Below are 62,535 nucleotides of genomic sequence, written 5' to 3'. Positions count from 1 at the left end.
CAGTGAGCTCTTCCGTCTGCTGGTCCACTCCCCAGATGGCTGCAGTGCCCGGGCCTGGGCAGGCTGAAGCCAGGAGCCTGGAGCTTCATTCAGATCGCCCATGGGTGCAGGGGCAACCTCTGCTCTTTCCCAGGCATATCTGTAGGGAGCTGGGTCGGAAGAGGAGCAGCCAGGACTCAAACTGGTACCCACTTGGGATGCAGGCATTGCAGGCAGTGGCTGCAATGCCAGCCCCAAATAAATACATTTTTTAAGAAGTTTATGGGGGGGCCCAGCATTGTGGTATAGCAGGTAAGGCCACTGCCTGCAGTGCTGGCATCCCATATGGGCACAGGTTCAAGTCCGGGATGCTCCACTTCTGATCCAGCTCTCTGCTATGGCCTGAGAAAACAGTAGAAGATGGCCCAAGTCCTTGGGCCCCTGCACCCACATGGAAGACCCAGAAGAAGCTCCTGGCTTCAGATCAGCGCAGCTCTGGCTGTTGCAGCCAATTAGAGAGTGAATCACCGGAAGGAAGGCCCCTCTCCCTCCATCCCTCCCCCTCCCCATACCCCTCCCCCTCTCTCTGCCTTTCCTCTCTCTCTGTAACTCTTTTAAAAAAGATTTGAAAAAACTTTGTTTTTAAACTCATGTTAAAAATTATAGGGAGGCCGGCGCCGCGGCTCACTAGGCTAATCCTCCGCCTAGCGGCGCCGGCACACCGGGTTCTAGTCCCGGTCGGGGCGCCGGATTCTGTCCCGGTTGCCCCTCTTCCAGGCCAGCCCTCTGCTGTGGCCAGGGAGTGCAGTGGAGGATGGCCCAGGTGCTTGGGCCCTGCACCCCATGGGAGACCAGGAAAAGCACCTAGCTCCTGGCTCCTGCCATCGGATCAGCGCGGTGCGCCGGCCGCAGCGCGCCGGCCGCGGCGGCCATTGGAGGGTGAACCAACGGCAAAGGAAGACCTTTCTCTCTGTCTCTCTCTCTCACTGTCCACTCTGCCTGTCAAAAAAAAAAAAAAAAAATTATAGGGGCCACCTGCAGTGCTAGCATCCCATATAGGCACTGGTTTGAGTCCCAGCTGCTCCACTTCAGATCCAGCTCCCTAATGTGCCTGGGGAAGCAGTGGAAGATGGCCTAAGTCCTTGGGCCCCCTGATCCACGTAGGAGACCCAATGAAGCTCCTAGCTTTGGCCTGGCCTAGTCTTGACCGTTGCGGCCATTTGGGGAGTGAGCCAGTGGACAGAAGATCAATCTCTCCCTCTGCCTATGCCTCTCCTCTGTAAGTCTGACTTTCAAATAAATAAGCTTGTAATAAAGAGTATATAAATCCATATATCATTTTTCATAATGAGCATTTTTCATCAACTTTCTGATAACCCCTCCTACACCATAATGCCTGACACGGGCTGCTTAGGAAGAAAGGGTTATTGGGCTTAGATGCAGAGGTTCAAGGGCATGGCTTGCAATGGCCTACATCAGCTCAGTTCTGGTGAGGGCCCCCTCTCGGCTGTGTGACGGCCATGGCAAGGGCACGCGGGAACAAGTGACGTCATCTCACACCAGGAAACAGAGCGAGATGCAGCTTGCTGCTTTCACAGTGCCCCTCTCCCGAGGACCACCTGCTTCCCTTCTGAGGCAGGGCCCCCGTGACCTCCATCTCCAAAGTCTCTGTGGCTTCCCGGGGACCAGCACACGGGCACTTGGGGGGACACAGGGGCCGCCAGCAGGCATCCTGCCCGAGTGCATCAGCTGGCCAGGGGGCAGGTATACAAGTCTGGGAATGTTACACAAGATGTGCTACATGATTTACAAATAAAATACCATACTCTATTATAAATCCATACAGCTAATGGATTCTCATAGAATCACATTTCACCAAGCCTACATATTTGGGGCCAGTCTATGAATGAGCATAGCTACAATACGCACGTTGGTTGATTTTTCGATCAACAAGCATGATGAAAGAGAAACAGGCCAGAGACGGGTGTCAGCTTGCCACACCAGTGACTGCTGAACCAAGGAGCAGCGTCTGCGTGTGGGGTGGCTGTTTCCTGTTTTTTATGCTCGTCACCTGGTAAAGGTACGATGTGGCATGCTTTATTCAAAACGGCCATCTCATTTACACACCCTAATACCCAAGGTGCTTTTAAAACTCATCTACAATCTTCACATTTTCTCCCTCTCTCAGGTCTGGACAGTGTAGGTAATGAAGAAAACATAATGGAGCCTTGAATGTAGCACCTGCCAATGTCTGTGGTGCAAATACAGCCACCGTGGCCGAATTCAGGCTGCCAGATGTCACTCAACGCGGAGCTGGGAGGGGACAGTAGCACCCCATTATACAATAGCACCACCCTGCGAGGTAACTGGCGTCAGGGACCTCAAAAGCATGGGCAACAGTAAAATAATTATGAAGTTATGGAGTCTGATATTTGCTTTCTTAAAAAAAAAAAAAAAAAAGACTCATTCGCTGGGGCCAGGGTCGAGGCACAGCAGGTACAGCTGCCACCGCTGATGCTGGCATCTCACACGGGCTCACTATGTCCTGGCTGCTCCACTTCCGATCCAGCTCCCTGCTAACGCGTCTAGGTGAGCAGACAAGGGCCCTTGGGCCCACACGGGAGACCCAGGTGCAGTTCCAGGCTCCTGGCTTCAGCCTGGCCCTCCCTGACCACAGTGGCCATTTGGAGAGAAGCAGCTGATGGAAGATCTTCCTCTCTGACCCTCAGATCAAGAACAAAGCAGACGAATTTTTAAAAAGATTTATTTATTTGAAAGGCAGAGTGATGGAGGGACAGGAAAGATCTTCCATCTGCTGCTTCATTCCCCAAATGACCAGAATGGCAGGGGCTGGGCCATCCAAAGCTGCTTCCGAGCCTCCCGCGAGGGTGGCAGGGGCCCAAGCACTTGGACCGCCCTCCACCGCTGTTCCAGGTGCATTAGCAGGGGGCTGGATCAGAAGCGGAGCAGCCGGGCACATGAACCCACTGACATGGAGTGCGGGTGTCAAGCGTCAGCTTAATCCGCTGAGCCACAACGCCAGTCCCAATTAACTGCCTTTATTTCTAGTCGAAGGGATTTAATTGTAGGTTTCCGTAAGTTAATGATGCCTGTGTTTAGCAGCTGGCTTGCAAAATGCCTGGAAATCCCCCCAGCGTGTTCTCAGGGGCCAGTGCAGGCCAGCTCCAGCCCACCACTGGGAGCACCACAACCAAATAGGCCAAAGAGGGAGAGACTGGGGGGGGGAGGAGGAGGGAGAGAGACAGGGGGGGAGGAGGGAGAGAGACGGGGGGGGGGAGGAGGGAGAGAGACGGGGGGAGGGAGAGAGAGAGACGGGGGGAGAGAGAGAGAGAGAGACGGGGGGAGAGAGAGAGAGAGAGACGGGGGGAGAGAGAGAGACGGGGGGGGAGAGAGAGACGGGGGAGAGAGAGAGACGGGGGGAGAGAGAGAGACGGGGGGAGAGAGAGAGACGGGGGGAGAGAGAGAGACGGGGGGAGAGAGAGAGAGACAGGGGGGAGAGAGAGAGAGACAGGGGGGAGAGAGAGAGAGACGGGGGGAGAGAGAGACGGGGGGAGAGAGAGAGACGGGGGGAGAGAGAGAGACGGGGGGAGAGAGAGAGACGGGGGGAGAGAGAGAGACAGGGGGGAGAGAGAGAGACGGGGGGAGAGAGAGAGACGGGGGGAGAGAGAGAGACGGGGGGAGAGAGAGACGGGGGGAGAGAGAGAGACGGGGGGAGAGAGAGAGACGGGGGGAGAGAGAGAGAGAGACGGGGGGAGAGAGAGAGAGACGGGGGGAGAGAGAGAGGCGGGGGGAGAGAGAGAGACGGGGGGAGAGAGAGAGAGACAGGGGGGAGAGAGAGAGAGACAGGGGGGAGAGAGAGACAGGGGGGAGAGAGAGACAGACAGGGGGGAGAGAGAGAGACAGGGGGGAGAGAGAGAGACAGGGGGGAGAGAGAGAGACAGGGGGGAGAGAGAGAGACGGGGGAGAGAGAGAGACGGGGGAGAGAGAGAGACGGGGGGAGAGAGAGAGACGGGGGGAGAGAGAGAGACGGGGGGAGAGAGAGAGACAGGGGGGAGGAGGGAAGAGGGAGGAGGAGGGAAGAGGGAGGAGATGACAGGAGGAGGGGAGGGAGAGGAAGGAGCCATGGCTTTCCGCCTAGGACACACACAGAGGTCACTTGTGCCAGAGGATGGACAAGGTCCACGCCCCTCTCCACCCCTTGCCCTATTCCAGGGAGCAGAATAGTAGGGGGTTGGGGGGAGGGTAGCCTCCAGAGCGAAGCCCACCTGCTCTCAGTGTGTAAAGGGCTCTGGAGGGGGTGGAGTGTCACAGCAGGAATCCCAAATACCCAAGCTCCCCAAGGTTAAGTTCAGGGTGGTTCCTCTCGGCTTGAGACCTGGTCCAGGCAAACCCAGCCACCTGCGCTCCATCTCCCCTCCGAACAGAGAATGCAGACGTGCAAGGGAGCACAGGGGCTCGGCCAGCCCTGGCCCCAGGGAAGGAGCCCTCCCAGCGGAGGGCAAGTGCCCTAATGAGCCGGTCTGGAAGCCGCGCCCTCCCCAAGCCACTGCGGGGAGGGGCTGGCCGCCACCACCACCGCCGCCACCCCGCCTCGCATCCGCCCAGCGTCTGGTCTGTCGGTTCGCTCGCGGCCCTGGTTGGGTGGGCAGCCGAGCCCGAGCCTCCGCCACAGCCAAAGGCGCTGGGACGAGCGGAACCGGTGGCGGGGAGCCTGCCACGCCCCCGTGCGGCCTGGACCGGGCTGAGCGCAGCCGGCGTCCTGCACGCGGCCTGGGAGAGGTGAGTGCGCGCGCCGGGTGGGCTGACGGCGCAGGGCGCCATGCGTGCGTGCGGGGACAGACAGCTGGGCTGGGGGGCGTGGGGACGGCGGCTGACCTTCAGCAAGGTCGGCCCCCTGCATCTCGAGAGGCGGAAAATTCAAAACCCGGTGTCCGGAAGAAAGGCCTTGGGGGCAGTGGAGGAGGAGCGGGGCTGGGACGGAGACCCTGTCGCTCAAGCCATCCAGACCGCCCCCAGAGGTGTGGCCCAGGGGTCCTGCTGTGGGGCCGGGGAGCGGGGTCAGGTCTCCAAGCCCTCCATGTCACCGGCCCTGGGCAGCCCCGGCTAAGGCACAGGGAAGAGCGTGGGGGTGGGAAGGATGTCGAGGACCCCAACCCAGGTTGGAGGTCCTAGACAAGGCTGGGGCACGGCATCGCGCCCGGGCCCAGGGAGCGGAGGGGTGAGGCAGGGCCTCCTGCCCAGGTAGCTCCCGCCCGGGCCCAGGGAGCGGAGGGGTGAGGCAGGGCCTCCGACGCTGGCTGACCTCCTACCGGGGCCAGGTCTCTCTCGTGGATGCCATTTACCTGTCCCGTCCATCCCTGACCTCCTCAGGCTGGGCCTCTGCCGAGTGTTGAACTCAGTCCTGCCCAGACGGCCCAGGCACCCCGGGGGGCTCTGCTCTGCTTTTTCCTGCCCTAAATGATCAAATAAAGGGGGCACCTGAAGCCAGCAGTACACGCCTGGGCCAAGGAGACATCCAAGTCCCTGCCATCAGCCCTACCTCTTGTATCCACAGCACCACACACACCCGTCACTAGCAAGCTGCCCAGGACACCTCCTGCTCTCCCTGCAGGTTTCCATTTGGTATCACCTTTTCCGGGAAGACCACCCTGACTGCAGTCCTGTGGGATCTTGAGCTTTCGTAATTTGAGCCCCCAGAGCACAGCCCCTCCCTGCCTACTACTGTCCTCCAGTCTTGTCATTGAATCCTGGTTTTCTATTTTAAATCAGTTTTAAAATCCTCAGCCACTCACATTCCATTTCTTTAAGTGTGTATATTTTAAATATTTTAAATGTGTGTATATATTATTATATATATGCTGTTTTTCTTTGAATATTTCACTTTGGAAACGGGATTATTGTGGAACCTTCTATTCAGGGAACAGAAAGAAGCCTACAACCTACATCTTCTCATGTTTGTTTTGTTAAATTTGTATTTATTCTCGTTTTCTTTGAAAGATAAAGGGAGGGACAGAGGAAGAAAGATCTCCCATCTGCGGTTCACTTCCCTAATGCCCACAACAGCCAGGGCTGGGTAAAGCCCAGTCCAGGAGCCAGGAGCTCCACCCAGGTCTGCATGTCGGTGGCATGGCCCCAGCGACTGCTGTCTGCCAACATGCGCATTAGTGGGAGGCAGAGGAGCTAGGACTTGAACTCCCGTATGGCACGTGGCCGTTCCGAGCAACTTACGGGCTGTGCCCCCTCCCCATGCTGCTCACGAACGTCCCATCACGTTCATTGCAGTCGGCACCCCTTGGGTGCAGACCCCGTTAGGGCTCCTGACCCAGGAAAGAGGCGCCAGCAGCCCACTCCCAGCTCTCAGACAGTCTCACTGCCTCTCCACGGCTCTCGCTCTGTCCCCACCCCTACCCCCTGCCCAGCATTCGCAGTGCCTGCTGGGGGGTGAGGATTGGGATGTGGAGGTGGCTGGTGACGGAGGGAATCCCGGAAGAGGAGTCAAGCCCCACATGCAGCGGGACGTAGGGGTCAGTTCCAGGGCAAGAGGTAAAACCCCACTCGTGGTTCTACTAGAAATTAAAGATTTTTTAAGAGGTAGAACTGCAGACAGTGAGGGAGAAACAAAGGGCCACAATGGCCGGAGCTGGGCCAATCTGAAGCCAGGAGCTTCCTCCAGGTTTCCCACACGGGTGCAGGGGCCCAAGGACCTGGGCCATCCTCCACTGCTTTCCCAGGCCATAGCAGAGAGCTGGATCGGCAGTGGAGCAGCCAGGACTAGAACCGGCGCCCACGGGGGATGCCGGCGCTGCAGGCGGAGGATTAACCCACTGTGCCACAGCGCCAGCCTCTGTATTAGAATCTAACGGATTATTTTTAGAAAGGAAATTGCACCCCTCCCCTAGACGTGGAAATTCGGGATGACCCCCCCGTGCCACCGGCGGAAGCACACTGAGCAGACGGACGGAGCGAGGGGAGCCCGGGGTGCTCCTGAGTTTTAGCCGACACCTGGTGCTGTGCGACATGCTGGCGGCTGGCAGGAACCGGAAGGGGGTTTTCTTTTTGAAAGAGTATTTGTTTGAAAGGCAGAGCACCAGGGAGAGCTTCCATCTGCTGGTTCACCCCCAAAATGACTGCAGCAGCCAGGACCCGGCCGAGGCTGGAGCCAGGAGCCAGGAACTCCATCTGGGTCCCCCATGTGGGTGGCAGGGGCCCAAGAGTTTGGGCCCCCTTCTGCTGCCTTCCCAGGTGCATTAGCAGGGAAGTAGATGGGAAGCCCAACAGCCTGGACTCAAACCAGCGCCCCAGTGTGGGATGCCAGAGTTAGAAATGGCAGCTTAACGCGCTGTACCACATCACCAGTCCCAAGAGGGGTGTTAAGGACATCCTACCCTCTTGGGGCCGGCGCTATGGTACAGTGGGTTAAAGCCCAGGCCTGAAGCGCCGGCATCCCATAAGGGTGCCGGTTCTAGTCCCGGCTGCTACTCTTCCAATCCAGCTCTCTGCTATGGCCTGGGAAAGCAGTAGAGGATGGCCCAAGTGCTTGGGCCCCTACATCCACATGGGAGACCTGGAAGAAGCTCCTGGCTCCTGGCTTCAGATCGGCTCAGCTCCAGCCATTGTGGCCATCTGGGGAGTGAACCATTGGATGGAAGATTCTCTCTATCTCTGTCTCTGCCTCTCTCTGTAACTGTCTTTCAAATAAATAAAAAAAAATATATATATATATATAAAGATATCCTACCCCCACCTGAGGCTTCCTCCGTAGTGTAATAAGATGAATTAAGACAGACGTGAACTGGGAATAGCAAGATTTATCACTGAGCTTCAAACAGCACCTGCTGAATGCAGGCCCCCACACAGGGCCTGGACTGATAGCCAGCAAACCCTGTTTTATCCTGTGAATATCAGCCGATGGGCCACTTCCTCCAGGAAGCCTACCTTGATGTGTCCTCTTAACAAGTTGTACGTCCCTGGCTTTAACCCTTGGCAGGTTTTATTGAAAAAGCACTCTCTCTTCCCCTCCAGAGTCTAAGTTTCCTAAGGACAACCTTGAGGTCATGCTCGCCTCACTAGCAGGTTTCACGGCCCCTCCAGCACGCACGCACGCACACGCACACACACACGTGTTGAGTGAACACATGATCGCACAGTGAGTGACTAACTCCGCCAGTCTCCTTGACTTCCGTCCCGGCCTGCTTCCAGTACTGCTTTTTCTCTGTTGCTCTCTGCCCCTCCCTTGCTCACCCAGACGCCACACGCTGCATCCTTCAAGGCGCAGCAGGGCTGTTAATCAACAGAGTCACGCTGTTCCCTCTGGCCGGGCCCAGGGCACACTCAGTCCCCTGGCCTGCGCGTTCCAGTTTCCGCAGGGCACAGGGACTGCGGGGGGAGGCTGCAAGCCGGCTTCCCTTGGCCCATCCTTCCTGGAAGCGCCTGTTAGTTTCCCGTTGCACGCAACAGCGCCAGTTCCCGCCCTTGGAATTCTGGAGGTCTGAAACGGGTCTCTTGGGGCTGAAATTGCAGCACTGGCCACGCGGGTGTCCTCTGCGGACACTCTGTTCCGTGGCCTTTTGCACTTCCTGGTCGCCACCCACATTCCTTGGCTCACGGCCCCCACCCGTCCTCAAAGCCCCCTGTGGCAGGTGCATCTACTTCTCTGTGGAGTCCCCACCACCACCTCCCCCTTTCCCTCTGGCGCTTACACTGCCTGCTTGGATAAGCTCGTAGCCCCTGATGTAATCACACATGCGCACACACACACACACACACGCACACACACACGGTCTTTGCATGGCAGATGACAGTGATGGCAGAGGTTAGGGCCTGGGCATCTCCGGAGGCCCCTCTGCTGCCGTCTCTGGCTGCCCCTGGCCGTCAGACGCCACGCTGGCTGCCAGGCTCCTGGCAATAGCCGAGGGTGACCGAGCACTCACTGTGGGCCAGGAGCTGTGCCAAGCCCCTGCACACACCCTCCTGCGGGAGGCCGTCCTCATCCTTTCCCCTTCCACAGGAGGAACGGCGAGGTCGGTGAGCGTGGCCCGCAGCGGAGCTGGGGCTGAACCCAGCAGCCTGGCTCCGGAGGGCGCCTTCCCGACCTGCGGGCCGGGCTGCTTCCCTGCCACCATCGACGCTCGGTGGAGCATTTTCAGAGTTTTCTAGGTGAGGCTCCCTGTCTGGGTTACGGATTCTCGGCCTGGCCTCATTTCTTTCAGCCCCTTGCCGCCACCCTAGTGCCATGCACGTCCCGGGCCCCCAGGCCGCTCTGCAGGAAGGTGGGAGGGGAGCCTCCGTGGTCGCTTTGAGCGCTCTCAGCAGTTAGGTCCAGAAAGGACCCTGTGGGCGCACGCTCTGCCCTGCATCCCTGCCCTCCCCAGCTGCACAGGAGCCCCGAGGGAGGCAAACCTTGTCAATCAAACGAAGCCAACACTGTCACCAGAGCGGGACACACAGACCCTCGCCATGGCGGCTCGAGGGGCGAAGGGCGGCGCGACATTTACGGAGCACTGAGAGGGGCAGGTGCGGATGGAAGACCTCTAGACTCATTAACTTGTTCAGTACAACGGCCGTGTGAGGGGTTGGGGTTAGCCCCGTTTTTGCGGATAAGGGAACCTGCCCAGGGTCACCTGGCCAGTAAGTGGACGGCGCAGTCTCCATGAGCAGGGGTGGTGCAGTAGCCCCAGCCCGGCCCACCCACTGCGGTCAGCAGAGTCAGCGCTTCACCACGCCAACTCAATACCCGGCGCAGGCGGAGGGAAAGGCTATTTCAGCTCACGGTCCAAGGCTGGGTGGCCCCGTGGGGCTGCTGTCTGATGAGAGCAGTGGATAGTGGAACACACGCAGGGGAAGGATCAAGTTCAAGGACAGAAAGGCTTAAACCCATGAAAGCAAGACCCACACTCAGCAGCGCAAGCACCGAATCCTAAAGCCCCGTGTTGGGCACACGGTGGCAGCTGGGTGAGCTCCCAAGGGTTCGGGCAGCCCTGGCCCTGTTGCACAGCTCTGCCTGGCCTTTGAAAATCCCTGGAAGCCGCCACGACTCCTTAACTCTTGCATTCTTCATACCTGCAAAAGAAGCATCACCTGGACTCCAAGGGCTACCATTGGCGGGAGCTGCACCTGAGCCTCCAGGCGCCCAGGGCTCTGAAACGCCTTCGGTGCTTCTCCCATTGTTAACACCTGACTCCCTCTGACCTGGGCTACTACTCTCCTTAGCAAGCAGTCTCTCCACCATGCACTCCCAGCCCCCAAAGCCTTTTTCTTTGCTCCTCCCCTGGCCAGGCTGTGAATTTCCCAAATCTTCCTGCTCTGCTGGCTTTGGCTTCTGATTCTCACTGTGAAACTGACACCCAGTGGCCTGGAACGCCCACGCCCGCCCACGCCGCAGCCTGAACACGCTGCAGCTTTGCAACCAAACCAGTCCTCCAGATCTGAGCTCAGAGACCCACAAAGCGTGGGATACAACACAGCCGGGTTTTATGCTGCAGCCAACCTACCGCCATCGCCGTCACCATCCACGTTTCTATCGACATGGGGGTATTCTGATTCAGGCGTTAGAATCCCCGACAGCGCTCTGCTTGTAGCATTCAAGGCTCCCCCAGCCTGCTTCTCCAGACTTCCAGCACCCACCCCCCGGTAACAGTTCCAAAGCTGTCTACATTCTTAGTGGCAGTGGAGCTGCCACTCCTTGGCCCCCTCTGTCTTAGCTCTTCACACCTACACAAACACCTGGGAGAACGTACCGAGGAGGGAAGGTGTGTTTGGGCTCACTGTTTTGGAGGTTCACAGTCCAAGGCTGGCCGGCCGGCCTCACCAGTCTGGTGTCCAGTGAGGACAGTGCAGAGTGGGATACATGCAGAGAAAAGATGGCGGAGACACCCCGGAAGCAGAGCGGGCTGCTGGGCCTGGCTCAGGCTTTTATAATCAATCCTCTCACAAGCACTACCTCTCAGGACACGCCCCCAATAACCTAAGGCCCTCTCACTAGGCTCACCTCCTAGACATCACAATTGAATCAAGTCTCCACCCTCCTGGTACGTCAACCCCTGACTGGGAGTTAGCGATCTGCAGGAGTTCCAAAGCCCTATCGTCAAATCATCGCACCTGCAGGTCTTGCGCTTCTTCCACCTGTCAGCCTGGGCCCCTGGTTTCCATGTCAACCAGACTTCGTGCAACCACCTTTACATGTGATTCTTATACCAGTCATCATTATTAAACACATTTAAAATTAATTTATTTGAGAGGCAGGCAGGCAAACAGCTCTTACCCCCTGTTCATTCTCCAAACGCCTGCAATGGCTGGAATTCAAGCCAGGCTGCTATGTAGGTGGCAGGGACCCAACCACCTGGGCCATTGTCTGCTGCCTCCAAGGGTATAGCAATGACAGGAAGCTGGGATTGGAACTGAGCCAGGACTTGAATTCAGGCACTCCGGGATGGGATGCGGCCATCCTAACAGCATCCTAACTACTAGATCAAATGCCCACCCCATCAACCCCATTTTAAAGAAGGGGGGGGGGCGGTGCTGTGGCATAGTCGGTAAAGCCACCGCCTGCAGTGCAGGCATCCCATATGGGCGTGAGTTCAAGTACTGGCTGCTCCACTTCCAATCCAGCTCTCTGCCATGGCCTAGGAAAGCAGTAGAAGATGGCCCAAGTCCTTGGACCCCTGCACCTGTGTGGGAACCCAGAAGCATGGGAGACCTGGAAGAAGCTCTGGGCTCCTGGCTTTGGATCGGCGCAGCCCCAGCTGTCACGGCCAATTGGGGAGTGAACCAGCGGGTGGAGGACCTCTCTCTCTCTCTCTCTCTCTGCCTCTCCTCTCTCTGTGTAACTCTGACTTTCAAATAAATAAATCTTTTTTTAAAAGATTTTTATTTGTTTATTTTTCAGGTAGAATTACAGACAGTGAGAGAGGGAGACAGAGAGAAAGGTCTTCCTTTCATTGGTTCACTCCCCAAATGGCCACGACAGCCAGAGCTGGGCTGATCCGAAGCCAGGAGCCAGGTGCCTCCTCCCGGTCTCCAACACAGGTGCAGGGTCCAAGCACTTGGGCCATCTTCCACCACTTTGCCAGGCCACAGCAGAGAGCTGGACTGGAAGAGGAACAGCCAGGACTAGAACTGGCGCCCATATGGGATGCCGGCTCTGCAGGCCGAGGATTAACCCAGTACACTGTGGCGCTGGCCCCTCAAATAAATAAATCTTTTTTTAAAAAAGAAGAAACTGGGGCCCAAGGAGGCTGCTGAACTTTGCAGAGCTCTCAAGGCCAGAAAGCGACAGATGTAGGAATGAATCATGGTGTTCAGACGCTGAGGTCCTCTCCATGCCCCGCTTTCCCCAGCTGCATCAGCCGGAGCAAGCCCAGCCTGAAGGCTTCCTTCTGGAGGCGAGTGCAGCCAGGAGAGTGGCAGTGTCCCCTCGTCCTCCAGGTGTGTGTGTGCTCTCACTTCCTCAGGCCTCGAGCCGACTTCCCACCGGGGTTCCAGTCTCCTGCCTTCAGGGCCCCCACTAGTCACCGACTGCCTGAGAGCCCTCGGATTATCTGAGTGGGAGCAGAAGCAGTTTTGTGGTGTTCGTCACCTCAGGCTGGAGCCAGCAGCGGTCGTTCTCAGAAAAGCCAACTTCTCGCTGCCTGAGACCATCCTGGGAGGGGCTTGACTCAGCAGCCACAGGCATTGCTCAGAAGGGAGCGGCTGTGCACCTGCGGGAGCAGCGGGGCGCTCTGCCCGAGGGAGCCCACAGGGGTGGGATGCACGGGTCGGGGCAGGCACAAGGGGAGGCTTGGGACGGGCAGGGACAGATGCGCACCGGTGCTGGAGCCCAGGGAGGAAGGAGGAGCACGCGGCTGTGCTGCCCGGAAGAGAGAACTGGACGGACGGTGCTTTTCAGAGGCAGGTCCTCTGTGTGCAGTGTTCCGCTCACACACGTTCTTCCATGACTCTGCACTGCAGGGAAGCCACATCCGCCGCACAGGTCTCCGTGCCAGGCCCAGCGGGGAGCCAACGGCATCTTCCAGTGGGGATAATTAAGGGGAATTTAGTGCAAACGTGTGGACAGAGGCAGGGATGGTGCAGCAGGCAGCCCCTGGGACCGGTGTGTCTGGGGAGCTGGCGTTCTCCTTAGGGCTGGAGCAAGGGAGAGAAGTGAAATGCAAGACAGGCGCTCTGAGGGGAGTGAGAGCTCCCTCGGCACCGGGAGGCAGGCACCCTGCAGACGGCAAACACCCCTGATCCGCCCTGTCCACCAAGCCTCTGATTGCCAGCCAATCAGAGGGCAGGGAGCCTGTGACGCAATCCTCAGAGCAGGAGGTGGCGTGGGGGTGGGGTCAGGGTGGGCAAAGCCAAAGCAGGCAGCAGAGCTCGGGCCTGGGGCACGAGCCACCTTGGTGCCTGCCTTCGGCTGCCATTTTTTCGGACACGGGCACTGTGCCATCTTGGGTGTGACACCAGAGAATGCAGTGGACAAGCTGTCCCCAGGCTCAGCGTGAAGCCTGCCTTCAGACAAGAGTCAGACAGCCTGCAGGAGACCGGAGATGTGGAAGTGGGTGCCCAGGCCACTTGATCGACGCCCACTCCCCGTGGCCACGTCTCGGGAGCCCAGGCCAAGTGCGAGGCAGTTTCTATGGGGAAGGATGGTTGTTAGTGCCACGTTGCAAAGCAGCATTCCGGGAGCACGCACCACAGCCTGCCATTCTCCAGGCCCTGGAAGGTTCTGGAAGACAGGCAGGCTTCGTGTCACTTAGCGAGTTATTTGTTGTCTCGGAGGTTGATTTGGGTCCAAAATTGTTCAGAGGCTGGGATCGGTTTACACAATAAACCACTGCCCTGCCACCAACCAGATGGCAAGGGATGCAGCGAGGCCCCCGAGTTCTTTTGCTTTTCCATTTTCTTAGGGCGAGCAGGGCCCAAAAGGTGAAACCTAGGTTGCACCGGCCAGCTCCGGATCTGTAAGCACCTGGACCAGGACCCAGAGTGTTCCGTCTAAAATGTGTCAACCCAAAGGGGACTGGGTAGCCGTTTGGCTCCATGGTTAAGAGGCTGCTTGGGCCACCCACATCCCCAGGTCAGAGGACCTTGGTTCAAGTCCTGGCTCCACTCCTGATTCCAGCTTCCTGCCCACACACGCCCTGGGAGGCAGCAGGTGACGCTCAGACAGCTGGGTTCGGCCACACACAGGGGAGACACAGACGGCGTTCCTGGCTCCTGGCTCCTGGCTTCGACTTGACCCAGCCCTGGCCCTCACAGCTTCTGGACAGTGGACCAGTGGACAGCAGATACCCTTCTCTCTCTCTCCCTCTCTCTCTCTACTTTCAAATAAATAAAAATTTTAAAGGGGAGGGAAGCTTGTTTCCGGAGTGTTTACATCATGAAAGTCGTCTGTAAACAGAGACCGTGGGACAGAAGAGAAGTGGGGAGCCCGGGCCACCCAGTATTGCCACACTGTGCCAACTTCAAGACCACCAAGTGACAGGCCGCAGCGGGTGTGGCCCCCTGGACCCGTGCTGCGTGGTAGCCCTGGCGCGACGCGCTCGGTCACAAGCTTGCTGCGTGTCATCTGTACTCGCAGGTTTGAGAATCCCCGGCCGGCAGCTGAGCGTGGCTTTCACACACCCTCTGCTCTCCTGGAAGGAGGTGGGGGGAGGTAGTAACTTCATTAATATTTCTAAATTGCTATTTCTTTGAGATGCAGAGAGAGAGTTCCCATCCCACTGGTTTGCTCCCCCAAAGCCCACCGTGGCTGGGGTGGTGCCAGGATGAAACCAGAGACTCAGATCTCCGTCTGGGTCTCCCAGGTGGAGGGCAGAGACCCAACTACTTGTGCCATCACTGCTGCCGCCCAGGGTCTGCACTGGCAGGAAGCTGGAATGAAGCAGAGCCAGGACTCGAACCCAGGCCCTCTGATATAGGATGCAGGCATCCCAACAGCTATGCAGCGCCTGAGCCAGCAGCTTCAGAGTCAGAACTCATCCAGGTCCTGGCTCCAGGCAACTGATGGGACGTCAGCCTCCTCATCTGTGACACGCAGTGAATAAAGGGATCGGAGACATCCCGCAAGAGCCCCAAGGAGAAAACAAGCATGCAGACAATAACAACGACAACAGTAACAACAATAACAACAGTAACTTGAACTGAGCCCTAGGATGCGCTGGGTGCTGGGTGTTGAGCTAGGGGCTAGACTTGACCCACGGAATCATCTTAGCCCCCTCCCAGTAGCAACCCCATTTCACAGACAGGAAAGGAGCAGAGATGAAGAGACTTGTCCAGGCCAAGCCCCCCCAGAGGACGCGGAGCTGGGATTCAAACCCAGACGCTCTGGCTTTCCAAGCCCAACCCCTAACAGGTGCATTCATTTTGGTAATTTTTGAAAAAACAGATGTACATTTTACGGCATGAATAGTCCACCCAGAAAACCCCATCTGTGAAGATTTGCAAGACAGAGAGATTTCAAAGCACGGCCCAGCGAGCAGGCTGATTTGCACTCTGAAAGTGCCTGCTGGGAGGCGGCCCCTGCCCCCTGGCCCTCCTTCCTCCCCCTGCCAAGGTACCTTCTGCCCTCTCACTGGAGCCTCTCGGTGCCCAGCGGGAAGCAGAGGTGAGGTGGCTGGTGTCCCCAGGCTTCCTCCGTCCCTAACCCCAGCCATCTGTCCTGAGACTTCACTAACAGGAACAGGGGCTCCTTGCACTGAGCTGGGCCCTGGGCTGCAGGCAAGGGGCATGCGGACGAGGCACCGCGTGCCAGCAACCCCAGAGGGAGTGCAGAGGATGCTGGGAAGGCGGCCACGTGGGCACAGAGGGGGCTCTGCACACATTGCCTGGGCGACCAAGAAGGCTCCTAGGGGAGGTGACTTTTGGGTGTTGGGACTGGGGCAGAGTGGGACAGGAGGTCTTTGGAGTAGCGAGGGACGTAGGAGCCGCAGAGTGCAGGTGCAGAAGATGCCAAGGGCCGGCGGAGTGAGGCGACCCACAGGTTGGGGTGAGGGCTCTGGCCCACCGGCCTCTGCGACCTCGGGCAAGTCGCTTGACCTCTCTGTGCCTCATTCCCCCGTATGCCAAATGGGGACAGGATCAGGGAGTTAACGGATTTAAGTGCATGCAGGAAGCGCCTAATGAATGCAGGCTGCAACTGTGGTTGCAGCTTGGGGGGCAGAGGGCAGGGGGCCCTCTCAACAGGCCCAGTAGGAGGTCCTCCGTGGAGGTGCTCAGGCTCCGGGGAGCGCAGGGACAGGGACACAGCCGCGGCCAGCGGAGTGCCGGCGCAGGCAGGCTGCGCTGGCTCCGGGCTGAGGTCGGGGCCGGTGGAGAGGGACCGGAGCAGCAGTGAGCAGGCGGTGCTGGGGAGCGGCTGCGGACGGCCGGCGCTCCCGGGAGCCCGCGTGGCCGAGAGGGAGCCCAGTCCTCCCGCAGCGAGGCCGGCTCGAGCGCCACAGCGCTCCCGAGCGAGCGCGCGCTCGGCTGCACGGCGGCGGGGGAGGGGCTGCAGTACCTCCGGGGCAGGTGTGCAGGGCGCGAGCTCTCCGGGCAGGCGCCTGTGGTCTGCGGTCGGTCGGAATGAGGGGCCGGGCGTGGGCCGGCAGGTCCGGGTGTGCCCGGCCGGCCGGGGCTGGTGGGGACGCGGCTTCGCGAGAGGACGGGACCGCCGGCTGCGTCTCCAGCAGGAGGCGGCGCGGGCCCCTGGCGGGCCCCGACCGACCGTGCCGCGCAGGTAGGGGTCCCCGAGAAGCCCCTTCGCCAGGCCCGTGAAACCGCGAGCAGGGCCTGGCGGGGGTCCGGAGCTCTGCACCCGCGTGACGCGCGGGGCGGGCCGGGGCCGGGCCGGGCGGGGTGTGTGCCCGCTGCCATGCCTCCCTTGGGTGGGGCGTCCGCGGCCGCTGGGTGGCCACCTGGTAATTAGGACCCTCCAACAAGGTGGGACCCTTAACCCTTCGCCGCCCGGGGAGGGGAGAGTGGCCTCGCGGTGGTCGCTGCAGGGCACGCCGCCCGCCCACTGTGGCCACCAGATGGCCCACGTGAGAGGGCTGGCGCGCGGGGGCTTGGGGGCTCCAGGCGTGCTGGGCAGGGGCCGCGCCACGCCGGCTCTGAGAGCCGCTGAGGGAGGAAGGCGGTGTGGGAGAGGGTGCTGCAAATGGTGTTGGGTTCCTTCATTCCCCTGTCCCCGGGTCAGCAGCGGCAGCAGAGGGTAGCGCAGGGGCCACAGAACGGCTGGCCTGGAGGATTTTCAGCTCCCGAACCAGGGGTCTCTCACCTCTGGCAAATCTGTTTTCAAGCCTCAATGTCTCCCTCTGCGAAATGGGCACAACAGCAGCGCTGACTTCCACCGAGGGCCGTGATACCACGCAAGGGGGCTGCTCACGCCAGAGCCTTGCACGGCCTTAAGTGTCAGCTCTGAGGGCTCAGCGACTCCCACGCCCTGGAGAGAGGAAAGCTGCCTAGCAGAAAAGGGAGGGAGGAAACAGGTTCAGGGTGACAGTGCAGGGGTGAGGGTGGGGGCGGCTGCCTGAGGGTTCTGGAAGGGGCGAGCAGGGAGGATGAAGACGGTGGCGGAGGAGTCAGAACGGGCATTAGCATCAGAACCCCTGTTTTAGTTTTTTTTTTTTTAAATATGTATTTATTTATTCAAAAGTCAGAGTCACAGAGAGAGAGAGAGAGAGATATCTTCAGTCCATTGGTCCATTCCCCAGATAGCTGCAACAGCCAGCGCTGAGCCAGGTGGAAGCCAGGAGCCTCATCCGGATCTCCCATGTGGGTGCAGGGGCCCAAGCACTTGGGCCATCTTCTGTTGCTTTTCCCAGGTCATTAGCAGGGAGCTGGATCAGAAGTGGAGAAGCCGGGACTCGAACCGGCGCTCATATGGGATGCTGATCCAGCTCTCTGCTATGGCCTGGGAAAGCAGTAGAAGATGGCTCAAGTCCTTTGGCCCCTGCACCCACATGGGAGACCGGGAAGAAGCTCCTGGCTTAGGATTGGCACAGTTCCGATCGTTGCAGCCAATTGGGGAGTGAACCATCAGATGGAAGACATCTCTCTCTCTCTCTCTCTCCCCCTCTCCTCTCTCTGTATAACTCTGACTTTCAAATAAATAAATAAATCTTTAAAAAAAAGACATAATAGGCCCTAAAGTGATGTGGGGGGAACAATACTTAATGTGCCACTTATCTATTGCTACACTGCAAACCACAGAAGACACTCAATATTACTAGCTTCAGGTGACACTTCTTTTATCACAAATCTGGTTTGGGCAGGGCGTGGCGGGGGTGACTTACCTCTGCTCTTGGTGACGTCAGCTGCCCTCTTCCACGATCACCCACTTGCAGGGCAGGCGGATTGATCCCTGCTGTCAGCAGGTGGCCAGGGCCTTGGTTTCTTGCAACCTGGGCCTCTCCATGAGGCTGCTTGGCTTCCTCCCAGCATGGCAGTTGGGTTTCAGAAGACAGGAAGTAGGAGCTGCCAGTCTTGTTCAGCCCCGGACTCAGAAATTGACAGTTGCCTCTCCTATCTTCTGTTGGTCATGGAGTGACAGAGCCCACCTAGGTCCAAGGGGCAGGGACTTAGATGCCCCCTGTGGGTGACCAGCGCGTCCATCCATTTGCCAGTGTCATGGACCTCCCAGACTGGAAAGGCCTCTCCCTTGCTTTTCCATTCTCGCCCCTCTGGTGCCATAGTGCTGAGTTGATTCGCCTTTTGCAAGGGATGAAGGGTTTCTCGCGGGAGAGGATCAGCCGGGACACGGACGTCCACAGCGAGGGCTCCAGTCAAATCAGGGCCTCTGAGCCCCGTGCAGGGCGTTCTGCTCGGTGCCTTCTCTCTGTGTCCCGGGGCCCTGTGAGGCTGCAGTCCCCAGCTCCGCCAGCCCTGCCTTTCAAACAGGAGGGAGAAGCCCGGGAGAGAGTGATTCAGAGGCAGGAGGGTAGACTTCCGCAGGTAGCCGGGCTCGAGGGTAAGGAGCGTGCTGGCGGCTCCCCAGCCCCCGGGAAAGTCTGTCTGTTTTTCATGAGGGCTGCTGTCTGGGGCTTTGCAGTGTCTGTTGCCAGATATTATTAGGTTATTAATTGATGGATGGGAGCACTCGGGGTGGGGAGGCAGGAGGCCCGTGGGGGCTGCAGGCCTGGGTTGCCATGACAACCTGAAGGCCTGTGGTCTGGGCTGCGGAGCCCCGAGCAGGAAGGAGCAACACCGAGCTGCTCAGACCGCAAGCGCTCGGGCTGGCAGCCTCCGCGCCAGCACCAGGCTTCCGTGGCAGTGCGTTCTCACACGGCACCAGCAGCTGTGCCCTTGCTGTGAAACCACCGCTCACCCTGCTGCCTCCTCCTGCACCCGTCAGCACCAAGTCCATTAGCTCCGAACTTCGACTTCGGGCACACTGGCCTTTCAGGCAGCCTGCAGGGAACAAAGCACCTCAGGGTCAGTGATCGCCATGGGTCGGGCGTGCAGAGGACAAAGCAGACGGTGCACCTCCTTCATATGCAGCTGGCTAAGGGGAAGATAAACACCCACGCGCAGACATACACATTCCCACGCGTCACACTTGCTCCTTGTTAAAACCCAGGGGTGCGGCCGGCATGGTGGCCCAGTGGGTGAAGCCACTTATTGAGATGGACGCCCACATGCCGTGTCAGAGCACAGGTTCAAGTTCCGGCTGCTCTGCTTCTCACCCAGCTCCCTGTTAATGCACCTGGGAAGGCAGCAGAGAAAAGCCCAAGTGCTTAGGCCCCTGCCACCCACATGGGAGACCCCAGTGGAGTTCCTGGCTCCTGGTTTTGGCCTGGCTCAGCCCAGCCCAGGCTGCTGCTGGGGAGTGAATCCATGGATAGAAGATCTCTTTCTCTCTCTCTCCCCTCCCTCCCTCCCTCTTAACACTCTGCATTTCAAATAAATAAATCTGGGGGGGGGGAGTACAGCATGTCGGGAACAACTAAGTGCCGGGTGTCTGTGGGCTTCATCCCTTTAATTCTCACAGAAGTCCGCTGGGTGTGTGATTCCCAAGGTCGCAGCACTGAGCAAACCTCACCCTCAGGCCCGGAGCCTCCAAGCTTAACCTCAGCCCCTCGTTCTGTCCTGGCCGAGGCGGCTCTGCCTGGGCTCGGGCGTCCCCGCCGTCCACCCAGTCCCCACTGCGGTCAGTGCCACTTCTGGCTCAAGGGCAGAAGCCCGAGAGGGAGGGGCGGGGCCTGCAGTTCCGTGCCAGGCTCACCACTGTCCCTCGGTGGGAGGTCTCCTTTGGAGGCTCCGGGAGGGCTGGCAGCGATGAGGCCGCTAGGACCCTGAGGCCACTGCTCCGTGTCACTGCCATGTCTGGTCCTCCCTTCCTGTGTTAGGTTGAAAATGAAATCCTAGAACCGCTGCTGCCTGGGCCCGGGGCTTTGTCTCCTTCCCGGTGGGATTTCCCAGGGCCATGGGTTCTGAAAGCTTCCCCCTCCATCTGTGTCCCACCAGCCAGGGCGGGGGGCAGGCGAGGTTGCTGCCCTGGCAGCAGGTGGCTCCCACTCCAGGTGAGGGATGGTGCCCACTGCCGCCTGGGGGCTGGGCAGATGGGTGTTGGGCGGGGAGGGGACAGGGGCCTGCCAGTGGTTCCTGCAGGTATAGATGGCCTGCGTGTGTGTGTGTGTGTGTCCTGTCAGGCTGGGCCACGCCAGGAGGGGACCTTTTTGTGGGTGTGCCTGGGGACAGCCAGGCAGGATCCCAGACTCCTTGCCCCCAGTCCCTCCCTGGGACTTCCTGGAAAGCTACTCCTACATCTGGAGCTTGGAAACAGCCGCAGGGCAGCGAGCTGCAGCCTTCCTCTTGTAGCCTACGGTCTGCAAGGAGCGGCTCGGGGCAGACTGGAAAGGACCACTGGGGGCAGCATTTGCATTCAGCACCCAGGCCCCATGGAAGGGGGCTTCTCCGGGGGCTCCTGCAATGCCGTCCCCCAACCGGACAATGGCGATTCCCTCCCTGGAGGGCACAGGTCCCCCGGATCACTTAATGGAGCAGGAAGTCCCGGCCCCAGTGGCCCCCAGGCAAAGCGTGGACTGGCTTCCTGGCTCTGGCCACATGTCTAACCTGTAATCAGCCTCCAAGGTGATGACGGTGAGGATGGTAGTTAAGCCGAAAGAGCTGTGCCTGAAGCCCGCAGTAGGTTCCCATCACGGCTCTCTCATCACTTAGCCGCCAGGCCCTGGTCAAGAGCCCTGGCCCCCTGAGGCCCGAGTCTCCATCTGTAGAGTGCGTGCTGGGTGAGGCGTCCTCACCTGCTCCCGTGTGTGGGGCGTGCACACAGGAGGGAGTTTAGTTAAGTGCTCCTGTGCCAGTCCCCGCGCTGGGCCCCCACACTTAGAACCTTGATGCTTCTCTTATTTCTGCCCAGAGCCTGGGCGCGGTCACCCTCGCTGTGCTGACCTGCAGTGCGGGAGCCCCTGCCTTCACGTCGGCGGGTTCCCACGAGGGCTGCCCTTTAGAATCCTGCAGGGAGCTTGGGAGAGCCTTGGTGCTGGCCCCTCACCTGCAGCCGGGGGTGGGGCCCTGGGAGTGAGGCTTTGGTGGCTCCGGAGGTGTTGTCCAACACACTGACCAGGTCCTACCTGCTGACCTGGACAGGGGTTGCCAGGGGTTGGGGGGTAACAGCCTGGGAGTGGGAGGGGAGACAGCGAGCTGCCCCGAGCTCGCCTGCTGTCCTGCTGTTCCGTGGCCACACTGCGGTAGCGACCAGGGCACCTCCCACTTCTCGGGCCCTAGATCTGGGACGCTCCCGTGATGGGCCCTCGGGCAAGGCTCAGCATCCAGTCACTCCTGGTAGCCCCTAGGTGCTCACAGGTAGCTTGGTGGATAGAATTAGTGCCCCCAGCCCCAGCCCCCAGGGCGCCCGCCCCGGGTTCTGCCTGTAATACTGCCAGCAAGGGTGCTCACGGGCCCTGGGGGCGGGTGTGGACGGCGAGGATGCAGCCGTTCCGCCGCCCTCGCCCTCTCGCTGGCGAGTGGTTCCTCGGCAACCGCCCAGCCCGACACCAGATTGGAGTTCACATGATTCTGCCTCAGCGCAGGAGCGGGCAGCCTCCAGCTGGGGATTTTCTAGACGGAGCTGGGAGCTTCGGTGTGCCGGGAAGTCACCGGAAGGGGCGCCGCCGGCTGGGGTCCCGGCCGCGGGGTGGCCCTGGCTCTGCGGAGCTGAGGCTTGGCGGGCAGAGCCCTGCTGGGGTGGGCAGCGGCAGAGAGACGCGTCCCAGGGTCCCCGCCCGCTCCGGGGCGGAGGGCGGCTTTCTCTGTCCTGGCCCCAGGCGCTGCTGCTCCTCACCTGGCTGCAGACGGCGCTGCTGCCGCCGCGTTCCTGAGCCAGCAAAGGCGGGGGACTCTGGCTGCTGCCAAACTGATTTGTTGGCGAGTGAGGAAATCTATTTAGTATCTTGTGGCTGGCGTTTTAAAGAGCAAGACGGAGTAGAAAATATCAGCCTGCCTGGCGAGAAGTGGGGTGAGTCCTGCTTTGGGGAAGTTTGTTTCTCTGTACATATGCGTGCATGTGTGCGTGTGTGCGTGTGTGTGTGTGCATGTGCGTGCGTGTGTGTATGTTGGCCAAGATGTAAAGTGTATTTCAGGCTATGGCTTGTGGTCAAAAAATCATAAAGGCAGCAAGCTGGTGCCCGGACTCCTGGGTTCTGGATTCAGATCCACCCCCACTCACTGTGTAAGCTGCAGCAACTGGTGTGGCCTCCCAGCTCCAGGGCAGCCCCACCTCATCAGCCCAGGTGACACTGAACTTGGAAACCGTTCCAAGGACTTTAGGAAAGAGAGTCTATTGTCTTTGTCTGTCGCAGTAGGGAGGCAACTTGGGGGGAGGCTGGAGACCAGGGAAGGAGGCAGCCGGATTCCCCAGCGTCCTCAGAGGGGGACCTCGACAGCTGCTGAACCCAGCGAGTCTAGAACACGAATCAGCCTTTTTTTTTTTTTTTTTTTTGACAGGCAGAGTGGACAGTGAGAGTGAGAGACAGAGAGAAAGGTCTTCCTTTTGCCGTTGGTTCACCCTCCAATGGCTGCCACGGCTGGCGCGCTGTGGCCGGCACACCGTGCTGATCCGAAGCCAGGAGCCAGGTGCTTCTCCTGGTCTCCCATGGGGTGCAGGGCCCAAGCACTTGGGCCATCCTCCGCTGCACTCCCTGGCCCCAGCAGAGAGCTAGACTGGAAGAGGGGCAACCGGGACAGAATCCGGCGCCCCGACCGGGACTAGAACCCGGGGTGCCGGCGCCGCAAGGCAGAGGATTAGTCTAGTGAGCCGCGGTGCCGGCTACGAATCAGCCTTTTTCAAAAACGTGTGGAGGCTTGGCCAGCGAAGGGAAGGGGAGCTGCGTCCACGGCCTCTGCGGGCTCCGTGCTCCTCTGAGCAGCCCTCGGCACCACTTGGGTTGCTGCTCTGTGCCAGCCCAAGTCCAGCCTCCAGGCACCCCCACCCTCCGACTTGGAAGGGGTGGGAGACTCCTCGCTGGCGTCAGAGCCCTTCCTTCCTGGCGGGGCTTCATCTCTCTTGGTCACAAAAGTCCTCCGGGACATCCTCGCCTATCAGCATCTGCAGGTCTGCTCCTAGGCGTTGCGTCTTGCTCCATTTCCTCGCTGGGTCACCGAGCATTGCTGTGAGTCTTTCCCTGGCGCTCTCTCCACTTTGGGAAGCCATGGGCTGGGTGCGTGGCAGCTTTTCCTCCGTGGGTGGTGAGGGAATGCCTGGCCCAAGAGAGCCGTCCCACAGGTGCAGGAGGCCAGCCCAGGGCTCAGGCTGGTGGCCGGCACAGTGGATCTGTGAGGTCCGGAGCTTGGCTAAGCCTGGAAGGGGACAGTTGTTGCTCAATGACAGTCACGATCAATGGGCCCAGCGTGCGCAATACAGGAAAAGCGCACCAGGCCAAGTGCCGCATCCTTCCCGCGGCATCCTGGGCAGCCGGTTCTTCTCTCCTGGCCTCCGCTCTTCCATCTGCAGAGTGGTGTTGAGAGGACGAGCACGTGGAAACGGACCTGGCCGGGGGGGCTCGCAGCCGACGCGGTTCAGTTCTGGCTTCCCACCACGTTTTTCCATTTAGACAACACGACAGCATCCACTGCGATGTTTGGCTTTTGAGGAAGACGGCGCCTTCCTGGCAAGGGTGGCCTCCACCTGCTGGTGCCTGGCCCCAGGGAGTGGTGGGACAGAGAGCTGGCTGCAGCGGGGAATGGGGGAAAGCAAGGCCCTGAGTGTCCCTCCCTCTCACTTTGTTATTTCTGTTCATGATGTCTCCACTGTCCTAACACCCAACCCCGAAACACCCCACCCACCCACCCTCCACTCACCCACCTACCCATGTAGTCACCCTGCCATCCTCTACTCACCCACCTACCCTCCACTCACCCACCTACCCATGTAGTCACCCACCCACCCTCCACTCACCCACTTATCCATGTAGTCACCCACCTACCCATGTAGTCACTCACCCACCCTCCACTCACCCACCCACCCTCTACTCACTCACCCACCCTCCGCTCACCCACCCACCCATGCACTCACCCACCCACCCTCCGCTCACCCACCCACCCATGCACTCACCCTCCCACCCTCCACTCACCCACCCACCCTCTGCTCACCCACCCACCCATGCACTCACCCTCTCATCCTCCACTCACCCACCTACCCTCCGCTCACCCACCCACCCATGTAGTCACCCACCTACCCTCCACTCACCCACCTATCCATGTAGTCACCCACCTACCCTCCACTCACCCACCTATCCATGTAGTCACCCACCTACCCATGTAGTCACCCACCTACCCATGTAGTCACTCACCCACCCTCCACTCACCCACTCACCCTCTACTCACCCACCCACCCTCCACTCATCCACCTATCCATGCACTCACCCACCCACCCTCCACTCACTTACCCACCCTCCACTCACCCACTCATCCTCCACTCACCCACCCACCCTCCACTCATCCACGCACCCATGCACTCACCTACCCACTCATACACTCACTCACCCATGCACCCACCCACCCTCCACTCACCCACCCACCCATGCACTCACCCACCCACACTCCACTCACCCACCCACCCATGCACTCACCCACCCACCCTCCACTCACCCACCCACTCATGCACTCACCCACCCACCCTCCACTCACCCACCCACTCTCCACTCACCCACCCACCCATGCACTCACCCACCCACCCTCCACTCACCCACCCATGCACTCACCTACCCACCCATGCACTCACCCACCCACTCTCCACTCACCCGCCCACCCTCCACTCACTCACCTACCCATGCACTCACCCACCCACTCTCCACTCACCCACCCACCCTCCACTCACCCACCTACCCATGCACTCACCTACCCTCCACTCACCCACCCACCCATGCACCCACCCACCCTCCATTCACCCACTCACCCTCCACTCACCCACCCTCCACTCACCCACCCACCCATGCACTCACCCACCCACTCTCCACTCACCCACCCACCCATGCACTCACCCACCCACCCTCCACTCACCCACCTATCCATCCACTCATCTGTCCACACGCTCCTCACCCATCTATCCATTTACACACCCCCTCATCTATTCATCTGCCCCCCAGCTACTTCTCCAGCCTTCCATTCATCCAGTAAGTATTTCTTTTGGGAGCCCCTGAGGACCAGGCTCTGAGGAAGCTCTCAGATTTGTCTCTGGCTGTGCCCTCGAATGAGGTCTAATCACTGTCAGTGCGTGCAGCTTCTGGCTGGCTGCTGTCTGGCCAGGCCCCCTCGCCCAGCCCCAGGCGCGCCGCGCTACTTTCAGTTCCCCAAAGGTGCCATCCTCCCCTCATGCCTTTTTGCCTGCTGCACACATTTTCCACAGGCAGAAACTCCCCTGCCTGGGAGGCGCTTCCTCCTCTGGGCTTCGCATCACGCCTCTCACTCAGGAGGGCCCTTCCTGACTGGCTGGGTCACCCCCCTGAAGTCCCGGGAAACCCTGGGCTCTCCGTAGCATTGCTTCACTTACCTTCTCTCCCCATCCGACTAAAAGCTACTTGGCACTAGGGGCCAGTGTGGAGTGAAACCCTTCCTTCCACATAACAGATTCTCAAGGAGTGGTGGTACATGGGTGACCGCATGGGTGCTGGATGAGCAAACGGCTGTAGACATGCCTGGAGTAAGGTCTGACTTGGTTCACTGTTTTAGGGGATGGTTTTGTGGGGAGCAAGATGAGACAGGAAGCCCGGCAGGAGGCTGTTACACTGACTTCTGGGGAGAACGTCCTGGTCAAGTCCATCTAGGGTGCTGGCGAGGGGGCTGAAGAGGAGGGGCTGGGTGTGGGGCATACCTAGGAGGGGTTGAAAATGACCCGAATCGGGAATTAGCTGGGTGCTGTGGATGGCAACGAGGGAGGAAGGTGAAGGTCAGCCACCCAACGTGATGACAGATGCCCCTTCCAAGAGCAGAGTGGTGGAGAGCGATGGGCCCAGCGTGGCCTCACGGAGCACGCCAGCTTCATGTCAGCTTCAGCCTGGGCGTCATCAGAGCGTAGAGGGGAACGGACCTGCGGAGGAGGTGCCATCCCACAGAGCGCATGGGGCGCGAAGAGTAAACCCACAGCTAATGTGTGGGAGAGATGCCCACGGGGTCACCTGTGCACACGGCAGTCTGGGGGCCACCCTGGTTTCCCTCTGGTGCCCACTGCTGGGAGTGTTGCGGTCATCCTGGGAGGGCTTGTCCAGCGCTGAGCAGGCTGCTTCCCCTCACTGGACCCCAGCGTCCCGCCTGTAAATGAGGACAATACAGAGGAAATGCTCTGTAACCCAAAAAGTATTTTGCAGATCAAAGGTGGGAGCCCTCGAACGAGGTCAGTCACTGTTTCTCGAAAGCCTGATTCAGTCTGTGGGCGGCACCCTGGCTCTGTCCAGACGCTCTGCTGGGTCTCAGGTGCCCCCGTGGCCACCTGTGCTCCCTCCCTCGGGAACACGTGCAGGACACATGCTCAGGGCCTGCACCCTGGACCCTGCAGACCCTCCTTGTGCCTTGCTATGCACAGTGCAGTCCACGGCCCAGCAGCACCCACCCCACCCAGGAGCTTGTTGGACATGGGCCCCATCTCAGACCCACTGAGTGCCACGCTCAGGAGGACGGGGCTCGGCTGTCTGTCTCGACCATCCCCCGGGGATTCTGATGCACCAAGTTCAAGAATTGCTGGCCAGCGCCATGGCTCACTAGGATAATCCTCCGCCTGCGGCGCTGGCACCCCGGGTTCTAGTCCCAGTTGGGGCGCCAGATTCTGTCCCGGTTGCTCCTCTTCTAGTATAGCTCTTTGCTGTGGCCCAGGAGTGCAGTGGAGGATGGCCCAAGTCCTTGGCCCTGCACCCGCATGGGAGACCAGGAGAAGCACCTGGCTCCTGGCTTCGGATCGGTGCAGTGCACCAGCCGTGGCGGCCATTTGGGGGGTGAACCAACAGAAGGAAGACCTTTCTCTCTGTCTCTCTCTCACTCTCTATAACTCTACCTGTCAAATAAATTTAAAAAAAAGAAAAGAAAAAAGAAAGAATTGCTGCTCTGGAGCCCAGCACCTTCTCTTTGCTGGCAAATGGACGTAGGGGTCTGTACATCTCATCTCCACCTAGTCAGCGTTTCCCCTCTGCCCTGCCAGCTCGGGTATTTCTGACTTCGTTGCCAGAATTAGCTTTGCTCTGGGCCCAAGAAAGAGGAAGCTACAAGCCGGTGCCACACCCCACCCCACACATCCGTCCCTTCAACCGCTGGCAAATAACAGGCTTGGGCTTGGTGGCTCTCGGGGGATTTCCGAAGCCTGACAGGACGTGTTTGCTAGGTGGCTTTGCTCGCTCTGGAGCCAGGGGCCCCTGCTTGTGTCTGGGCTTCAACTTCCTGTGGGAGCCTTTACGTGGACGTGCAGCACACGGGTGAATCCAGAGACGGGAACGGCGCGGGGCAGGTGCCGTCCCTGGGGACTGTCTGGGATTCCTGCTGCTGTGGGTGCCCCCGTCACCATGCCTGGTAAAGCCTCGGCTGCACAGGTGTGTCCTTGGGATGCAGGGTCGGGATGGCGGGCGAGAGGCAGGTGAGTGGGGCTCGGTTCCGACCCACCAGGTGGAGGGCAGATTTCGGGGTCACAGGCTCGGCTGCTCCTTCCTGTCTTCGTCTCATCACCGAATCATCTAAGGAGAGACGGACAAACGAGCTCCCCCGTGGGGATGTGAAGGGTGGTGGTTCTGAGAAGGGCAGAAACAGAGCTGCCCCCGAGCCGGCTGTTCCAATTCTGCGGACTTGGAGCACTTCAGCTGCTGGGAAATGAAATTAAGAGAAGGAGTGTTTCCCACAAACTCTTCGAAGCATGTTTGTACCCCTCCAAGAGCTGAAAGATGGCACTTGAACAGTACTCGGCACGTCTACGTTGGAGGCAGCATTACACGCACCAGCCCAAAAGGCGACATGACCCAAGCGTGCACTGAGAAATGAGTGGATAAACAAAGGATGGCCCCCGTGTGACGGAACCTCGCTCAGCTTTAATACCACAGGACGGGGCCGGCGCTGTAGCACAGTAGGTTAATTCTCCGCCTGCAGCGCCGGCATCCCATATGGGTGCTGGTTCTAGTCCCGGCTGTTCCTCTTCCAATCCAGCTCTCTGCTATGGCCTGGGAAAGCAGTGGAGGATGGCCCAAGTGCTTGGGCCCCTGCACCCACGTGGGAGACCTGGAGGAAGCTCCTGGCTCCTGGCTTTGGATCGGTGCAGCTCCAACCGTTGCAGCCATCTGGGGAGTGAACCAGTGGGTGGAAGACCTTTCTCTCTCTCTCTCTCTCTCTCTCTCTCTCTCTCTCTCCTCTGTCTGTAACTCCTCAAATTAATAAATACAATATTAAAAAAACCCACAGGACATTCTGCACATCTGCACCTTGAAGCCATGATGTTGAGTGAGCTAAGGCAGGCACAGACTAGGCACGCACTGCAGGATTTCCCGTACCTGAGGTCCCCGGAGAGAAAGGGGAACGGGGCTGGGGAGTCACTGTTCAGTGGGTGCAGGGCTTTAGCTCTGCAAGAGGAAGACTTCTGCTTGTTAGTGCATGGTGGGGATGGCTGAGCAGCAATGGGAACTGCCTGTCACAGGCCTGGCCTGGAAAAGGCTGACACGGACATTTTATGTTAGGTGTTTTCACCGTGATGACAACAGGTGCCCTCCTCCGCCACCATCGCTGATTCCAGGCCAGAGCCGTGCGAGGACCAGGGAGGTGAATCTGACCCGGCGGCGTTGTGTCTCCTGGGAAATCGAGGCTTGGGAGAAATCACTGGGATTGGCCCCCTTGGAAGGACCACAGCACAAAACAGGTAAGCAGCAGATCTGTGCTCAGTGTGTCGTCAAGGGAGTGCTTGGGGGAAAGGATAGAGAACCGAGGTTGACAGCGTGGGATCCAGGCGGGCGTGGGATCTGGGTGGGCGCAGTGCAGGGAGTGAAGCCGCTGCTTGGGGAGCCTGTATCCCATACTGGAGTGCTGGTTCCAGTCCCAGCTCCTCCACTTCCCATCCAGCCGCCGGAGAACGTACAACTTGGGTCCCTGCCACCCACAGGGAGACCTGGATAGAGTCCTGGGCTCCTGGCTTAGGCCTGGCCCAGTCCTCACTGTGTCGGGAATTTGGTGGTGGTGGTGGGGGTGAACCAGCAGATGGAAGATCTCTCTTTCTCTTGGCGTCTCTGCTTTTCAAATAAAATTAAAACAGATAAAAGCTCGGAAAGAAGAACACTGGCTTGGACAATGGCGTTTTCCCCGGCAGAGAAGTATTAGAGCAGCACACGCCTTTCGTTCTGGAGGCGGGATGAAAGCAAAACATTCTCTCTCCTCTCAAACATATTTGTGTATCTGGAACCTTCTTCCTTAAATTCTCAACAATATGGCCTGTCGCTCCCCCTCTTCGTGGAGGAACGACACAGGACCCTGCGTTGTTCTTTCGTCTGCTCGGCCCTCCCCGGGTTTGCTGCTGGTTCTTCCCGGGTTGGCTACCGTCCCTTCCACCTCCGTGGAAGGGCGGTTCCCCCTGCCACTTTCCCCACTTCCGCGGGGGAGCGGCACACCGCCGGCCGGCTCTCTCGGGGGCTGCACAGGTGTTCCTTCAGATAGATGTTCCTTGTGCATGTTGTCTCTCTCCTCCTTTATAGTCCTCTTCCACCAATCCCAACTCTGCTACCCACACGCCGAGTACGCTGCTCTCCTCCAATCAGGAGCAGGTCCTACAGTTTATTGGTTGAACTGGAGGCAGCTGTGTAGAAGCTGTTTCTCCCTTCTCAGCGCCATATTGTGGGAGAGCAGATGCATAGAATAAGTCTTAATTCCAGTAACTTAGTCTAGTCCGGGTTGCTCCCCACAGTGGCCTTTCACTGATTTGAGTACGATTTTATTTTATTTATCGATCGATTCGACAGGCACATAGATGGAGAGAGAGCACCCATCCTCTGCTGCACTCCCCAGTGCCTGCCATGGGACTCCCTCCAGGTCTCCCACGCGGCTGTCGGGAACCCACAGGGTCTGCTTCAGTGGGAAGCTGGAGCCGGGAGCTGGAGCTGGAAACCCAGGCTCTCCCCTAGGGGACACTGGTGCCTCAATGCCTAGGCTCCATGCCCACGCCAAGATTTCCATCTTCCTCCCCCTCTTCATCCTGTGCATTTGCACATCTGTCAGTTGACTCTGCCCTGACTGACCCCTGCAGTGTGTTTATCCCCATTGTACAGGTGAGCAAAATGAGGCTCAGACAAGGTCGGCAACTGGCACAGCGTGGTGCAGAGCCCTGTCCAGGCTCCATGGAGGGGCGGGGAGGAGGCGCCCATGGGCTGGTACCTGGTGGAAGCTTGGCTTTCTTTCTTTCTTTCTTTTTTTTTTTTTTTTTTGACAGGCAGAGTGGACAGTGAGAGAGAGAGACAGAGAGAAAGGTCTTCTTTTGCCGTTGGTTCACCCTCTAATGGCCGCCGCGGCTAGCATGCTGCAGCCGGTGCACTGCGCTGATCCGATGGCAGGAGCCAGGTGCTTCTCCTGGTCTCCCATGGGGTGCAGGGCCCAAGCACTTGGGCCATCCTCCACTGCACTCCCTGGCCATAGCAGAGAGCTGGCCTGGAAGAGGGGCAACCGGGACAGAATCCAGCGCCCCGACCGGGACTAGAACCCGGTGTGCTGGCCCCACAAGGCGGAGGATTAGCCTAGTGAGCCGCGGCGCCGGCCGGAAGCTTGGCTTTCATGTTTCTTGCTGGAACACTGTAGGCCACGAGCATGGTTGGGCCTCTCCTGCTGCTGTGGCCCCAGTGTCCTGTGAACAAGGGGGAAAATGGGACTGGTGCTTACTGCTGCAGACGAGGGTGGCTGGTGCCCTCGCTGTTGTGCGGGGTTGGAACCGGTCTTTGCCCCGAGCCTCCCATGGAGGAGCTGGGCGTAGGACGGGTTCATGCTCCTCAGAATCCTGGCCTTGCTGGCTGCACTGAGGGCCAGGGAAACAAACAGGGACAGGAGTTAGTAAGGGAAGCCAGGGAAGAGCGATGGGGAGACCCCAGCCAGAGCGCAGCGCCTCCATGTGTGGCCCAGACAGATGTTCTAGTGGAATGGGGGTTAGCTGGCAGGTAGATCTTCTAGAGTGAATGACCAAAGCGTTTAGAGCAGCGCCTGGCACGCCCAGCAGGTGCTGTACGCACGGCAGCCACTGTCATCCAAAGTCCTTCCCTCCTTTGATTGACAGGGGCTCACCCACCCAGTGAGGCACAGCCGTTGACACACCTTGGACCGCCTTGTCTGAGCAAGATGGCAGCGGAGCGCTGGCCCTGCCCTTGACCTCATGAAGGGGGAGGCCCCTCCAGGCCCAAAGATGGGGAACATCACCGCGGACAACTCCTCTCTGAGCTGCACCATCGACCACACCATCCACCAGACGCTGGCGCCGGTGGTCTACATCACGGTGCTGGTGGTGGGCTTCCCAGCCAACTGCCTGTCCCTCTACTTCGGCTACCTGCAGATCAAGGCCCGGAACGAGCTGGGCGTGTACCTGTGCAACCTGACCATGGCCGACCTCTTCTACATCTGCTCGCTGCCCTTCTGGCTGCAGTACGTGCTGCAGCACGACCACTGGGCGCACGGCGACCTGTCCTGCCAGGTGTGCGGCATCCTGCTCTACGAGAACATCTACATCAGCGTGGGCTTCCTCTGCTGCATCTCCATCGACCGCTACCTGGCCGTGGCCCACCCCTTCCGCTTCCACCAGTTCCGCACCCTGAAGGCGGCCGTGGGCGTCAGCGTGCTCATCTGGGCCAAGGAGCTGCTGACCAGCGTCTTCTTCCTCAGGCACCAGGAGGTCGTGGAGGACGAGGACCGGCACCGCGTCTGCTTCGAGCACTACCCCATCCAGGCCTGGCAGCGCGGCATCAACTACTACCGCTTCCTGGTAGGCTTCCTCTTCCCCATCTGCCTGCTGCTCGCGTCCTACCAGGGCATCCTGCGTGCCGTGCGCCGGAGCCACGGCACCCAGAAGAGCCGCAAGGACCAGATCCAGCGGCTGGTGCTCAGCACCGTGGTCATCTTCCTGGCCTGCTTCCTGCCCTACCACGTGCTGCTGGTCGTGCGCAGCGTCTGGGAGGCCAGCTGCGAGTTCGCCAAGGGCGTCTTCAATGCCTACCACTTCTCCCTCCTCCTCACCAGCTTCAACTGCGTCGCTGACCCCGTGCTCTACTGCTTCGTCAGCGAGACCACCCACAGGGACCTGGCCCGCCTCCGCGGAGCCTGCTTGGCTTTCCTCACCTGCGCCAGGACCGGCCGGGCCAGGGACGCCTACCCGCTGGGCGCCCCTGAGATCTCTGGGAAAAGCGGGGCCCAGGGCGAGGAGCCCGAGTTGCTGGCTAAGCTCCATCCAGCCTTCCACACCCCAAACTCGCCCGGAGTTGGGGGGTCTCCCCTGGGCAGTTTGGCCTAGCATGGACGCCTGGGGGACTTGGGTCCTGAGCCTGCTCCCAGCTGCCTCCTGCTTCGCCGTACATGGGGCCTCTTTCTGCTGGATGGGGCGGGGGAGGGGTCCCATGATGGACCTGGGCTGCAGCAAGGGCCCTTGGCTCCTGGAGGCTGCTCCAGCCTGCTCAGCCCAGAAGGACTGTTGTATGTGGGGGCCTCTGCTGCCAGGCTGGGGGCGCTGTGGGAGGGGGACTGTGAGCAGGAGGTTTGCAGAGCGCAGCTGGGCTGGGAGTGCCGAGTGTGAGGACAGGGGAGGGGAGGGGGTTTGTGGGTGCTCACCTGCCAGGGCTCTCCAGGGCCGCTACTGTCATGTATGATGCCTGTCCAGACGCGTCGCTGTCCCCTGACGATGGGACATGGGTGGCTAAAATGAGCCCTGCCACACCCTAGGATGGGTAGGGAAGATTGGGTGGGGACGAGGAGAGAGGAGGCACATGGGGAGTGACAGTGTCAGAGGCAGAGGTGGTGACTGGGCTCCCCAGGAGGATGTGTGGGGTCCTGGACAAAGTCGGCACTGAAGCCCAAGGAGTCCGGACTGGGGCCTGAAGCCTGTGTCTTTAACCAAGTTTGCCAATGGACACCTTCCACGAGCTTTTATCCATCTGCCCAGGAGCCAGGCCTAGGCAATGGGGAGCAGGGAGAGAGGTGGCTTAGTTCACGGTTCAAGCGCCAGGGGCAGGGCAGGCGTTTGGTGCAGGGTTAAGCCGCTGCTTGGGACGCCTGCGGCCCATGTTGGAGCGCCTGGGTTCCAGTCCCGGCGTTGCTTCTATCTTGCTGCTAATGTGCACCCTGGGAGACAGTGCGGTGGCTCAAGTACTTGGGTTCCTGCCACTCATGTGGGAGACGCAGGCTGAGCTCTGGGCTCCTGGCTTTGGCCTGGCCCAGCCCTGGCTCTTGTGGGCATTTGGGGAGTGAACCAGCAGATGGGAGGTCTCGATTGGTCTCTGTCTCTCTCTGCCTTTCAAATAAAATCAAAATAAATAAATATTTTAAAAATGCCAGAGTCTTCATGACATGGTATTCCGAGACACTGAGGCCAGGGCCATGTGCCACTGGCAATGTCCCTGCTCTGTCCCTCTGCCACACACACCAGGGAGTATCTGGCACAGTATTCTCCTAGAGTCCTCAGATGCAACCAGACCAACAGCGCTGATGCCTGCTCTGGTGTCTCGCAGTCCAAGGGCGCATTCTCCTGTAGCTTGCTCCTGTGGCCAGGGGAAGCGAGGCGCTGGCCCACCCTGCCCCTGTTCTGCATCCCTGGTCCTCTGCCCGACCTGCCACCCCACCTCCCTGGAGAGTGACTATGGGGTCCACTAGTATGCGGCCCAGGGCCTGACCACTACCTCTTGTTCCATCCTAGAAGGTCGAGTTTGGAGTTCATCTCCCCTGCAACTCGCAGTCTCAGCTGGCTGGGGAATCCCTCCCGTGCCCCAAACACACAGGTTTCTCCTGTTCGATTTTCAGGTTGGCTTCCTGCTCCCGGGGTGCCTGCCTCGCGAAAGGCTCTAGAGAGCAGCAGGGAGGCATCTGTGGGGTCCTTCAGCCTCATCCTACTTGTTCAATGCCTGATGACCACCCCGCTGGCTGGCGGAGCTGCCTGCCACTTCAGGAGACCTGCCGCCTTGGCAGAAACGCTAGCCCTGTGGACTCCCCGGGCAGCGGGCAGGGGCCACCTCCGACTTCCCTGGGCATGCCCTCAAAGCTCTGGGATTCAGCTCCCTCAGAACCAAGAGGTGAAGAGGGCTTAGTCCTGGGGAGGGGCAAGGTGCAGGACGTGGATACTGGCATCTGCAGAACATTCTAGAACCTGCTGAAGGAAGAACCAGGCAGAGAACCCCTTTCTTAACCTCCCTTCCCCCCTCTCCTTGTCTTCCAAGGGGTGGAGTCTTTTCCCTGTGTCTCAGCTTTCCCATCAGTAGTGTCCTGGGGAGCAGGTCCAGCCTAAATGTGCCCCAGGAAAGAGTGGGTCTGTGGCCCAGGGCTCCACCTGGCTCTGATGGGGCAGCCCCTGTCCCAGCTCCTCACCGAGGGCCTCCAATGACCGAACAAACTTCTCTTCCCTCTCTGGAGGAGAAAGTGACTGGGTCTGAAGATGGCAGAAATGGCCACACAACCAAAAGCCCACCCAGCTCCAGCCCAGGATCTTATGGGAGCAATAGCATGGGTTGGACGCTCTGTGCCTCCTCATTCTACAATAGTTCCTCTTGTTTTGACCTTAAACACCAGTGTTCCTGGGGTCTGGACTGGGATGAGCTGTGGGCAGTTCCATCTACTGGCAAGAGTGGTATTTTTGTATTGTCATTTCTACTCCAAGTATACTTGTGTTGGACCGTGCAGTGGATTGTATGTAGCATTCTTCAGTCTGCAAATAAAGCACCCAGCCACAGCAGGTGTGTGCTGCAGTCTTTATGGGTGAGGGGTTCTTCTGGCACAGGGGAATCCTGAGGTCCTGGAAACACAGAGAGGAGTCAGAAGGCCCTGAGAGTGACCTTCTGGGAGATTTGCCCTTGATCGTCCACTAAGTGGCCAAGGACAGAGCCCCCAGGTGACGTGGGTCCTTCTCCCTTCCTCTTGCAATTCACAATGTCAGTTCTTCAGCATGAAGTTGCAAATGCACTCTGGGGCTTCAGCTGGCCACCTCCCTTTTGAGGTCAGAGCCTCACCGCGCCCACTGTCCTTGGCCACGTGGCTGCTCCCCACAGCCAAGGAGAGCTGGGTCAGACCAGAGGACGTTCCCCAAGCAGAAGGGCCTGTTGACTCCGTCTCCGTGGAGGCTCGATGACCGGGCTTGTCTGGGGGAAGCCAGCGTTTGCTGCCTGGGCTCTTGAGGCAGGAACATCTTCCCGATAGTGGCGGACTCTGTGTTTATGGCTAAGGATTAACCGCATCCTATCAAAATGTAAATTTGGTTTTGGCCACTTAATCCCACTCTGGGTGAGGCTCCTGATGTCCTGGAATGTTCCGGAAGAAGGGGTCCTTCTTCCAAACAGACTGAGGAAGGACGTTATGGGGATGATGACTCTCTCTCCTGAGGGATGGGGGGAGAAAAGGCCCATCTGGCTGGGGCTGAGGTGGCAGAAGCCGTTAGGATTCCTTTCTTGTTCACCAAGGTTGCTTAGCAAGAGGAGAGCCCAGCTCATCTTCCTGTTTACACACACTGGCCTGTGGGTTGGCCAGACAAGAGGGGGAGACGTTTCCAGCACAGACTACATCCCCATCTGCTGTTTCCTTGGGATGGCAAAACCGAAACAACTAGAATCTGACCTTCCTGCCTCAACGGTTTCTCTGAAGACCTCCCTTCGTGTGGCTGGGGGTCCTGCTGCTTCCCTTCCTGGGAGTCCTCTTGGGCGGGATGGTGATCTTAGAATGCATCCAGAGGTCTCAGTGGTGCCCAGCGCTCTGGGGAGTGGTGCGGTTTCCATCCCAGTTGCTCTAATTCAATGACTCTCAGCAAACATGGCTGCATTGCACGTCAGATGTCAGTGTTAGAATGTCCCTACATCCAGCTGTCCACGAAGCCTCCCTGCAAAAGCCTCACAAAGGACAGTTCAGTCTCCATGAAAACCAGCAGTGACGGTTACCTCCCTGATGGCCAAGACAAGTCATCCAGGGCTGGGCAGAACGTTCCCATGGAGATGCTGCCTGGGATGCCTGCGTCCCACATCGGAGTGCCTGGATTTGAGTCCTGGCTTACTTCCGATTCCAGCTTCCTGCTGATATGCACTTTGGGAGGCAGCGGTGGAGGCTCAAGTCCCTCTAAGGAGCCACTTGACCCACTGGCCTTAGTGGTGGCTGCTGGAGCCACCTGGCTCGTGAGGGTGCTGTACTTGAAGACAACTCTCAGATCCCACTTCTCAGTGTTAGGCCTCCCACAGCGACTTAGGCAAGGCTGGTGGTACCGCAGCAACAGATAAACCTCCCAAAGCACAGTGCCTTCCAACAGTCACAGTTGATCTCTTGTTCAGGCCAAGTTCAACGCCAGGCTGCTTTCTTACAAGGCTTTTCCCAGGTGACAGCACTGATCGCAGACCGTTCCATCGTCATGGGATCGTCCCTTCCCACCCACACCGGTAGGGGAAGCAGCACACGGGGCTTACGCCCTAGCCTGGGAGAGGTACACCTTCCTGCTACTCACTCCGTTGGCCAGATGCAGGCTTGTGCCTCAGCCTAACCACAAGGAGGCTGGGAATCATAGTTTTCCTCCGTGTACACGTGAGACGGCCAATCTGGTGAGCACTAGGCCAGTCGTGGGCCCCCTCCACGTGACGGGCTGCAAGCTCTCTCCTTCCTCTGCCTTTATCTGAACAAATCCACTTCAGTGTGATGCCCGGTCAGAAGTGAGACTGCGTCTGCCTGCCCCGAGGAGAAAGGGACCACTCTCCTCCCTGCTTCTTCCCGTCAGCCCAGCACATCACAGTGCTGACGTCCGTGCAATTTACGTGACTGCCTGGTAAGCCGCATCCTCTCCCTCCCGCCCAGACTTGACTGTGGGACCAGCAGGAGCCATGGAGAATAGGCAGAAGGGACGAGGGTACTTCATAAAGTTTGGGGCTGGTGTGGTGGCTGTGGGTTTAGATGCAGCCTGTGGCACCAGCATCCCCTGTTGGAGTGCTGATTCCAGTGCCGGCTGCCCTGCTTCCTGTCCGGCTTCCGGGAGGGCAGCAGGTGATGGCTCAAGTCCTTGGTCCCCTGCCACCATGTGGAAGATCCAGATAGAGTTCCTGGCTCCTGGCTTTGGCCTGGCTAGAAAGGGACCATGTGGGGAGTGAACCAACGGATGGAGGAGCCACTGTCTCTCCTGCTCTCTGTCCTCTGCCTTTCAAACAAACAGATATTTTTAAAGTATTCATGGAAATATAGAATTAAGTTATTTTTTGTGCATACAATTTTGAAATGCATGCATCTAAGATGTCGCTCCCCCTCTTCATGGAGGAACGACACTAAACCCTGCCTAGGCTTCATATCCGAGTCACGGCACCATTATGTCACTCCCCGTCTTCGTGGGGGAACGACACAGGACCCTGCGCTGTTCTTTCGTCTGCTCGGCCCTCCCCGGGTTTGCTGCTGGTTCTTCCCGGGTTGGCTACCGACCCTTCCACCTCCGTGGAAGGGCGGTTCCCCCTGCCACTTTCCCCACTTCCGCGGGGGGAGCGGCATACCGCTGGCCGGCTCTCTTGGGGGCTGCACAGGTGTTCCTTCAGATGTTCCCCTTAGATGTTCCTGGTGCATGTTGTCTCTCTCCTCCTTTATAGTCCTCTTCCACCAATCCCAACTCTGCTGCCCACACGCCGAGTACGCTGCTCTCCTCCAATCCGGAGCAGGTCCTACAGTTTATTGGTTGAACTGGAGGCAGCTGTGTAGAAGCTGTTTCCTCCTCTCCCAGCGCCATATTGTGGGAGAGCAGATGCATAGAATAAGTCTTAATTCCAGTAACTTAGTCTAGTCCGAGTTGCTCCCAGTTGCTCCCCACATAAGAACTCTTCAAAAATTCATGAAACGTATATTAGGAAAAAACTATGCATGAGTTTAAATATTTTTTACACCAAAATAAACTTACCTTTTAATTCCATTTTGCAAAAACTATGAGAGAGATAGAGGAAGCAACAGAGAGAGAAAGTGAGCTCCCATCAGCCAGCTCACTACCCAAGTGCCCCAAATGGCTGGGGCTAGGCCAGTGCCAGAGCCAGGAGCTGGGACTTCAACCCAGTCCTCCGCTGGTGTGGCAGGAACCCAATCACTTGAGCCATCGCTGCTGCCTCCCAGGGCCTGCACTGGTGGAAACCCGAGTCAGGAGCTGGAGCCAGGACTCGAACCCAGGCCCTGCAATATGGGGTGCGGGTATCTTAACTGCTCCCCATGGGCTGTGTGAAGCACCCTAGTAGTGAGTGCAGTGGGCTGGGCCAGGTTGAGGTTGGGTGTCGGCGGGGCAAACGGGGCCTCCCTGGAACCCCAGTGCTGAGTGGGGGACCACTTAGCCAGAGGACACGCAGGCAGCTGAGGAGCCCTGACCCCCTCAGCCACCTTGCTTGCAGTGCCAGTGCGGCACATGCCACCACCGTGGGCCCCGAGTCTCCAGCCTGCCTTTGAGGCGCCAAGAGCTCTGCACACCAGGACTCCCTTTCCCCGACGTTCCCCTAAGTGCTCCCGTGGGCACCATCCAGCGCCGGCTGACCCATCTCTCACCCCGGGTCGTCCCATCCTCTCCCGCAGGTCATCTCCTGCCCCCGGTCACCATGTCACCCCAGACAGGGACACGGGGCCTTTCCCTGTGCACAGTCGAAGCCAGGGAGAGTCTGGGGGATGGGAAAGCATCAGAGCTGGGCCCTGGAAATCAGAGCGCAGGGGTGCATGGCCTGGGCCCTGGTGAGAGCTCTTCTCCTGAGGCTCCCTCACCCCTGTGCCCCTGCTGCAGGGCCCCGGGCCTGCCTCTCCCTGCAGGGGGCCGTCCGATGCTCCCCCCAGGATCAAGGCCTCTGTCCTCAACCTTCTCGGGGCTCCACTTAGACCTCAGCCTCTTTCCCAAACAACTGAATCACCTCCCCACCGGCTCTGCCCACGGTGAAGATAAGCCATTACACGGCTGTGCCTCGGACTTCTGCAGGCCAGAGTAGAATGTCATGGTTCCTGTTGCAACACTGAGGGCCTATGAGCATCTGCCCCAAACATGAGTCAGCCAGTGCCGCAGCTTGCCCACAGTGATTCTTCTCTCCTCTGGCCATCACGGTTTCCAAAACCTCTCACTCGGAGGCCTGCACCCCATGGGGCTGTGCAGTCCCAAATCAGAGACAGACCCGGCGGGGCTGCTGCAGAGCTGGGGTGACTGGGTGCTCATGTCCAGGGTGCTTCAGAGCCAAGGCCACAGCGGCACAGACGAGGTCCTCGCATGTGGGGCCGTGCGGCGAGAGCCGGAGGGGAACCTCAGAAGCATTTTCCTGGAAACGCCTGCTGAACACCCAGTGGTGCACTCATTCCTCTAGCAGGTGCTGCTGCTTCGCAAGGAACGCCGCCATGTAGCGTCAAACGGGACGGGCATTTGGGACACCTGCCTCCCTTATCAGAGTGCCTGGGGTTGAGTCCTGCCTCCATTTGAACCTAAGTTTTTTTTTTTTTTTGACAGGCAGAGTGGACAGTGAGAGAGAGAGAGAGACAGAGAGAAAGGTCTTACTTTTGCCGTTGGTTCACCCTCCAATGGCCGCCGCGGCCGGCACGCTGCAGCCGGCGCATCGCGCTGATCTGAAGCCAGGAGCCAGGTGCTTCTCCTGGTCTCCCATGCAGGTACAGAGCCCAAGCACTTGGGCCATCCTCCACTGCACTCTGGGGCCACAGCAGAGAGCTGGACTGGAAGAGGAGCGACCGGGACAGAATCTGGCGCCCTGACCGGGACTAGAACCTGGTGTGCCGGCACCGCAGGCGGAGGATTAGCCTATTGAGCTGCGGCACCGGCCTCTAACTTAAGTTTTAAACAATTTTTAAATTTATTTAAGGTCAACAAATCTCATGTATTTCATATATAAAGATTTAGGAGCAAAGTGATACTTCCCACCCTACCCTCCCTCCTGCCTTTCTTTTACTTTACAGTGATATACTTACAGTTTATTTTATGGTCATAAGATGAACCCCCATCAGTAAGGAATTCAACAAAAGGAAAGAAAAAAAGCCCTGTTCCACAACAGTAGAGACAAGAGTTGTAAAAATTAATCAATTCTCGGGGCCCGTGCTGTGGCTTAGCAGGTAAAGCTGCCACCTGCAGTGCCGGCATCCCATATGGACTCTGGTTTGAGTCTCAGCTGCTCCACTTCCAGTCCAGCTCTCTGCTGTGGCCTGGGAAAGCAGTAGAAGGTGGCCCAAGTCCTTGGGCCCCTGCACCCGCAGGGAGACCAGGAAGAAGCTCCTGGCTCCTGGCTTCGGATCAGCTCAGCTCCAGCCATTGTGGCCAATTGAGGAGTAAACCATCAGATGCAAAACTTCTCTCTCTCTGTGTGTGTCTCTCCTTCTCTCTCTGTGTAACTCTTTCAAATAAATAAATAAATCTTGTAAAAAAAATCAATTCTCAAAATGTTGATTTTGCTAATATACATTAATTTTTTGTACTCTGTTAGCACAGATCAGGGAAAACACGGTATTTGAGCTGCTCAGGATCGCTAGCCATCAGGGAAACGCAAATCAAAACCACGATGCGGTGTCACCTCACCCCAGTCAGAATCTCAGGCAGAACCTCCATGCTTATTGCCGCTCAGTTCACAATAGTCCAGACATGGAATCAACCCACGTGTCCATCAACTGATCACCGGATGAAAACGCGGCCTACACAAACCACGGAGTGCTGCCCAGCCGTAAAACAGCGAAATCCTGTCTTTCTCAACCAAATGGAGGCAGCTGGCTCCACTCTTGAGTGCAGCTTGCTGCTAATGCACATTTTGGGAGGCAGCAGGTGATGACTCAGTCGGCTGGGTCCCTGCCACCCCTGTGGGGGACCTGGATGGAGTTCCTGGCTCCTGATTCTGCTTTGGCCCAGCCCTGGCTGTCGTGGTTACATGAGACATGAACCAGCTCATGAGAGAGAGTCTGTCTCTCTTCCTCTGCCTTTAAAATAAATAAAAAGTAAAATATAATCAACTCAGACATTCTAAGGAAATAAAATACAACTAAGTAGGCACCACAAACACCAGGGGCCCAGCTGGGGAGCCACACGGCGCCATCTTGGTGAGTCACTGGCCCTCGGCGGTGTGCAGCCCAAGACGCGGCCTGGTGCCCTGTGTCGTGTGCCACAGGTTTGGCCAGTGCCGCGGTTTCTGCTTTGCTGGGAAACTCTCAGTGGGAGGTTGTGAAGGAGACCAGGGGGAGCTGACCAGAGCTGACCTGGAGGCCTCGGTGTGGGGCCTGGACCACCTGCGGACAGGGTGGGGCTGCCTCCGAGGGAGGCCAGAGGGGTCTGGCTGGGTGGGTGGGGGGTGAGACGGTGGGGAGGGCGTGGAAGCTGCGCTGGCGGGGAGCATGATCAACGTGAGGTTCTGCAAGGATCTCTCTCGTGCCTACGCTAATGGAGCAGGGCTTGGAAAGAACGCGTCTCCGAGGTTTAAGTGTGGTGCAGGCAAGCCTTCTGCAAAGCCCCTGGGCTGCACAAATGCATGTACCCGCCTGTCCTTCTGCCTGTCGTAACTAGCCTGGGTGACGCTTGCCCCAGTGCTCTGCCTCACAGCTGTCAAAGTGTTTAAAACGTTATTTACTCGTGTATTCTTATTGTATTTGAAACACAGAGAGACACTTCCACCTGCTGGTTCACTTCTCAAGTGTCTGCAACAGCCAGGGCTGGGCCAGGCCAAAGCCAGGAGCCAGCATTCAGCCAGGGTCTCCCAGGTGGGTAGCAGAGGTGCAAGTCCTCAAGCCATCACCTGCTGCCTCGCAGCGTGTGGACTAGCGGGAAGCAGGGCTGCAAGTGTTAGGTAGGAAGTCAGATATGAGCTTGTGTGTGTGACAAAGGCCTAAGGAGCTGACATCCACATCCGCATCTCAAAGTCATCCAGATAACCTTCCAGGTGCAGCCCGTATCTGCACTTCAAACGCCCTGTTCCTCCTACCCGATAACCATCCTTCCTCTAAGGTGGAGCAAGGCCAGCCAGGCTTCCCCCTGCCTGATAACTTCAGGGGGAATACTCAGAAAGGAATTTTTAGTATTTAATCCAAAAAGTCCTTTGTTCCAGGAGAAGAGGCAGGAAGGCAGGACCCATCCCCTTAAAAACCCCCGGCCTCAACTGAACAGTGCGTTCAGCCCTCTGCCTCTCTGCTGAGCCACCTGTCTGGCCTGCCCAGGTGTACTCTCTCCACTCAACCATGTAACCTCGCTCTCCCCCAGTCTGAGCGACTGGGCGCTCTCTCTCAGGTTCTGTCTGGGGAGGTGCCCATCCGTTCTTACGGATGTCCCTGACCTAATAAACCTTGCTATTTGCTTTCCACTTACTCTCTGTCTCACACCTGAATTCTTTCTTGTGTGAAGACAAGGACCCTTATAGTTCTACAGTAACAGAAGCAGAGGAGCCAGCCCTCAAACCAGGTCCTCCCATATGGGATGCCAGCCTGCCAAGCTGTGACCTTATCACTGTGCCAGACACCATACGATTCTCAAAGCCAACCACAGGGGCACCAGAAGCCAAGGTGAAAGAGATGCCTGCAGCCCCTTAGGAATAAGACTTGAAGCCCAGAGAAGTGGCTTTGGTCCCCATCATCGGCGCCACCCCTCCAGGAAGTGGGTGTGCAGAGGGAGAGGTGCCTGCTCACCTGGGGCCGGGGTTTACCTGCAAGATTGCTGTGGGGTGAAGCTGGGGCCCTGGGCAAACTCCTCCCCAGGCTCAGGCCTGGCCAGCAGGCAGGACCTGGACACACATGACACGGGTGCTCACATGCATCCCAAGGTGCCTCCATCAGGCTCTGGATCCCTTCACTGTGGGTGCCCGTCCACCCTCATGTCCACCGCACCCGCGGCTCCACTCAGGACTGTGGGCTGTCCCTGGATGCCCAGAGGTTTTTCTTCCTGGAAAAAATGGGGCAGAGGTGGGGGCTGGTACCGTGGCTCACTTGGTTAATCCTCTGCCTGCGGCGCTGGCATCCCATATGGGTACCGGGTTCTAGTCCTGGTTGCTCCTCTTCCAGTCCAGCTCTCTGCTGTGGCCAGAGAAGGCAGTGGATGATGGCCCAGGTGCTTGGGCCCTGCACCCGCATGGGAGACCAGGAGGAAGCACCTGGCTCCTGGCTTTGGATCAGCGAAGGGCGCCAGCCGTGGCGGCCATTTAGGGAGTGAACCAACAGAAGGAAGACCTTTCTCTCTGTCTCTCATTGTCTATAACTCTACCTGTCAAATAAATTAAAAAAAAAAAAAGAGCTGTGAAGACAGAGCCCAGCCTGATGCCGCAGTCCAGGGTGCACCTAGCTGTGAGATCAGGCGGACCTGCCTTTGTCTTTGCTGGCAGGGTTTCTTTAACTCTGCACCTCAGTGTCCTCCTGTGTAAAGTGGGGGCGTTGCTGACAACAGTAGAAACACTTCCTTCAGAGGGTCGTAGTGAGGATTAAGTGAGATAATGCAATGAAAGCACCCAGCATGGCCCGTGGCACATAGCGGTGCTCACCAAAGGAGGCTCGTTATCAGCGGCAGGGCTGGGGCCTCTGGCCTTCAGCTCAGAGCTTTCTGCCTTTGATTCATTTGCTGGCTTACAAAGAGAGCGGGCGGGCCTTTGGCACCATGGTTAGGATGCTCCTTAGGATGCCTCCGTCCCACATCAGAGGGCCTGGGTTCAACTCCTGGCTCTGCTCCCAATTCCAGCTTCCTGCTAATGCAGACCTTGGGAAGCAGCAGTGATGGCTTAAGTAATTGGGGCCGTGCCACTCACGAGGGAGACCTCGATGGAGCTCCTGGCTCCTGGCTTTGGCCCAGCCCAGTCCTGGCCATTGCACACATTTGGGGAAATGAACCAGCAATGGGAGATCTCTTCTGTCTGCTTCTTGAATAAACAGAATAAATTAATTCAAAAAAATGGTTTGATCCCTCCATTCCCTCTCCATCCACAAATAAGATTCCAAAGAACCACTTCTCGAAGCCACTAATGCATCTGTTCTTGGATGATGTCCTCTGAGGAAGGTGGGACTTAGGCACCAGGCAAGAGGTAGAAGTCGTACAAATCTACCTCCTGCTCAGCCAAGGCGGGAGGTGAGAGGACGAGGCCATGGGGATCCAGAGCAGGAAGTCAGGGCAGCTGTGAGAAGGCATCGGCTTTACTGAGCACCTGCTCTATGGCAGGCCCTGGCCCTGGGATGCAGTGGTGGGCGTGGCTCTGTCCCTGCCCTGAGAGTGGTCCCAGACCAGCTGAGCAATGAAGATCTCACAGTACGTGGGGGTTACAGCAGAGTGGGGCCACCCAGCCCCATTTACTGGGGGGGGGTGCTCATGGAAGGTGTTTGGGAAGAACGGTGCTAGGGTTCCCTGAAACTTGGTGCTGAAGCTGCAGCTGGAGATGTGCTGGTATTTGACACAGGGGCCTTTGGGACACAAACAGGTGGGGATGAGGCGTGAGGGTGGGTCCCTGTAACGGAATTAGTGCCCTGGGAAGCGGCTGAACAGGGGTCAGAGCTCCGTCTCTCTCCTCCGTGTGAGGACATGGCGAGAAGGCAGCCACTGCATCCATGAGGAGAGCTCACCTTGAACTTGGATTTCCTCACTTCCACTTGGACTTGGAGCGCTCAAAGCCCCTGGGATGGGAGGAAGCCACCCTTCTGCGGTGCTCTGTTGGCAGCAGCCTGAGCTCCTAGGATCAGAGAGGATGAAAGAGCAGGAACGAGCCGGGCAAGGGCCCTTGAGGGCGTCCAGTGAAAGCTTTTCAAAGTAATGGGGCCTGGGAGCCTGCATTTCATCTCCCTCCTGCCTGGGGGCTGAGGCGGAAATCCCACTTTCCCCTTCCCCAGGGCTGCCCAGCCCAGGGAGGCATTTCCTGCCTTTGTTCCCCCACTCCTCTTCCCTGTTGCTCATATCCTCCCTTTATGGGGGAGGGGTGTGTCCTCCCAGCGCCGGCCTGCCCTGGTCTCTGTAGTCCCTCTGGTCCCAGCTAGGGCCCTAGGGTCCTTGTGAGGTGTGGGATCAGCCAACTGGGGAGGAGCCAGCTGGCACCAGGCCTATAAGAGCTCCAGGGCCACAGCTGGGCCAGAGCTATCCCTCAAGTGTCCAGGAATCACTGAGTGACCACTCTACCTTCTACGAGGCCATGGAGGTGGTGGCGGTGGGAGGACATGGACCTGTTAGCAGCTGGAGGCTGCCGGGCTGCCCAGCAGACAGTGGGGGCAGGCGAGGAGGCACAGAGGACAGGGCGGAGCCTTCAGTCATTGTGTGGCAGGCAGAGCGGCCCCAGGGTGCCTCAGAGGCTGAGTGTGGGGGCTTTTTGTAAGCTCACACTGGGAGTGAAGTAGGCAAGCATACAGGTTACAATCCATTAGGTTTGTGAGCTGGAAGACCACGCCTTCACCACGCCCCTGTGTGACCTCATCCCCCTACCTGGCCACACCTGGGTGTCTACCAGCCAATCAGGTTAATTAACCACTCCCCTTTGGAAGTGGGTTAAAAGCCTAGGACACAGTGTGTCCCAGTCCTCTTCTTCCCTGGCCTCTTGCCAGGAGGGGGCTTGCAGTAGCTCTGTGCCTCCAGGGCACATGGCCATCGGGCCACCTGCCCTAGGCTTCCTGGCCTAGATACTCTTCCATGTGGCTGGTTTCTGGTGCTTGGTATGAACCCAGAATTACCTCTCTCTCTCTTAATAAAGCTCTCACTCTCCTTTGCATCTTTTGCACTAAATCAAAGCCTATAATGTACCATGCTGCCTCGTTTATCTGTGCCGGTATTTAGAATTCTTCTCTAAATATTAGGCAAGAATGCTCTTGGGCTTATTAATATTGGGGATTTATTAATAAGCATATGGTGAAATCATATGGCACCCCAAATTCCGGTAGCATATGTGGCACCCCAGATGGCGCTTCTTGGGAACTTTAAGGGGCCACATTTTTGTATAAATTTTAGGGGGCCATCTCCAGTTTCAGGAGCAGGCCAGGGAGGGGGTCACTGTTCAGGGCGGGTGGGGTAAACAGCCTCTCATGGGCTTGGTAAAGCCCCTCTCACTTGGTAAAGCCCCCTCCTGCAATGCCAGCATCCCATATGGGCACCAGCTCACTGCCAGCTGCTCTACTTCCAATCCAGCACCCTACTGGTGGCCTGGGAAAAGCAGCAGAGGATGGCCCAAGTGTTTGGGCCCCTGCCACCATGTAGGAGACCTAGATGGCGTCCCCTGCTCCTGGCTTCAACCTGGCGCAGCCCTGACCATTGCAGCTATTTGGGGAGTAAACAGCATATGGAAGCTCTGTCTTTTCCTCTCTGTATAAATTTTACTTTCAAACAAACTAATTAACCAACAAAAAAGGAAGAGTTATAATTTGTTCTTCCAAGAGCCCATGCTTTTCAGCTTCCTACTCCCTACCTGCCATTGGGCATAGGAATAAAGAACTCCTTTTTTAAAGTTAGATTTATTTATTTGGTCATGTTATAGAGAGTAGAGAGAGAGAGAGAGAGAGAGAGAGGTCTTCCATCTGCTGGTTGACTCCCCAAATGGCTGCAATGGCCAGGGCTGGGCCAGGTCGAAGCCAGGAGCTCCTGCATGGGTGCAGGGGCCCAAGCACTGCTTTCCCAGGCACATTAGCAGGGAGTGGATTGGGAGTGGAGCAGCCAGAACTTGAACTTGTGCCCATAAGGGATGCCAGTGTCACAGGTGGTGGCTATACCCGCTGGGCCACAATGCCAGCCCCTAAATATCCCACTTCTGCTCCAACCCCAGCCGGTGGAGTCTCACAAATGGAGGGAAGAGAGAGAAGTGTGGCCAGGCTCGGCACAAGAACGCATACGTGTGCTCATGTGTGCGTGCTCTCCACGGATGCTCTGTACCCCCTGGGGCAGAGGAGCAGAGGGGCCAGGGGCAGTGCCGTGCCCGGGCCAGCTGCTGTGTTCCTCTTCCCCAGCTCCTGAGACTGGGAAGTCCAGGAAACCACAAGCCCTGTTTGCCCTCAGCCCAGAGCCGCTTCCTGCTGCTGGCTCGCCCCGCCCAGGGGTGCCTTTTCCTGGGCCGTCACAAAGCGGCTGGGATATGAGGCGGGCTCTGAAAGCCAAGGTGCCCCCCTTGGAACTGCTCTGCACCTGGGGGTCTGCAGCACGCTGACCCCCAAGGTGAGGAAGACGTGGCCCTGCGTCCCCCTTTGCCTGAGCTTGCCGGCCGCCTTAGCCCCTCTTGCTACGAAGCCCAGGGAGACTCTGCCCATTTCACCTGCCCCTGAGGAAGCCCCTGGGGCACTGCCTCCCCCGCACTCTGAGGAGCCTCTGCCCCAGGGCCGCCTGGGCGAGGGGTGTGCCCTGACCTGCGCCCTGGGCTCCTCCTGCTCCTGGCCCTACTTACAAGTGACTCTGAGCAGAGACAAGGGGCACTTCTCTGCCCCAGTGCCAGTCACGCTCCCCCTCCAGGTCAGGGCACAGCTCTGCCCGGCTACTCTGGGTGACTTTGGGGTCCCCTTTGGGGGTGGTTGGCAGAACTCTGATGCAAGGACTTTAGTTACTGCCCCCCCCCATCCTCTGCTCCGTGTTCCTGCTTCACTGCTGTCGGTCCTGCTGCCTTCCTTACATCCTGCTTTACCCTCTAAGACCCAACTTTGTGCCACCTCCTCCAGGCAGCATTCTCTGAACTCTCTGAATGAGCTAAATGCAGTTCTCTGCACCCGCCTCCCATTGCACCTGCTAGACACACTTCCATCCTGGCTCCTGGATGACCTGTCTTGTGTCACTCCCCGGTGGACCCAGAGTTCCCTACCCAGGGCCATGTCTGGCTCTTCATTGTCTCCCGGGAGTAAGCCTGGGTCTGGCCCCAGAGGAGGGGCTTCACACACAAGCGCTTCTACTTTGGCTTCAGAAATACTCCCTTGTATTTTCTTGACAAGGGCGGGGCATTTAATACATTTATGAAGGACGGGTGGAAATGCAAAAGGAGACTTTTCCGTCCCTGGAGAGTAAGTGCGGGCTCTGTGAATTCGCTTGGCTGGGCTCCTGCTTTTGTGTCTGGGTGACTCAGGAATCATGTGGGAGGCAGCCCCTGTGTGGGTTTTTCCAGTTCAGGTCCAGGAAGTGGAAAGAAAGCACAGGAGGCTCTCAGGGCCCCTCCAGGGCAGGCCATTTCCCCTGACAATGTCACCACGGCTGCCTGAGCTCCCCTCCCCCAGGGCTTCGAGTCAGGGGTGCAGACCGGACCCCGGCTCTGCCTCTACGCCGGGCGGTTCGGGCAGGCCACGGCACTTCTTGGAGCCCTGCCTCCCTTGACTGTAAAATGGGCATCACAGCATCCCTCCAGAGAGATCTGAGAATAACACAGAGGCAGGAGGGAGACGGAGACAGAGACAGAGGGACAGGCAGGAGGAGAAGAGGAGCAGGACAGGTGTGAGACAACATAAACAAAAGAACAGAGCAAGAAGCTAGGGGTTGGATGCTTGGGAGCCGGCGGGTGTACTTCTAAGAAGTGGTCTGATCCCCAGACGGGCCCCCCTCCACAGCCTGGAAGCCAGCCCTCTATCCCAGCTGAGCTGGGCTGCACTGCAAGCTGGGAGTTAATGCAGGTCTTCCACATGGGTGGCAGGAGCCCAATCACTTGGGGCCGTCATCTCTGCCTTCTAGGGTCTGTGTTGGCGGGAAGCTGGAGCCAGGAGTCAGAGCTGGTAATCAGACCCAGGTGCTTGGCCGTGGGACAAAGGTGTCGCAACTGCTGGGCTACACACCTGCCTCTGACAACCCTCGTTTTACAGGTTAAAAAAACAAGGTTCAAGGAGATTAAGCAACTTGCCTAGAGTCAACCTAGGAGGAAAATGGTCACTTACATGAGGGCGTGTATACAATTTAGGGTCAACGCTGGTCGGAAGCTGCCTCACCCAGCTGGGAGGCCTGGCTGCAAGGTGAGTTTTGCCTTTGACTTTGGATGAGCAGCAGGGGCTGGCCTCTGCCGCATGGCTCGGGTCGTCACCCCTCCTCCTCCTCCAGTTGCTTCCGTGCCAGTTGCCTGCTGGAAGTGTTCCCTCAGCGACAGATGGCAGGGCCCGGGGCCAGCTCTGCTCCCCAGGTGCTCGGAGGGGCCCCGCTGTCTCCCCAGGCAATGTCCACAGACCTCTCATGAATTCAGGATGTACACGCTCGGGCCAAGGCGCGGCGGTCCCAGGCGGAAACACCTAAACAACAACAAAAGCCTAGATTCCATCACAGACTTGGAGGAAAGCCCCCAGGCAGCGGAACTCATTAGACACACAAATTCTTGGGCCCCAGCGTGGATCTACTGAACCAAAACTCGGCAGGAGGGGAGGGGTGCAGGATGAGCTCGGGCAAGCCCTTGCGGTGAGTCAGCCGTGGTAACTTCGGAACTCTTGCACTAAACCGTCTTGGTTGCATACGACGCTGTGGACCCCCGATGTGTTCGCGTCTCTGTGGCGTTGCTTCTCCAGAATGTGTTGTAATTAGGGTCGTACCACGTATTGCCTTTCCGTACTGCTTCTTTCACTTAGCAGTGTGCATTTAAGGTCTCTCCGTGTCCTCCGGTGGCTTCGATGGCTCAGTTCTTTTCAGCCCTGAGTAACATTCTATTCTCTAAAGGTACCACCGCGAATCCACCCACCTGCTGAAGGGCAGCTTTTTTTTTTTTTTTTTTTTTTTTTTTTTTTTTTTTTTAAACAGGCAGAGTGGACAGTGAGAGAGAGAGACAGAGAGAAAGGTCTTCCTTTTGCCGTTGGTTCACCCTCCAATGGCCGCTGTGGCTGGTGCGCTGTGACCGGCGCACTGCGCTGATCCGAAGGCAGGAGCCAGGTGCTTCTCCTGGTCTCCCATGCAGGTGCAGAGCCCAAGCACTTGGGCCATCCTCCACTGCACTCCCTGGCCACAACAGAGAGCTGGCCTGGAAGAGGGGCAACCGGGACAGAATCTGGCGCCCTGACCGGGACTAGAACCCGGTGTGCTTGCGCTGCAAGGCAGAGGATTAGCCTAGTGAGCCGCCGGCAGGCAGCTTGACTTTCACATTTTGGCATTTCCGAATAAATTGGCTTCTGTGTATCAACTGTGTCCCCTGAAACTTTGTATAAGTTCTTGTCAGTTCCAAGGAGAAGGATTTTCTACTGAGGTGGATGTGCCACCTGCAAACGTAGTCGTATTCCTTCCTTTCCAACACTTGGACCTTCGATTTCCTTGTCTTGCTGCGTCATCTGGGACTTCTGTACGGCGCTGAGAAGCGGTGGGGAGGGAACTTCTTCGCCTTGTTTCTGCTTAGTGAGAAAGCTTCTAGTTTCTCACCATTAGCCTGTTTTACCTGGAGGGTTTTTGATAGGTATCTGTCAAGTTGAGAAAGTTCTCCTTTATTCCTAGTTTAGTGAGAGTTTTTGTTACAAATGGGTATTGGGTTTTATCAAATGCTTCTCTTCCATCCATTGATATGATCATGGACTTTTCTTCTTTAGCCTGTTGATCTGATGGATTAAATTAACTGATTTTCAAATGCGGATGCCACCTTGCATACCTAGGATAAATTTCAGTTGGTCCTGTTATGCAATTCTTACAAATTGTTGGATTCAATGCATCACTCTTTTGTGGAGGAGTTTGTCTACGTTCAAGGAAACTCTTGGTCTGCAGTTTTCTTCGGAAGCCCCTGTCTGGCTTTGGTATTCCAGTACTGCTGGCCTCATACAGTGAGTTAGGAAGTTTCCACTCGGCTTCTGACTCTTATAGGAGGTTGTAGAGAGCTGTATCATTTATTTCTAATGTTTTTGGTAGGGGGTGGGCATTTAGCCTGCTGGCTAAGACGCCCACATCCCTCACGAGAGTGCCTGGGTTCGAGTCCCAGCTTTGGCCCCCAATTCGTTTCCTGCCAGTGCAGACCCTGGGAGGCAGGGTGACAGCACCAGTAATCAAGTGGCTGCCACCCGCCTGGGCGCCCAGAACTGGATTCCTCATTCCCAGCTCTGGCTCCAGCTCCAGCCCTGCCCTAGATGTTCTTGGTATTTAAGAAGTGAATCCATGGATGGGACCCGTGCGTCTATCTCTCAAATGGAATAAAAGATGGGCAGAGTTCAGCAGAGAACCCATGTGGACTTTGAGCTTTCTATTTTGGAAGAAATAGGTCTATTTTGATGATATATTTCTTGTGTGAGTTTGACAGATTGCATCTATCAAAGAATTGATCTGTTTCATCTAAGATATCAAATTCATGGGCATAGAATTGTTCATACTATTAGCAATTTGTACCTTCTCTTTTCTCTTAGTTAGCCTGGCTATGGGCTTATCAATTTTAGTGTTTTTTTCAAAGAACAGCTTTTTCTCTGTTGATTTCCTGTTTTTGACATCACTGGTTTCCGTTCTGGTTCTATTTCTCTTCTTTTGCTTACTTTGGGTTTAATTTGCTCTTCTTTTCCTAGTTTCCTAAAGGGGGAGCATAGATGGTTGGTTTTAGAACTTTCCTCTCTAATACATGCATTCCACGCTACACATTTCCTTCTAAGCACTGCTTTTGCTGCACCCCACACATTTTGCTAAGTTGTGTTTTCATTTTTATTTAGTTTAACAATTTTTTGAAATGTTATTCTTTTTATTTATTTTATTTGAAAGGCAGAGAGGGACAGAGACAGACACAGAGAGATTTTTCTATTTGCTGGTTTGCTCTCCAAATGCGTACAACAGCAGGGGCCGGGCCAGGCTGAAGCCAGGAGCATGGATTCCAATCTGTGTTCACTTCTTTATTCTTCAGTGTCCTTCCTGGCCTCTTCTTCTCTTCCAAGGTGAAGTGGAGGGGGGGAGGGGGAGGGGGAGGGAGAGGATCTCCCATCTGCTGATTCTCTCCCTAAATAACCTCAACAGTGCAGTCTGAAGCCAGGAACCAGGAACCCCATCTGCGTCTCCCACGTGGACAGCAGGAGCTCAGGTACTTGAACCCTCACCTGCTGCTTTGGCAGGAAGCTGGAGCTGAAGCAGAGCAGCCGGGACTTGGACAGAACCAGCACCTGATAGGAGATGCAGGCACTAACTTGTTGCACCACACACCCACCACCACTTCCTCTTTTGCTTCTTTAATGTAGGCCGGAGTTTCTGACCTACATTCCTGGTCTCTGAAGAGCTTGCAACACCTCTTGGAAGTCAGGTCTGCTGGCGTGCACTTCCCTGAGAAACTCTTTACTTCTCCTTCACTCCTCACAGATAACATCACAGCGTGCGCAGCGCCTGCACATTCAACACTTCCTCTACTTCTTGCTTCCCTGTGTGGTGAGCAGGAGGCTGACGGGGCTCTCACCTTGGTTCCTCTGCAGGTGGATTGTTCCCTCCGGCATCTTTCAAGATGTTTTTCCCTCTAACTTCGGTTTCCTGAAGTCTGCCTATGAGACACCTGTGCATGGCTTTGCTTTGCCGTGTTTGTCGTCTTTGGTCTTCTCTGAGCTTCCTGGATCCGTGGCTTGGTGTCTAACCTTGATTTGAGGACATTCTCAGTCATTATCATTTCTGTTCCTTTCCTCTCTGGCATTTCCGTCACATGTGCCTTGTGCGTTTTGTAGCTGTCACAGCCCTTGAATATCCTGTTATTTTTTCTCCACTCTCTCTTCGTGCTTCTCAGTTTTGGAACTTTCTGTTGTCGTATCCTGGGTCAGCTGTGGTCAGTCTCCGTGAGCCCATCGAAAGCATTCTTCATTTCTGTTTCCGTGTTTTTCTCCTCTAGCATTTCTTTCTCTTTCCTAAAAATTTTATTTCTCTGCTTATGTTAGGTAGGAAGTCAGATATGAGCTTATGTATGTGTGACAAAGGCCTAAAGAAAAGACATCTATGTTCAGCATATGCACCTGCATCTCAAAGTCATCCCGATAATGGTTCAGGGGCAGCCCAGTGTTCACATCCTGTCCTGCCCCCTCCTACCCAATAACCTGCCAGGTGGGGGTCCCCTCCCCTTCTGCCTGATAACCTTCCAGGTGCAGCCCAGTATCTGCACTTCAAATGCCCTCCCTGCCCTTCCTCTAATGGGGCCCGGTGCCAGCCAGACTTCCCCCTGTCTGATACTTCAGGGAGAAAACTCAGATAAAAGTTTTTCTGTTTACATCCAAAAAGCCCTTTGTTCCAAGAGGAGCAGAGGTGGGGAAGCAAGACCCATCCCCTTAAAAACCCCCGGCCTCAACCGGACTGTGCACTCAGCCCTCTGCCTCTATGCTGAGTGGCCCACCTGCCTGGCCAGGTGTAATCTCTCCACTCAACCATGTAACCTCACTCTCCCCCAGTCTGTGCGACTGGGCGCTCTCTCTCAGGTTCTGTCTGGGGGGGTGCCCATCCGTTCTTAAGGATGTCTCTGCCCTAATAAACTTTGTTACTTTACTTTCCACTACTCTGTCTCACACCTGAATTCTTTCTTGCACGAAGACAAGAACCCTGCCATTCACTGGTAACACATTACCCATCCATTCTTGTGTGTGTGTTCTCTGCTTTTTTCATTAAAATCTTTACAATATTAATCAAAGTTTTTGTAAAAAATCCTGGTCTGATAATTGCAACATCCGGACGTACCTTACTCTTGCTCTGATGTTTAGTCTTTTCAGAGTGTACTGCCTGCTGTGTAGAACGCCTTGTAGCTTTTGGTTGGAAACCGATATGAAGTATGGGTAGGAGGTATTGCAGGAAGTGTGGCTTTAGTAGCATGGTGGTAAGTGAGGGGGAGGGAAGAGTTCCACAGCCCTATGATGAGGTCGTGGTCCCCTCTCCTCTCCCTCTCACTCTCCCCCTCTCCCTCCCCCTCTCCTCCTGTCCCTCTCCTCCTCCTCTGTCTTCCCCCCCTTCCCCCTCCCTCTCCTCCCCTTCCCCTCCCTCCCCTCCCCCCTTCCCCCTCCCCTTCACTTCCCCCTCCCCCTCTCCCTCTCCCTCTTTACACCTGACAGACCAGGCAGGCATCTCGGGAAAGAACGGAGAGCAGAGGGCTCAGTCCCTCTGTGGTCCTCTGACCTTGGACTGTGACCTTCCTGGGGCTGGTCACTGGTGCTTCCCTCTCCCGCTCTGGCGAGATAAGAGAGTGAGAAGGGGCCAGAGCTGTGTGTGTCCCTCCTCCCTGGTAGGTCTGGCTCTGATAAAACCTGAACAGTAAACTCTGTTAGAACAGTGCCCCAGAAGAATGGGATGCCCTGGTGTGTTTCCACCCCGCTGCCAGAGGCTCAGGCCCTCTGTCTTTGGTGTCCATCCTGAGAACCTGGGGGAGCACTTCCAGGTAACACAAAAGCGAGTGTCCCCGACGACTGGGCCAGCCTGGGGGCTTAACTCAGATGTGCCCACGCGGAGCCCCCAGCCATTAGTCTGTTACAGCCAGATTTTCCTACCCTGGAACTGGTTCCAGGAAGCTCCTGCTGCTTTCCAGTTGGTTGAATGCTGGGAAGCAGTGCCCCTGCCTGGCGCTGGTGTTCTGTCCGTTTCTGTCTCTTTGGTGGCATTTTCCATATTCCACCCCGTTTGTGCCTCGTGTCTGTCCTGACCTTGGTGGACAGAGCTGGGGGCCAGTACCTGGCAGTGGAAGGTGGAGACTTAGACCTCACTTCCTGAGTGTCAGGTGATGCCAGTGTGTGACATGGCAGCTGCCGGTGACACCTGAGGAACAGGGGCTTGGTGGAGCAGAGGAGGGGGCAGCATAGCTGGGCAGGGAGAGGGGGTCGGGAGGCCACAGGAGGAGCTGGGCTCCTGAGGCTAAGAGAAGGGGCCAGGGGTCTCCAAGGAGTGCAGTTTGAAGCTGCAAACGGCCAGTTCACCTGCTTCCTCTGGGACCTCAGGGGGCGTCGGAGCACAGGTCGGGGCCGGGCATCTCCCCGAGACCCTGTTTGCTGTTTGTGCTTCTGATCCCTGAGCCCCTTTCCTCCTGCAGCTTGGGAGCCAGTGCAACAGCGAGACACAGGCCTCTCCTTGTGCCCACCCAGGCCGACGGCAGGAGAGCCGCACCCACGACTTTTCTGGGAAAGGCGCGACCAGGCGTGACCAGCAGCCCGGAGGCTTTCACGGCCTCGCCCAAACCTCAAGAGCCAAGGGGGACTAATGAGTGTGGGAAGCACTCCGGAGTGTGCATGGCCAGGCAGGCCAGGCCCAGTCTCCTGGGCCTGTGGCAACCCGAGGCGGGAGCCGCGTCCCCCTGGGGGCTGACGCCAAGCCCTTTGGAAACTCAGGGAGGCAGCTGGACCAGCAGATGCCAGGTTAGGGCCCGGGAGTGTGGACTCCGCTCCTAGAGCCACCAGCATCGCCAGTCAGCCTGGCGACCTCAGAGCACTCCTGGGCCTCGCCTATCTCATGGGTGCGTGTGTGCGTGTGTGCGTGTGTGTGTGTGTGTTTACTTATTCGAGAGACAGTCAGGTTGACAGACACGAGAGCGTTCCCATCGCTAGGTCACTTTCCCAAATGCCCCACAGCCAGGGCTGGGCCAGGTCTCCCGTGTGGGTGGTGGGGATCCAACTGCTTGAGCCGTCAGTGCCGCCTCGCTGGGCGTGCACCCGCAGTAAGCTGGAAATGGGAGCTCAGGCAGTCCCACAGCGTCGCAGCCATCCTACCTGGGTCCTAATGGCCAACCCAAAGGTGGTCTCCCGCACAGGATTTTAAGAGGCTTGAACCATATGATGGATGTTTTACAAAACTATGACGTTCTGTAGAAACGTGAATTAAAACACGACTATAGTATTAACAATGGAAACACAAATCACATTCAATACATTTGAAAATTAGTGTTTCCATCAGAGTGCCTGGTTCACTTCAATCCAGTCCCCTGTGTATCCTTGGAGGCAGGTGATGACCCAGGCACTGTGCCTCTGCCACCCACGTGGGAGACCTGGATGGAGCCCCAGCTCCTGGCTTCAGCCTGGCCCAGCCTTGGTGGTTGTGAGCATTTGGGAAAATGAACCAGAGAAGAAAAATCTCTCTTTTTCTCTCTGCCTTTCAAATGAAATGAGAATAAATTTTTAAAAATCCGCGGCTGCCAAGGGGGAGGGGGAGAGGGATGAGCAGCTGGAGAACAGAGGATTTCCAAGGCAGTGAAACTGCTGGACCACCGTGGTGGAGCCACAGCACCGCGTGTTCATCCAGCCCGTAGGGCACCTGCGCCAAGGGGGAACCCTAATGCAGACGGCGGGCTGTGGAAGCTAACGAAGTGTCAGTGAGGGTTCATCAGTCACAGTGAAGGCACCGCTGTGCTGGGGACGTGGCTGGCAGACAAAACGGCGTATGTGGGGCATGGGGACGTGGGGAACTTTGTACCTGCTACTCAATGCTATTGTGACCCTAAAACTGCTCTAAAAATTAGAGCCTATTAAGAATAAAAATAATGTAAAACAAAAATTAATATTTCATAGAATGATATATGATACATTCCATCCTGATGACCAAAATAATATGCTATGCCTCTATTTTATTATTAGTTTTATTTGTAAAAGTTTACTTATATTTAGTTGAAATATGGAGTGAGAGAGAGAGAGAGAGAGAGAGAGAGAGACTGGTTCACGTCCCAGTTGTATGCAGTAGCCAGGGCTGGGCGGGCTGAAGTCAGGAACCCAGAACTCCATCTAGGTCTCCCCTGCCTGAGCTCCCCTGCCGGCTGCCTCCCTGGGTGGGCATTAGCAAGACGCTGGATGGAAAATGGAACAACCAGGACTGGAACCCTCTGATGGCATGCGGGTGTCCCAAACAGTGACGTAACCACTGCTCCACAACCTGCCCATTCTTAACTGGTGTTGTTGTGTTAAATAAAAGCTATACAAGGCCATTTTGGACCAGCTCCTGCACTGGGCTCCACTAGACCAGTCTGCACATCACAATGGAGTCACTCATGCTAAAGTTCCAGCAGTCCCCAGACACCAAATCGTCACTGTCCCCCAAGCCTCTGAGAGGTGAGAATCCAGAGGCAGCCAGCAAATTTCCCACACAGGCCAGTGAGGTTCTCCCTGCCTCAGTCCCGACATCCTTCACTGCTTACAAAGAGTAACTTGCGGTAACCCGATGCTAACCAATCCATTACTTTCCCCCATCTCTTGACCTCAGCTTACAAAGAAAAATGACTTTTCATTTTCTCGGTTGTTTTGAGCTCGTCTCTACACAACCCAGCTCTGCTCAGACCATCACACCACGTGTCCTCTGTTTAATGGAATGAAATGTTGCAGGATCCTAGAGTGGAAAATAAACCGCATTACGATTTTTAAATCAACTTGTGGTCATTTGGCTGTCTGACAATTACTTTAGATTCAAAGAGAACAAGCCTGGGTAGAACACGTCGGCAGTTCCCTTGCTTGCTCGTGGGACAGCATCGCCAGTGGCCACGGGGACCGTAGTAGACAAAGACCACCTCGAGGGTGGCACACAACGGTCCCCACGTAACCCTCTGCTGTGCTGTGCTGTGCTGGATCAATAATAAAACGCTGCCCTGGGCTGACACTCATTTTTTCCATGTTCTTGCTGCCCTCAACTCACCAGCCAATGAGATTCCAGAAGCTTCCAGATCGGCGGGGCGCTGGGCGTCCTCCCGCGGCCACAATCGCTCTCAGCAGCACTGCCCGCGACCTCCTTGGCCACCGGGTGGTCCACTCTGCCAGGAAGGCGGGCAGGCACGTCCTTGCAGAGTGGGGCTGGTACGTCGAGTCCGGCCTTCAAGTGCTGGCGTGGAAGAGGCTCTGTTCTCTCCATCCTTTCACTCCTGCGAGCTTGGCGGAGCACCTTCTCTGCCGGGTGCTGCGCTGGGGACCAGTCTCCAAGACCGTGTCAAGCAACAGCATCAGGCTCTTCGGCAGAGTCAGAGACCAGTGGTCAGGGCTCCTGGACGGGGGGCACGGCTGGGGTCCCGCCCAGATTCTTCCGCCGGCAGATTGGCCGCCACCAGAGCTTCTGCGTGTCAGCTGTCCGGTCACGCAGCTGCCTGCTTGTAGGATCTGGCTTGGCTTAGAGACACAAGACAGAGGGAAAAGGACTCCAGATGGAAAACAAATGAATTGACCCCAAGCTAGATGCCTTGAGATAGAAAGGAATACAGGAACAAGGGGTGCAGATGGCATAGCGGTCAGAATGTGGGTGTGGAGTCAGATGGTCCCGATTCCACCCCGGGCCCCCCTGCCACTGACCTTGGGCAAGTTGTGTCTCCTTTCTCGCCTTCCCCACCTGCCTCTGTAGGTGAGGAGACAGCACCTGACTTACCCAGCGCTGGGAGGGTTAAATGGGAACCTGTACAAGAGGGAGGCACTTCCTGGGAGCTGCCGTATTATTGGTGCTGGGAATGTTGTTTTGATAATCCTACTAAGAACATGAAAATCACATTCACATCTCTCAAAATACCCCAGGATGGAGTTCTTCAATCTCAACTCTGCAATGGAAAACAGTTTGGCAGTTGCTCCAAAAATTAAAAATAGAATCACCACAGGCTCCCACAGTTCCACTGCTGGGTCTGTGCCCACGAGGACTGAACGCCGGGGCTGGCAGAGGTATTGTGCACCTGTGTTCACAACAGCCGCAGTCACAGCAGGCAGGAGGCGGCAGCAACACGTGCCCACTAGAGGACAAGAGGTAAACAAAACCTGGAGTAGACACAAAGGGTAATTGCTCAGCCTCCAAAGGCAGGATACCGTGACACAGGCTGCAACACGGCGAGCCTTGAAAGCGTCATGCTAAGCGAGATCAGCTGATCACAGACACCTGCCGGATGACCCCCTACGTGAGGTACGGTGAGGGGTCAAGGTCTCGGCCTCAGGAGCAAGCATGTGGCCCTGCAGTCAGGAAGCTGCTTAAGATGCCTGCGTCTCGCCTCGAGTACCTGGGTTCGAATCCTGGCTCTGCTCCTGACGCCAGGTTCCTGCTAATGTGTATTCTGGGAGGCAGCAGTGGATGGCCCCAAGTACTTGGGTCCCTACCACTCAGGTGGGAGACATGGTGGGGTTCCTGGGTCCTGACTCTGGCCTGGCCCAGCCCTGGCTGTGGTGGGCACTTGGGGAGTGAACCAGAACCTAGGAGTTTTCTCTCTTCCTAGCGCTCTGCTTCTCAATCGATGGATCAATCAGCCACAGAGTCAGAGTAGTGGCTGCCAGGAACCGGCAGGTGAGGGGAGGTGGGAGAGCTCTTTTTTTTTTTTTTTTTTTTTGATAGGCAGAGTGGACAGTGAGAGAGAGTGAGAGAGAAAGGTCTTCCTTTGCCGTTGGTTCACCCTCCAATGGCCGCCGCTGCAGCCGGCGCACCGCGCTGATCCGATGGCAGGAGCCAGGATCCAGGTGCTTTTCCTGGTCTCCCATGGGGTGCAGGGCCCAAGCACCTGGGCCATCCTCCACTGCACTCCCTGGCCATAGCAGAGAGCTGGCCTGGAAGAGGGGCAACCGGGACAGAATCCGGCGCCCCGACCGGGACTAGAACCCGGTGTGCCGGCGCCGCAAGGTGGAGGATTAGCCTATTGAGCCACGGTGCCGGCTCAAGTGGGAGAGCTCTTTAATGGAGAAGCTGGAAGTTCTGGAGAGGGAGGAGGTGATGGTTGGACAATGTCATGGACGTATATGACGTCACTCAGCTGTGCGCTTAAAAGGGTTAAAGTGGGGCCCTGGTTGTGGTGCAGCAGGTGAACCTGCCGCTCAAGGCGCTGACATGCCACATCAGAGTGCTTGTTCGAGTCCCAACTGTTCTGCTTCCGCTCCTTCGCCCTGCTAATGCCCCTGGGAAGGCAGCAGACGATGGCCCAAGTGCTGGGGCCCTGCACCCATGGGAGACCAGATAGAGCTTCTGGACCTGTGCCTTGGCCTGGTTCAGACCTGCTGTTCCAGCCGCTTGGAGAGTGGGCCAGCAGATAGATCTCTCTTCTTCAATAAATAAACACATCTTTAAAAATTATTAAACTGGTATTCAATTTTATGTTGTCTATTTCTCCACAATAAAAAAAATCTTAACTCTGAATGCTTTTTCTGTGAATTTCCTTTTTTTAAAAATAATATTTTTTCTTAAAGATTTATTTATTTGAAAGGCAGAGATACGGGGGGCGGGGGGAGATCTTCCATCTGCTGGTTCACTCCTCAAATGGCTGCAACAGCCAAGGCTGGACCAGGCTGAAGTCAGGAGTGAGGAGCTTCTTCCAGGTCTCCCACATGAGTGCAATGGGCCATCTTCTGCTGCTTTTCCAGGTGCTTTAGCAGGGAGCTGGACTGGAAGTGGAGCAGCCAGGTCTTGAACCAGACCCATATGGGATGCCAGCATCGCAGGCAGAGGCTTAACCTGCTGCACCACAGCACCACCCTCTATTTATTTTAACAGCAGAGTTAGAGAGAGAGAGAGAGAGAGAGAGAGAGAGAGAAAAGAGAGAGAGAGAGAAAAGAGAGAGAGAGAGAGAGAGAGAGAGAGAGAGAATGAATCTTCCATCCTCCCCAAATAGCCCCAACAGCTGGGGCTGTGAAGCCAGGAGCCAGGAACTTCTCCCAGGTCTCCCATGTGGGTGCAGGAGTCCAAGCACTTGGGCCATCTTCTGCTGCTTTCCCAGGCACATTAGCAGGGAGCTGGATGGAAAGTGGAGCAGCCAGAACTTGAACTGGCCTGGGCACCCACATAGGATGCCAGTGCTGCAGGTGGTGGCTTAACCCATTGCACCACAACTCTGGCCCCAGGACATACCTCTTTTAATATAAAGTGAACAAATCACATATATTTCGTATATACAGATTTAAGGGCATAATGATACTTTCCACCCTACCCCCTCCTCTTTCCTATTTTTTTCTTTTAATTTTTACAATGACATACTTTTGGCTTGTTTCATAATCACAAGTTTAACCTCCACTAAACAAAGAATTCAACAAGTGGTAAGTAGAAAAACTATTCCTCAAGGGTACAGACAAGGGCTGTAAACAAGAATCAAATTTCAAAATGTCTATTTCACTCATACACATTACACTTTTTGTATTCTGTATATTTGTTTCCATAAATCAGGAAAAACCTGATATTGGTCTTTTGGGGGATTTTTAAAAAAATTTTTCACTAAGCATAATGGTTTCCAATTAAATCTATTTAGTTGCAGAAGACAGGATTTCATTCTTTTTACAGCTGAGTAGTATTCCATTATGTATATATAACACATTTTCTTTATTCAGCCATCAGTTGATGGGCATCTGGGTTGGTTCCATATCTTAGCTATTGTGAGTTGAGCTGCTATAAACATGTGTGTACAATTAACTCTTTCACGTGCTGATTTCATTTAGTTTGGGTAAATTCCCAGGAGTGAGTTGGCTGGGTCATATGGTAAACACATTTTCAACTTTGAGGAATCTCTGTACTGTCTTCCACATGGCTGTACCAGTTTACATTCCCACCAACAGTGGATTAGGGTACCTTTCCCCCACATCCTCTCCAGCATTTTTTTTTAAAGATTATTTATCTCAAGTGCAGAGTTACAAGCGCAGAGGCAGAGAGACAGAAAGGTCTTCCATCTGCTGGTTCACTCCCCGAAATGATCTCAACAGCTGGAGCTGTGCTGATCCGAAGCCAGGAGCCAGGAGCTTTTTCCAGGTCTGCCATGCAGGTGCAGGGTCCCAGGGACTTGGGCCATCCTCTACTGCTTTCCCAGGCCCTAGCAGAGAGCTGGATTGGAAGTGGAGCAGTTGGGTCTCAAACCGGTGCCCATACAGGATGCTGGCACTGCAGGCAGGTTGGCTGGCAGAAACCCAATGACTTGCGCCATCACCTGCTGCCTTCCAGGGTCTTCCCAAGCAGCATCTTCATTGCTGCACCAAATGCCCACCCCCTGTTCCTAAATTCTGAGTGGGCTAGGAAAGGCATTCTCTGGGTCAGGTCAGCATTTTTTTTTTGACAGGCAGAGTGGACAGTGAGAGAGAGAGAGAGAAAGGTCTTCCTTTGCCGTTGGTTCACCCTCCAATGGCCATTGCGGCTGGTGCACTGCGGCCGGCGGGCACACCGCGCTGATCCAAAGGCAGGATCCAGGTGCTTCTCCTGGTCTCCCATGCGAGTGCAGGGCCCAAGGACTTGGGCCATCCTCCACTGCCCTCCCGGGC

At 57.0% G+C, this 62,535-nt stretch overlaps 1 protein-coding gene and 1 long non-coding RNA gene across 6 annotated transcripts; one reads left to right on the top strand and one right to left on the bottom strand.

The window, feature by feature from the left end:
* The first annotated feature begins 4,645 nt into the window (after window positions 1-4,645).
* Window positions 4,646-33,929, top strand: GPR68 (G protein-coupled receptor 68). Of its 5 annotated transcripts, none has more exons than XM_017349478.3 (3): window positions 4,646-4,779; window positions 29,118-29,296; window positions 31,685-33,929. In XM_017349478.3, exon 3 carries the CDS (start codon window positions 31,781-31,783, stop codon window positions 32,906-32,908), a length of 1,128 nt encoding a protein of 375 aa, XP_017204967.1. In that variant the 5' UTR covers window positions 4,646-4,779; window positions 29,118-29,296; window positions 31,685-31,780; the 3' UTR covers window positions 32,909-33,929. The 5 variants fall into 5 exon arrangements, with proteins under 5 accessions (XP_017204967.1, XP_008270343.2, XP_002719646.1 ...); XM_008272121.4 differs by lacking the exon at window positions 4,646-4,779 and adding an exon at window positions 16,562-16,696; XM_002719600.5 differs by lacking the exon at window positions 4,646-4,779 and adding an exon at window positions 22,299-22,435.
* LOC127484617 (uncharacterized) lies at window positions 23,559-45,979 on the bottom strand. The gene is made up of 6 exons (XR_007911706.2): window positions 45,677-45,979; window positions 45,130-45,236; window positions 43,236-43,471; window positions 33,223-33,329; window positions 26,288-26,724; window positions 23,559-24,146 (listed from the first exon to the last, which is right to left on the bottom strand). It is a non-coding gene; the product is annotated as an uncharacterized lncRNA (long non-coding RNA).
* Window positions 45,980-62,535: the final 16,556 nt, after the last annotated feature.

The sequence above is a fragment of the Oryctolagus cuniculus genome, chromosome 20, assembly GCF_964237555.1.
Source record: "Oryctolagus cuniculus chromosome 20, mOryCun1.1, whole genome shotgun sequence".
NCBI lineage: Eukaryota > Metazoa > Chordata > Mammalia > Lagomorpha > Leporidae > Oryctolagus > Oryctolagus cuniculus.
This window is presented reverse-complemented; position numbering and strand designations above follow the sequence as displayed.

What these genes read in the sequence shown, in the direction of transcription:
- GPR68 (XM_017349478.3), top strand. Translation starts at nt 31,781, where the DNA reads ATGAAGGGGGAGGCCCCTCCAGGCCCAAAGATGGGGAACATCACCGCG.